Source organism: Leuresthes tenuis, unplaced genomic scaffold (assembly GCF_036924035.1).
Source record: "Leuresthes tenuis unplaced genomic scaffold, fLeuTen1.0.hap1 SCAF_13, whole genome shotgun sequence".
NCBI lineage: Eukaryota > Metazoa > Chordata > Actinopteri > Atheriniformes > Atherinopsidae > Leuresthes > Leuresthes tenuis.
The window spans coordinates 17,687,246-17,759,334 of record NW_027325367.1 but is presented as its reverse complement, the minus strand read 5'-3'; the positions used below and the strand labels follow the sequence as shown (position 1 = coordinate 17,759,334).

General features: G+C 42.8%; 2 protein-coding genes across 6 annotated transcripts in view; one reads left to right on the top strand and one right to left on the bottom strand.

Moving 5' to 3' along the window:
- clic5b (chloride intracellular channel 5b) overlaps window positions 1–11,570 on the top strand; it is a 12,223-nt gene extending 653 nt beyond the window's left edge. The window contains exons 2-7 of the mRNA XM_072362374.1: window positions 6,772–6,881; window positions 6,980–7,105; window positions 7,718–7,824; window positions 8,075–8,256; window positions 9,962–10,122; window positions 10,277–11,570. Coding sequence (XP_072218475.1) covers window positions 6,772–6,881; window positions 6,980–7,105; window positions 7,718–7,824; window positions 8,075–8,256; window positions 9,962–10,122; window positions 10,277–10,310 — 720 coding nt within the window. The 3' untranslated portion in view covers window positions 10,311–11,570. The remainder of the gene's footprint in view (window positions 1–6,771; window positions 6,882–6,979; window positions 7,106–7,717; window positions 7,825–8,074; window positions 8,257–9,961; window positions 10,123–10,276) is intronic.
- A 9,296-nt stretch (window positions 11,571–20,866) lies between these two features.
- Window positions 20,867–65,065, bottom strand: runx2b (RUNX family transcription factor 2b). 5 transcript variants are annotated; one of them, XM_072362368.1, is made up of 8 exons: window positions 64,442–65,065; window positions 64,109–64,232; window positions 46,036–46,298; window positions 44,638–44,794; window positions 42,631–42,735; window positions 30,337–30,504; window positions 27,634–27,795; window positions 20,867–24,125 (listed from the first exon to the last, which is right to left on the bottom strand). In XM_072362368.1, exons 2-8 carry the CDS (start codon window positions 64,164–64,166, stop codon window positions 23,647–23,649), a joined length of 1,392 nt encoding a protein of 463 aa, XP_072218469.1. In that variant the 5' UTR covers window positions 64,167–64,232; window positions 64,442–65,065; the 3' UTR covers window positions 20,867–23,646. The 5 variants fall into 5 exon arrangements, with proteins under 5 accessions (XP_072218469.1, XP_072218468.1, XP_072218471.1 ...); XM_072362367.1 differs by having other exon boundaries at window positions 64,446–65,065; XM_072362370.1 differs by lacking the exon at window positions 27,634–27,795 and having other exon boundaries at window positions 64,446–65,065.
- Between the last annotated feature and the right edge of the window lie 7,024 nt (window positions 65,066–72,089).

Here is a 72,089-nt window from a genome sequence, read left to right as displayed (position 1 = left end):
TCAGCAGGGAAGTCTCATGACCCAGAGCAAAAGTCAGTTTGCCCCATTAACCAGCAGTGAAGTTGGTTTTTCTATAAGTTCTTTAACTTTAATGTTGTCTATTTGAGGTTGATACTTACTCAAGGTTAAAAAAAAACACCAACCTAAATCCCTCTAAATACAAGAGATAGCTGGCATGATCTTCAGCCATATCTTATTCTAATGAGAAGCTAATTGTTCTTTTTTTATCAATTTACTGCTGATATAAGCTATAAATGCCTTAAACTGGGCCCAAGTTCATCAGTTAACCAGCAGTGTGATTAAGAACATGACTTATCTAATCATTAGTGTCATGGTATGGCATTGTCTATGCTGGTAATTGGAGAAAATATTACAAGGCAGCATTTAATGGCTAGAATAATAAATCTCATCTTCATAGCAACATTATATGCGAAGTTAACCTTTGAAGCCTGATTAATTGAAGTCGTATCAAGCAGTAATGTTAGTGAGATGTATCTCCATAGATTATTATGGATCTGAAGTCATTCAAAAATGTCACATAAGCAGGGATTTCTGTTTGGCAGGCACTTTAATCTGGTGGCAGTCTAATCTAAGATCTAATAATTAACCCATGTCCTGTGAGGCCATAGTAACCAGAGGTGATCTGGGCAAAATCCTCCTGTGTGTTTTGCTCTTTTGTGTGATAGCTGCTCTGTGGCGTGCGCTATAAGCTTCACACAGGGTCACTTCGCTGATTGGGCTGCTGAGGTTGAGGCAGTAAGCTGGAATCAGGAAGCTCTCTACCAGCCCATCAAAGGCCCAGGCTTTTTTAGTAAAAGATAATGAAGACGTGGAGATTTGTAGTTTTCTCTTTATATTGGACAACGCACTGGCACGCAAAAAAAGAACAAGTGTCGGCTACTACCTGACTTAGATGAGAAGCTGATCAGAATGATCAGAAACCTGCTAAACTGAGTATATTATTCTGTTCACACACACACACACCTTCCAACCTTGAAATTGGTGGACAACCGTAACACCTCGGTCACCCCACTTGACTGCATTGTCCATGATTTTATTTATAATCTGAATTTTGGTAATGATCTGAGGAGGCACGTAGCAGAGCTTAACTCTACTATCACAGAGGTCAGACAAAAACATTTGCACAGCACGAATGGCTCAAAGCACACACTTGGAACATATGGATATGCTATCTTGGTGTTGTTACACAGTTACGATAAACACGGTTCGTACTTCACCATGGAAATGACAGCATCCTTGGCCCATTCGCCATGTATCACCCCACCCATTCTACTCTATCTGGCCCTCCTATCTGAGTGAATCTAAGGTGTGGGCACATTTTCCAACGGCTTAATCTTCAACGACAGCCATAAAATGAACCGAGCTCGGCTATAAAAGTGGAGAGGAGAGTTAGGACATCATCTGTTTCAGCTATCGCTGCTATCAGTTAGAGGTATTTTCATAGGAGACGGTGTTCTATTTCTAATGCTATAAGTTAACACTAATTGCACAAGATTTGCTGGCCTGACATCCACATTCATGATGTCCACATTCACAGATAGTTCATGGCACAACATAAACGAAAAGACAATGCTTGCCAAGTGTTTGATTAACACGTAAGGTGAGTGCGTGTCAACACGAGAAGAGAACTCGAACATTCCCCCTTCCCCTTGGCTCCGGAAAGATACAAATGTCTGTTACTGTTTGATGCTCGTAGTAAATGATTAGCCCAAGAAGTCAGTGATCTGAGCTTCGATTTGTGTCAAAACAGACACAAAGACCAAGGCTGTTCCTGAGAAATGCTCGACGGATTTATTAATATCACACGTTTAGAGAATCCTCGGAGGAAAACAAACATTTTGGAGGAAAAAAAACATAGCTTTTTGTGTGAAAAGAAAAAAAAGGGGGAACTTGGGAAAAAATTAAGCTGTTTTTGTGCATGTGTGGTAAATCTAAGGCGTTAGCCCGCAATCTGATTGTAAAATGCATCTGCTAGCACATCTGAACCTTATCAATGAGAAAAACTTATCGGTTTACACCATTCTTAATTTCAAAGCTTCTAAAGCTGCAGGTGGATAAGAGTGTGCCGGAAGAAACACACGTTAATAGATGTAAATAATTAAACTAAGGGCATCTGTTTGATAGGACAGAGCTAGAATAGATTATTCCAATCTTTACAAGCATTATGTAAGCTACTCAGTTTTGTTTCAGTCTTCTTGTGTACAGTCAGTGAAGAAGAAACTACACCCTCTTCCTATTCTAAGGCTTTCTGCATCAGGACATCATTAAAAAAAATCATCAGATCTTTATCAGATCCTGAAATAAAATAAATACAACACACAACAGTTCACACCCTGTGATTATTTGACACAAACTAAGAAGAAATGTGGAGGCAGTGTGTGACAAAATAAGCACACATTTGTTACTTTCATGGGAAATAAGAGGGTAAGGAGCAGCTAGGTGCTGCTAATCAAATACTTTTGATTTATTTGATCATCAGCAAGCGTGAGCCCCTCTTTAAAAGCAGAGCTTTGCTGGTCTGGAGCATTCAGGTGTGTGTTAACACAATGTCAAGGAGGAAATACATCAACAATGATCTTAGAGAGCCAGTTGTTGATGCCCATCAATCTGGGGAGTGTTGTAAGGCCATTTCCAAAGAATTCAAAGTCCATCACTCCACAGTGAGAACTTTCAGGCTGTCGGTCTGTCCGGCGAGTTCACCCCCAAGTGAGAATGCTCAAAGAAACTACAAAAAAACAACAACCAAAAGCTACATCTCAGACTCCACAGGCCTCAGTTAGCATGTTAAATGTTAAAGTTTGTGACAGTACTATTAGAAAAAGACTGAAAAAGTATGACTTGTGTGGAAGAGTCATAAGGAGAAAGATTTTTTTCTCTCTAAAAAAAAAAGAAAGAGAGAGAAGAACTTGATTAAATTAGCAAAGTTGCATCTGAATAAACTGTTCAGACTTCTGTCACAATGTTCTATGGACAGTCAAGACTGAAATAAAGATGTTTGGTCATAATGCACAGCGCAACGCTAAGGGAAAACTAAACACACCATATCAGAATAAAGACCTCAGACCAGCTGTCAGATATTGCCCGCATTTGGTCGCTGAAAAGTAAGACTCAGCTCATTGTCTTGCATCGTATCGGCCGATTCTGTGAAAAAAGAGACTCGTCGACATTCTTCCTCACTGATAATAAACACCTTCGTCCTCCACAGGGCCCAGTGATTGGTTTGTGCTGTATCTTAGTGCGTCAGCCAGAAGAGGGAGCTGCTCTATAAATATTGAGGGTCGGGGGGGGGGGGGGGGGGGGGGGGGGGAAGATCTATCCCATCTGTTTCTCCTTTTCTGTTTTCATCTCACTTTCAGGTGATAAGACATTTTTTCTATCTTTCAAAGCCAGGTCTGCTGCTGGCGATTAGATATAAGACACACGTGAGCATGAAATAGATATGGATGCTGCTGTTCTGGTAGTCAGAAAAACCAATGAAGTGACAGTCACGGAGGCTCAAAGTGAGACTGATATCATCCTATTTTTGGCAGTGTTATGGGTAAGGGGAAAATAGTGAAATGAAAACTGTGAGGTTTGGAGAAAGCAGTTCAAAGAGTAAGTGCTTGCGGTGATGCGTTTGGTTGCAGTGGTGGGAAGAGAGAGATGGGGCCCCACCCCCTGGTATAGCCTGACACCTGTTTTCCTCTTAGTGTCAGTGAGATCTCGCTCTGCTCTCCATCTGGGTCGAAATCAGAGCACGAGGCTTTAACTAACACCTCGAACTGACCCTCAGTGTCACCTGGAAGACACAATTAAGAGAGAAAGCTGCTTTTGTAGGACCAAAGTGGGGTGATTATCTCTCTGGAATCAGGAGGACGGAAGGCAACATTATTTTGCCTATTTCATGGACGATGTAGACCTCCAAGGATAAGAGAAGTTTAAAAGAAAATAAAAACAAGGCTCGAATTTACAGCCAGAACCAGGCACCATGTCCACTAACTGTCAAGACAGAGACCCTGATATTGAACTTTTTGTAAAGGTAAGACAGAACAGTAATAATAGTGTTTAGTTATGCTTGTTTATTTTTATTTTCATGAAGGTAGAAACAGTACAAGAGCAACATTTTTAGATGGGTGCCGTTGTGTGATATAGACAGCTCATGTAATCTGATAGTAGAGGTAGAGTTACAGCAGCACTGCTCTCAGCGTTGCCCCAGGATTGCTGTGACAGTGATACTGAAGCTGCTCGCTGATGATGGGAAGCTCAAGACAGCCACTGCATGGGCTGCATTATGCAAGTGGATTCAGTGCAATAGACTGAAGTCCAGCACTGCATGTAGGGATCATCATCTTGGAAATAATTCACCTGATTAAGTCAACCCAGGGTTAAGATGTTTAAAAGCAACCACTATGGAAACGCCTCATTGAACACAGAAAGCAGCAGTGTTTCGTTCTCAGACAAAGTTCACTTCCGGTCTCCTGAGAACTGTTAGAAGCAGATGATTAAAAGCTGAGGCAGGTGAAGTGAGAGTAGATGGCAAAGCTGGTATGTGGGAAACCACTTTTCCTGGTTTTCCTAGGAAACCAGACAACCAGGTAACTGTGAGTTCACTAACACAGACAACAAGATAATGACTCTTGGGTGTTGCCTTAACTAATGTTTTTTTTTAACCTTACATTTGATTTGAGATTCTAAGCTGTCATTCTTTTAATAAAAGTTTACTTTTATCTCATTCGTTTTTTTATGTTTGAGATCTGATGCACAAGCCTATATATAGTAAATAGAGAGAGAGTAGTTTCCAGAGCAACTGCAATCCTAATATTAGGCCTTTCCTCTTGCTGCTGTCTGAGATGTGACCCAGATGGACAGAGATCTGTCCTGTGATGATAGACAGCAGCTGCTGAATTAGGCTTTGATGTCCTAAGTGCGAAAATTTGGAATTGCTGAAGAATTCGGTGGACTAGATAGCAGAATGTTAATAAATAACATAGTGAGAATGCAGGCATTAGCATGGTCGTAGCTTATAACCAGTTATAACTCCTTCCACTTGAGTAAAAAGTTTTTATATGGTGTAGTGATCAAAGGGTCATGGCACAGATTTTAAAGGTCAGTATCGGGTGAGGAAGTCCACAAGAAAGTTGTAGAAACGTTGGGTCTGGAGTTTGATATGTTTGGGTGTTCACCAAGCAGTGGGAAGCAGTGTGGCAGCACTGTAAAGAGAGAAAAAAATAATAAAGGAATTGTTTTGTTTGCTTCACTTTGTCGTATTTTTTCCCACTAAATCTTAAAAAACAGGCACCAGAACACATTCACAGTCTTTATATAGAGTTTATGAGGGATCCCATGAAGAAGCTTTGTCTCCAGGACACCCCCCCCCCCCCCCCCCCCCCCCCTCAACAGCAGATCGCTCAGTGGCCTCGTACCCTCATGTTCCCTGTTCCTGCAGGTCTAGTTGTGCGCAGCAGCTTTTGTCCTCCATGTTCTAGATGCTGTTTGGCCATTATCTGCAGGTTGTGCATTGTGTTACTTCCATGCAAGTGAGCGCAGCCATAACAATGCACGGACAGAAGCGTCACATTAACGCATGCAGCACTGAGAGCATCAATGGCTGGCTCACATACAGTTGGCTCAGCTACTTTCAGACTGACAGATCATTTTTCTGGTCTTTGCTCAGAGCTGTGTATGGTCATGTGTAGTGAACTGCAAAGTGCCCTCCATGTCTGTAATGACCCCTCCTGTGAAGTAATAGCTGTGCTGCATCCAAGTAAAACAAGGTTCAAAAGAGTTTAATTACTATGTCATTCATTTGATGAAGCAGACAGACTCCAGATGCTAACCGTGAGGTCAGTGCACCTATTCTGCTGCGTGTTGTGGGCCTCTGTGTGGCTGCGGGTCATCAGGTCAGATGCTGCTCCCTGTGCTCCAGTGGCCAGTGAACTAGATGATGGAATCAATATGTATAATTCAGCTGAACCGGGGGGTCAGGTGTCACTGTTGGTGCTCTACATACCGACACACGATATCACTGCATGTGTACAAGTGTAGGATGACGAGGAAGTGATTCTATGTATTCCGCTTTCAGATAGAAGACATACGCAGCACTTTGTCTAGCTGACAGCTAAACCGTGCTGTCTGATTAGTTGTGTTTTCGCGGCTCTATTTGTTTGCATTTAAAAGATATGAAGAAGAAAAAGCTTGAGAAGGCTTTTGCCCGGTTGGGAGAATACTTGATGCACATAATGGGGAAATGGAAACAACTGTGTGACTCATGTCTGACCTGGCAAAGGTTAAAATGATTCGAGTCACCAGCTATATTTTAGGTTAAGACTATTACGTCTACGGCTGAATTATGACCACCCTTTGGTGACACCAAACAGCCTAGTTTATCTGCTTTAAACCGGTCAATTGTTTAGCTGTTTTCCAAAAGATCGCCTTAGATTTGCTTTGCTGGTGATTGGAAACCTGGTTTCTGAAGTTCATATTTCTGTCCGGATGTTGAATGTTGAAATTTGATTGAACTCTTTTCATTCAATTATCATTTTTTTGTATTAGAATTTCTGCTGCTGTCACTGTGTTCCTCTTATTTCATTCATCCGCTGCAGGGAGGGAGTGTCTCCGCTCCCCTTCCTGCCACTGAAACCATGAAATGGAGTGAACAGTTAGGAGAATGAATAAGGGGATAGTTGGACTGTATGCTCGTTCTTACAGGCTATATATTCACAGAGTGTCTTAAATCTGACTGGCTTTGCGTCATCTTGTGTTTGTGTGTAGGCAGGCAATGATGGAGAAAGCATTGGCAACTGTCCCTTCTCCCAGCGTCTCTTCATGATCCTTTGGCTCAAAGGAGTGGTGTTCAACGTCACGACTGTTGACCTCAGGAGGTGAGCGTGCAAGAGATGCAAGCTTGAGAGCACAAAATCGCACCTCGTGCAATTCCGTTGTTCCTTACGATATCTGCTTTCTCTTGTTTCCTGGGTAGAAAACCAGCAGATCTTCACAACCTGGCCCCGGGGACGCACCCTCCATTCATTACCTTTAACGGAGAGGTCAAGACAGATGTCAACAAGATTGAGGAGTTTCTTGAGGCAATGCTCTCCCCTCCAAAGTAATTCACCTGGAAGGTTTTACAACACAGTGCTGCTGTATCATACTCCTAACATCCTGCTTTTGGTTGGATTTATTTCTTTTCAGCCACATTGCTGAAGGAAAAGGAAACTCTTTAGTCAAGTGAAAGAGTGATATATTTGATTAAGATATAGAAACTAATACCAGTATTTATTGTTTATTGTTGATGTAAATCTTACACGAACTGGTGCTTGTGTGTCTCAGGCACCTTAAATTCTGAGAGAAAAAATGAGAAAATATCTTTGTTGAAAGCTTCACTTCCAACAGCCTCAGCCTTTAAAATAATTTTAACAAAGTTAAGTCGAGTTTCATGTTTTTTTTGTTATTGTCTGTTAAAAAAAAAGCCTCAGATCCAGTGTGTGAGCACTTACAGAGAAAAATGTCAGCTTAACTAAATCTTTCTTTTATTGCCTGTAAAGTTTTTTACATTATAAATGGACCTTAGTGTGAGAGAGCTAAGGGGGCGGACGGCCAACTTAGTGTGAGTGTGTAACATGTTTTAGCTTTGAGTTGAGCTCCAGTCCAGGTGTTAATGCCATCCAGATGGTTTGGTCTGACTGCATCTCCTGCCTCTGTCCCCGTGTCCGCTCAGGTATCCCAGACTCGCTGCCAGACAGAGAGAGTCCAATATAGCTGGAAATGACATCTTTGCCAAGTTCTCAGCCTTCATCAAGAACAACAAACCTGAGGCCAACGACGGTGGGCCGCTCATTTTGTACCATTTCAACTCACATTTACAACAGAACAAGTTGGGAAAATTGCATGACAGACATTATTATGTTTCTCCACTAGGTAGTAGCAGAGTCCATTGTTTAAGGGGCTTGACTCATGAGCTATATTTTGATGTGCTGCCACCTAGTGAGATTATTGCCATTAATGTCATATCACTCTAACTTTTTAACAGTGTTGTATCAGCCTGTGTATTTGTTTCTTTTACTTGTGTATTTAGGTCTCAAGACAGGTTTAACCAAGGCCCTGAAGAAGCTTGATGACTATCTTAACAGCCCCTTGCCAGATGAGATTGACGCTAACAGTAGGGAGGAGGAGAAGGGCTCCACCCGAAGCTTCCTGGATGGTAACAAGCTCTCTCTAGCTGACTGCAACCTGCTGCCCAAACTGCACATAGTCAAGGTAAGGAAAGAGGGGAAAAGTGCTTAATTTCGTTCGACCAGCACTGTGAAATGTTTATTTCCTAATTAACTGTAATTGAATGCGATATTGGAAACAATTACCTTACCACACCAAGGAAGAATTACCATAAAACCAACAGTTTTTAGTACAATTTAAAATTAAAAAAATTTTCCCATCATGCCAAAGCACACAATTTTTTCTACTTTTTTTTTTGCTCATGTTGCATATAAAGTGTGATGTTATACAGACATGGGAATGCTACAGCAATATATTTGACAGAGTAGCTATAGAACCTTGTATAAACCCATACACATATATTTAACTGTTAATGTTAGAGGAGTAAAACAGCAGCTGAAGAGTTAACTGCACAAACAGCACATCATTTACACGGCAACTCGTAATTCAACAAGATAAACAGAGACACAACAATAATGGGTCAAGGAAACAAATCCTGGATCCTGGAATCCTGAAGAAGGTCTTCGTCCAAAAAATGGCACAGCTTCCTCCTTGTTGAAGGCAGAGATGAGACAAATAAAGAAAAGAAAATATTGTCTGTCAATATTAGTCAACTCTGACGGTCATCTATCTAACTTTATGAAATAAAATATATAAATCAAGCATATTTTTTTGAGTTACAGATGCTAATTTTAATCAGTTTCCATCTTGCTAATAATTGGACAGCTAAGCTAACGTTAGCTGGCTATGTTAGTTTGACATTAGCTGTGGCTCTTTTATCATTACAGGACACTGAAGTCACAATGAGTTGCTCTAAACTAACATCATTCCTGTACTGATACAGTTTTAGTTGGCACGAAAATATTACAATACAGTACACATCAGATATTTATGATGATAACGGAGATTTAGATGCTGTGAGATAAAGCTGAAGCATTTTTGTTTTGCTTGGTTCATCATTTTTCTTTTTCAAAAGCAGAACGAATGTAGTTAGATTTAAAGTATTGTACTCATAAAGTATAGAGATTACAGTGGCAGAGGGGAGAACGTCTACTCAGATCTTCAGCTCCGTATCAGTAAAAATACTCAAAGTAAAAACCAGAAATGAACATTTCTTAGCAAATTACAGTGAGTACTTTAGTCCTGTAACCACTGGTGAATAATGTGTTGTATTATAAAACCTTGTCATATCTTTTTGTATAAATTCTTTGTTTTAACATGAACAAATAACTGAAAGTATAGAATAAATGTAATGGAATAGAAAGTAAACTGTTTGCCTCTAACACACGGTGGAAGGGCGGCAAGTGCCTCAAAATTGTACAAATCCACTGTATATGAATATATTTACCTATTTACTTTCCACTATGGAAAACACTGGGTCACTTAAGGAAACTGGTGTATTGATTTTAACTATGGCTAAATTAATATTAATGATAATTCATTATCAGTTATGTTTTGGATCAGTCCCTCAGAATTAAAAAGAAAAAGCTTTTTCTGCCATTCACTGAAATTTGATGAATAGCCAAAAGCACATGCAGTGGTTGTGTCTTTCTTTTCTTCTTTATTAAGCACAAAACTTCTTATCTTGATTAGTCATTTTGCCTTCAATTAATAAGCTTAAAAAGCAATAAAAAAGCAAAGGGACAAAAACAATATACTGGATGCCGCTGAACCTCACAATAAACTTTGACTCTTCCTTGGGGAGCGTGGTTTTTTGTTCTCACGGTTACTACTTTGCCATCTCTCCTAGATTGTCGCTAAGAAGTACCGCAACTATGACATCCCATCAGACATGACAGGGGTGTGGCGGTATCTGAACAATGCCTACGCGTGTGATGAGTTCACCAACACCTGTGCTGCTGATGAAGAGATTGAGATTGCCTACAAAGACGTGGCGAGGAGACTGGCCAAGTAACTCGCTAATTGAGCTGTGCTCCCACAAAATAAACTAGCAAAAAAAAAAAGAGCATCATCCCTGAAAATACGGTATATGTGACTGTCCTTTTAACTTATCTTCAGTAGCAGTATCACAAATCTAAGATTTTATGTCTGTCATAGCAAACAGGTCAGATGTCTCTTTCCAGCTCCAGATGTGTTGAATTGCAGTACTTCGGTGATCGCTGTATATGGTAGTTCAATCACATGCGCAGACATGGCAAAACAGAAGTGAAGCAGAAGATAAATCAAATTCATTTAACTTCATTCAAAAGCAGCTTCAAACATTGCTGCTGTGAAACTTTTGACATAACTCTTTTCATTCAAACATGATTGTGTCTGTCTGTATTTATTTCTCATAACACAAAGCTCTCTTTCATACATACTTCACCACACGGCCAAACGTTTTACTAGCTGCTGATGTCAAGGTCGTTCTCTTTATTTATTCCCAAGCCCACAAAAGTCTAGTCTGCCTCCAGTGTTTATTATCAAGCTCTGGCTCCTGGGGAGACACCTTGTTTCATCTGTGATTGATGATTAATGCTAAATGTTTGCCGAACTCCGCCATTCCAATCTGCTGTTTCATTCCGATTGTCATTCATTAAAGTAGGTGTTGTAGTTTTTTGGGCTTTTTTTGTTTCCTCTTGCTTATGTTCGTCTTGAGATTCACTCCTACTTAAGATGCGTTTGAATTTTCTTTTTGAGTGAATAAGTGTAAACACTAATTTAAAAGAACAAATCCTGGCCAATGAGGGCTTTAAGAAATTTGAACAAAGTTTGTGTCGGCACTGCTTGCATGCATTTCTTTTGCATTTTTGTAAAACCTGATGTAGAAATGTTAGAATATCAAAACTCCTCAGCTATGTGCCTTTATATGGAAGAATCGGAAATCCATGCCAATGTCATTGATGGACTCATTCTGACAAATGTATTACAGCCAGAGCTAAGACATTTCTTTTGCCTCTAGCTATTAGTGTTCAGTCTGGGTATTGATTTTGTCTTAAGTTACCACATGATATTATAAATGGACAGACTATTTATTTAGCAGTCCCAATCAGGCCTGATTAGGCAGAGCCATTAGTGCTGCGATGAAAAGCGTCTTCCAGGCCAGGTCCACAATGGTCAGGAGCCCTGCCCTCCAGCCCTTTAACAGAAAGATATTTCCTCCGCTCTGATGAGTCTATCACCATCTGCAGCCTAAAAGTTAAAGTTCAAAAGTATCAGTGTCCACGCAGAGGAGAGTGGAAACTTGTCTCGGGGCTTATCGTCTTTGGCTTGATGTCAGGCTGCGACTATAGCAAGACTTCCTTGAAGAGCCATAAGGCTCTTGTGTGGTTTGGACAAACATATGATATGAAATTGGAGCATGATGACTGAGAGGCTTGCTCATTGCAAAGGTCTACAAATAAAATAATATTTTCACAGATCTGCCTCTGCCTTTTCTTTTCTTTTCTTTCCCAGCGAGATGATCAGTCAACACTGATGCTTTTGCAGGTTGTCAAGAAGGTGGGGGTTTAGAGGTCTCTCTCTGTGACAGCTAAGGTGCTGCAGGAACCTGGTCCTCAAAAGGGTTAAGTGTGTCTGACTGAGCTGATCAAATCCAGTGGTGCAGGTTTGTTTTTCCATCCATAACACAGAGAGAGTGATGACCGCTGACAGGCTTAAATAGAGGCTTCCATGCCAAGGATCAAACGCCATCCCTCTTCTCCACTCTCTCATTAAGACGGAAAACCCGAGCGCCGCCATCCGATCTGTCTCCATTTTTCCTCAAAGGAGTCTAACTTGAAAGATCTGCGCCTGTCGGATTTACAATGGTGGGCGAGTGGTGTTTACTGAGACGCGGACTTGCCAGAAACAACAGTCAAAGAAAATAAATGGAGCCTGCCTAGTGTTTCCACAGGAGTAAGGAAATATGGAGCGAGACTTGTGCCTTGCTGTTTGGTAATTAGTACCTAAACATCCCTGTCCTTGGATCCCATCGCTCACATCCAACATTTCTGCAAGCTGGATAATATACAGTGGAGCATTAACGTCAAACACGTCTGGTCATGGGGCCTGGCACGCCACATTAATCTGTTATTACACTCCCAGTGGATCTACCAGTCGCTGGCCTTGGCTTGGCCACCATATAGGCTGACAGGGACTCACACACAGCGCACTTTTATGGCCAGGTTTAGTAAACCTTTTCAGCTCAGGCATAAATTGTATAAATTGGGTCTTGCTTTGAGACCTGGGCTGATTAAAACAAACTGGTGCGTTTGACGTTTGAGGACCCACCAGAAACAACCCTGTGATCCAATTAAGGCCCAGACCCATAGTTTAAGAAATGCTGCCATATAGCCCTCAGTGCCTGTGCAACAGCAAGTCAAATTCTGCTTACCATAGATATTTTGTACCTGGGAGAGTAATGCTGCATATGTTTCAGCCTGAGGAGAAATTTAGTTTTCCTCCCTGTCCTTTTAATGAAAAAAAGCATTATTGAAACCTTGTGGATAGATAAAATGTTCCGAAAACTGTATGACAAATTAAAAAACAAATAACATATCAATGTATAAATGATGTATCAATTTAACCAAACAGCACAGGTGAGAAGAACTTCTTTTGTGTAATTTCTTGCAAGTGGATTACAATCTGCATTTAGCTTTTAATGCACAAATACAGAGGCACTTGAATGTTTTTGAACCCTTTAGAGTTTTCTATATTTCTGAATAAATTTAACTTTAGACATCGATTTTACACCTTTTAAAAGCAAATAAGGTCATTATTAGCCAAATGAGATGAAAAGACTATACTTGGTCATTGGTCAAAAATACAAAATTACACATCTGCGAGTGGAAAAAGTGTCAAAAAGTTTTTGTGATGACAATCGTGAAATTGGCAACCTGTTTTTTTTCTAAAAAAAGAGATTTCTGAATATCTAAAAAAAAGGAGGTTGTTGATGCTCGACAGGCTGTGCTCGAGAGCAATCGGACATGTGAAGTGACTACAAACTTAAAAAAAACATTTAAAAAAACACAACTTTGGCATTTTGTTTGGGGCCTCAAAGGCTTTAATATATGTCATTCAGTGAGCAGTCCAGATTAGCAGGGGATCTCTATGACAGAGGTTCAGCTTCAGAGTAAAATTTTTCTTTATCTTCACTCAACTTCAGCTTCACATCATGCTGCATCTTTTGCTCTCATTTATTTATTTATTTTTTTCAGCAGCAAATTCTCATTAGCAGGATCCCTCGTGCAGAAGTGTTCTGCCATTAGAAAAATAAACATTGTTTAAGCATAGCCTATATAAGCAACAGTCCCTGATATTAGTTTTTTTAAAACACACACACAGGAATGGATCAACTATGAAGCCTGGGGTTTATTTGTCCTGTATTTGAAAGAAGAATTACGACTCTCTGATCCGCCTTCTGGCCGTTGTGTTACTCCAGCGTTGCAACATCCTGTGCATGTTTTTGGTCTTCGTGACAGATGCCACTTGACGTGCGATATTTGTCAGCAGCAAGAGGAAAAAAGACAAAAAAAGGGAACAAGAAAAAAAGAAACAAGGCTGCCCAAAGTATGCTATATCTGCACCCTCTGTTTATTTAATTAAATTACTGGCAGTAGAGCAGAAGAATTTCAAGCGTTTCTATCTGGTGTATTTTTCCAACCTGGACCAGTTCAATGCATGACTTGGAATGAGACTGTGCCTAAAAGACGAATCAATGCCTGCTCTTTTTGGCCTAATGGCAGACGAGGGAAATGTAAATATTTCAGAATAAATTTGGTAGTCTGAGCTCAGTTTTCTGTGTGTGATAGTGTGAGCTCTGCTATGAAAAGATGGATAACTCCGTTATATGGATCTCGAGGAATCTAAATATCTTCCAAAGGACGCTGACATTCACCAAACTGCTCTCGGTGAGAAGATGAATGTATTTTATGCCAGAAATAAGGTTTAGGTTTAAAAATACCAGAGTTCCCCTTTAAAATAGCCTTTACCTCTTTGTCCTCCATGAGCTCCAGGGGCTAGCCCTGCCTTCCTATCAAGCTAGCTGCTTCTGCAGCTAGCCCAGATTAGTCTGATTCCTTTCCTATCTAGACTCTATGTAACCCGGCACTTCGAAGCTAGTGCCTTCTGTAGTTAGCTCCTCGCTCCCAGGAACCCTCTTCCCTCCAACAACTCTTCACTCAGGTTTGATTCTTCTGTGTTCTCCACCTAGACTCTACTAACTTCTCTTGAGCTTGCTAGCCTTTCATTTAATCTATTCCTTGCAGCGCAAGCAAATTATCTGTTGGCTAATTTCTCACCACACAAGTAGTCAAAGTCGGTTTGTGATGGTTCCTTCAAATAGTCTTCAAACATCCAAGCTGTCTGACCTTACTTTTCTGAGACTTTTCAGTGGTTTCCATCTTGAAACACCAGTGGTTCTCTGATTTTGCTCATGATACGAAAGCATCTTATGAACATATTTAAAGGTAAAAACTAAACAAACCTGATTTTTAGTGGATGGTGACTTACCACATAAACAAAGAAGACTGTTGAAAATAAAAAAAATTGGTGGGTGGATGAGAGAAAAAGGAAATCACTGCATCCTAGGATAAGAACCTTTTTTGATCTGTGAAACATGGTTGTGGCAGTATCATGACCTGGGATTATATGCCTGCATCTGGGTGAGGACAGTTTGCCTTTGGTGAGACTACAACCCCAAACAGAGAAGAATGAAGTTAATATGAAAGAAGAAGTAAAGTTAATGTATTATAGTCAAAATGCAGAACCTTTGTCCAATAAATAATTGTTCAGAAGGACCCGAAGCTAACAGTTGATGTGAAGAAACCCATCAACACCCAAGAGAGACAAAGTCAACATAATTTATTTCAGTTTTGTTAATACAGCACCAATTCCCAACAAAAAGTCAGTTCGGGCCACTTTATATTGTAAAATCCAATAATTTTCTTGGAGCAAGTGCTTGATTATGACGGGGAGGGACAAACCTGCATTTGATCTTATGCGTTTTCAAATAGTGACATGTATCCATCCGGATATGTTAGAGAATGACGATGGCACAAGACAGACACCACCTACACAAAAAACACACTTTACATAATATAGCAGTAAAGATTCAAACCTTTTTTCAACTAAAATACTGATTCCATTCGCTGTCTCGTGTGATTCTTCTTGTTTGTTAATCACTGACATTTGATGTTCAAAACTACCCCTTTAGAGGGAAAGATCTGAGCTGTCTGAAGTGTCTAACCAGAGCACAGGAACTAAACTGTAACCGGAGACTGTGTTTAAAAGAGAGACAGGGCTGCTGAAGACGAGTCCTCATCTTTTCCTCTCTGAGACAGAGAGCATCTAAGAGAATATCAGGTTCTTAGTTGGTCCCCCAACCCTCCTATGCTCGCTTGTCCTCAGAGGTTTGAGTGGCTTGTGGTAAAGCTTGATGGGGATTATTGATCTGCCTGGCGCGCGCCTGCGGTTTTGGCAAAAGACTGACGACCTCACCAGAGAGAATTCTTGGCACACACCGGCCTCAGTTAGATCAGTTGCATAGAGGCTGGGATTGGCCTGTTGTGGCCCAAAGAGTGGACTGTTTGAGTTTGGATTCATTTGATTGAGATATTTTTATGTGTATTAAGATATCCGGTCAAAATTAGGCAGAAGATAACAATAAACATATCTGATTGTGTTTTTTGGCGAAGAGTCGCTCAAGTGAGTAACCATGTCTGCAGACAGCAGAGCCCAGAGGTACTTTTGCTTTTGGTTGGATTTACTAGTTGAGGCTTGAGTTCCAGTTGTGAACCACATGAAATAATCCTTGGTCGCTGGAGAAGGATGTGGACACTGTGCTAATTATGTGAGATGATGATGTCAGGTATTAATACCTACCAGTGAGCCAGAAGTTTTCTCTCTGTGCTGCGTTCCAGTGTATATAACCGCACTGAGGTGACCACACTCACTTTACAACTACACTCGCATCCACATGTCGGACATGTCTGGATCCTCGGCAGCCCTCACACACCAGCACTGTGAAGCGGGCGCTCACTTTATCATTCATAGTTGTAAATCATCGCCTCGCCTGCAGGAAACACGCTGCATTTTATTTTCCAGTCATAAACCATAAAACCTGCCTCCAACACGAGTTATGATCCTTGGAGACAGAGAGGATGAATGTTTAAAGCAGAACCAGACACAATGGCGGGCATCCTTCATCCCTCTTTTTGCCTGGCATTCCCATATAGCCATGGTTATATGGTGGATTTTCCATAAAGCCCTAACCTGATCTCTGGATTCACTCTGAATTGCTAGTATATGAAAATAATAACAACGGATTAAACTTCATCGGATTAGAACAAATTAGACTGAACTGGACTATAAATGCATTAGACTGAATTGGATTGCAATGAATCAGTCTGAACATGCTTACAATGAGGTTGATTGAATTGCATTAGAGTAACAGGATTTAATTGGACTGTATCAAAGTGGTGCAGTGCAGGGTTTACATGGGTACAGCCAATTGATTATTTCTCATTATAAATTTACCCACTTCTAAATCCTCTCTGGTGTGCAATAAATTCAGCAATATGCTTCAAATGAATTTATTTTCATCGGTTTTGATGGCCAGGTCAATGCATGAGGTTCAGAGCTTTGATTAAAAACCGAAACTTGCCCCGATGTCAAGCAGTAAATGATAAGTGAAAATGTGGAAATCCTACTTGGCCATTTTTGGATCAGCAAATATGGTAAAGTGCTTTTAGATGTTATTGTTTGTAACAGAGGGAGCTTTGCCGGACAAGCTGCTTGGAAAAACAAACAAACAAATCAAACGTACACGCACAAAGAAAATAAAATGGCAGAAATGATCAATACGCCTTCTTTTCCAAGCACCACTACACCACTGCTCATTTTGAACTTGTTTATTTTCTCTTTTCTTTTTGTGAATTGGCACAATATGAATAAACTGAGTTGAACGGTGTCATTTAATGATTACCGATCTGAATCACCAGCCCACCGATTCTTCAATTGACACATGCCTGATAAAGTTTTAACAGCCCTTCATCTGACAGCAGGAACATATAGCGCTCCTTCATGCTTCCCTTCAGGAGAAGATGGGCCCCCTGCCCAAATTTTTGAAATTTTATTGCCTGGCCGAAACCTATGGAAAAGGCCTGTTTTGCATGAATATTTGGCACAGACCTGCAGTTTATCCTGTCTTATGCTCTATACACTCACTAGTGCTGCAACAGATTTGCAATTTTTTGACAGCTGAGATGGTGTATAATTTGCAACACTGACATGAAGCGAAGGCTTCGGACAAAGACTCCTTTTGTTTGTGTGTTTGGTCGCTGTCCATGGTCCTGACGCACACATTTTCAGAGTAATTCCTCCTGTTTTTTTTCAGGCCGTGTGGCCAGTATCACATTTCACAATCTGAACTGGCAGAACTCAATAAATGTAGGCATTTTAGGTTTCATAACTGCACTTTCTTCGAGCTGCATTTCACTTAGTAGCAAATGGCTTCATGGAATCAAATGTTTCCAAAGACGGCTAAAGACACAGGCAGGCTTTAATCGAGTGATGAATGGATTCTGGTGGAGGCTGCCTTACAACCTACCGTGTCTTTGAGGTTCTGGGCTGCTGCCTGGATGCAGATCGTTTGCCAGTCGATCATTTCTTTTATTACAGGTCAAAAGACAAGTTGCCTTTTACACCCCCCCCACCCTGTGAGGGCGAACAGCTTTTCATATCTGTCATTCATCTGTGAAGGAACAGCTCTTGCGCAGGCTCTAGTCGAGAGAGGCAAAATGGGGGGTGTTGCAACAGCCCTGCTAATATAATAAGTGCTATCTTGGCCACATCAAGTTTGCCTTTGGCTGTGCTGAAAACCTTATAGGTGGGCCCTAAGAAGATCCCTATGGCCAAAGAGAAAAACCACTAGAGTGCGCCAAAGTACACAGTTATTGTTGTCACGGTTTGAAAATCTCAAGGGTGGGACGTTGACCAAATTAAAATCACTTTCAAGTTTTGCTTTGTTTTTTTCGTCGTGGACATAAACTGAGCTCAAAGGTAGTCTTCCTTTGAGACATTAAGGTGGCCCGCAGCCAATTGTGAAGCACAGATGTCATCAAGGTTCAGGGAGGTCGATGCTGATTCAACAGTTGAGGCCCACACTGGAGTTTATCCTGGGACTAAATGAGAAATCAAGATGCACGGATTCCTGTTTAAAGGCAGAAATCACTCACTCACACACACACACAGACAGCCTTGTTAGTGGAGACGGAAACATAGGAAGAGATATACAGCTCTCTGAGTGGTATGAGGCCCTTGAGGATCACTTCCCGCCTGAGCTGCTCCTCTGAAACATTTGTAGAGGTCAAGTAAACAGTTTGTATTGGGCTGTCAGCTGTCTACATGTGTGTTTGTGTATGTGTGTGCACAATCTTTTGAATTAATTGCTGTTGTTTCCTTCAAAACTCTTGTTTGTATACCCTCCGCTGATTGCATAACATACGGAAGAAAGAGCAGTCTACTTTGCTGCTGCAAAACTACTTACAACCTGGAATAAAAATCAAGTGTACATCATCGCTGGCATCATGTTCAACCATCAAATTTAACTGGGACATAAACTCTGTACCGGCCCCTCTTAAATGAGCCTGCCTCTGTGCTGATGTCTCTCCCGTGCATGCAGGACATTATGCTAATTTCCCTGGGTGTCTGGGTCCCGCTGCTCCTCCGGAGTTCATTATTATAATTGCTAGACATGGCTGAGAACGCTGAGAATGCAAACCTGAAACCAGCAGGAGCTTTTTCCACGCAATCCATATTCAGGGAAATCCCGAGAATGTTCCCAATCTGAGCCTTAACAAAACATATGGAGATGGTGTAGATCTCCCTTTCAGCATGTGTACACACACTTGGATTGGCTCTATTATGTCTTGGAATAATGCAAAACAGCTTCCCCAACTCTCCCCGTTTCTGCTCCTGTCTCCATCTCTTTGGTTTCACAGTGTACCTTTGAAACACAGCCACGGCGGTGGCAGTGGCAGTAGTAGTCTGGCTCAGCGTACAGGGGGCCCCAGGCTGCCTCACTCCACCATCCAAAGACAATGTTGGTGCAGACGGAACGGCACACCAGAGATGACACCACTAAATGTGCCTCCTGCGTGCAACAAACTCTGAGATCTGCTTGGAAACTGTTTCACAGGAGATCGAAGGAGTGATAAGTGTGCTTGAAGAATAGAGTCAGCTCAGTGGTGGATTGAAATGGGAATCAATTCATCGGACAAGGAAATCTAAACGTTTTTTTTTTAGTAAATATGGTCAATAAACGAGCACATCTGCCTGACTACATTCTCATTCATCTAACACATTTTTACTTTCGCAGTTTCAAGTTTCCCCTTGTGATGTCACGCACTTACTGTATGCTTGCTGACACAAAAATTTTCCCTGTCCGAGCCTTTCTGGGGTGTGATATCTATGCCCAGTCATGTTACTGAGCTGTTCCAATTTCCCCTAATAAGATCTGACGTGTTTCAGCAGGTGCTTATTTTAGCTTTTTCTGCCCTCCGCACAACATTTTTTTTTTTCAGAAGGCGTTTGTCTCGGTCAACTATTCTATGAACATATATCGTTTCAAAGAAAAAGAAAAAAGAATTATCGTGTTTTTTTTACTTTGAACTATTTGAAATATTTGTAAATCATTGCATAATATTAACATTAACTCAGCATTCCAACTACTTTGGAAACAGAGTGGTAGTTGAATGTTAAAAAGGTTGAGGTATAGTACTGTCTTTAATCAAGAACGTATTTCTTTCATTTTAAGAACAGGCTTCCTGCTTTTTGACCCTTAGAAACCTTTTCTTCTTTAAAACTCTGCTCTCACATCCAAAAAGTCTCTGCTTGTGCAAAGATTCTCTGCTTTACCTAAAAGCTGCGTTTCTGCTTTCAGATTCCTTGCTGCTTCTACAAATATCCTGCTCCCCAGTTTGAGCCTACCTCTGTCCGCTCGGGCTTCGTCTGTGCAGCTTGTGACACGTGATTTAAAAAGACATTCAAATGAGTTCAGTTCTGTTCATGTGGCACCAATGATTTAAATGGGGTTTGTTCAGTGTGGAGCAAGCATACAGCCTCATGTAATTTGGGATTTAAGACCTTCAAGTTGACCTCACCCCATTTTTTTCTCAGATGAAATTACATTTTGAAACAAGATAGTAACTGACATTCAATTTCCCTTAATCATGCAGAATAATGCAGAATCTGTTTAAACCCATTTTTGAAGCGATTACTAAGAAAATGTAGCCATCAGCTGACACTGAGCTAAACACCAGACTCCCTACCATATAGGGCCATTTTGATATATGTTTCCTGTTTAAAGTGATTCATATTCGCAAGAGGTCCGCTGAAGTCAATTCCCCAGAAATTGTTTGGAGGGAATGCTCTCAAGCAAAGTGAGCGTCCTAATGTGCCCGTAAGGATGCTGTGATGTCACCATCATCATATCAAGAGCAGGAGCTGTTCAGTATCTGAGTGGGAAAACATGGGAGGCTGCTATCAAAGAAAAAATTACCATCTTAATTAAAGAAAAAAGTCCTTCTGTTGTCGACCTTTGCACATACTCAATTCATAAAGGAACAGTAGGCAAAAATTGTTAATTGGAGGGGAGCTTTAAATAGACAGGGGGAAATCTTCTGAGGTAAAGAAAAACTGAATAATGTGGAGAGATGAGCTGAAGAGGAAAAAATAAGTTACAAAATACCTATTTTATTCTTAAAATAAACAGAATGTACAATCACAATGCCAATTTCACTCACTGTTGTCAGGTCTGTTTGTTCTTTTGAAAAAGAAAGAAAGAAAAAAAAAACAACAAAAACAAAACTCGTGGTCTTTATGAAACGTACCAGCAAAATCTAACAGAGTCTCTGTTTGATTCAGTTTCCTGACAAGTGTTCATGAGAAGAAGCATAGCAATAGAAACAACAAGTAAACTTTACATAAGAGCAGGGTAAAGTACAATTCCTGGATATCATACATGTTGATCATTAAATAATACAAGGTTTTGCAATGACAGTTTGTACCCAACGTTTAAAAAAAAGAAAAAGAAATAGAGGAACCTCTGTTTTTTTTTGTTGTTGTTTTTTTCCGAGGTGGTGAAAATAAAACACAACACAAACAAAAGCAGATGAGGACAGAGTGGGATGTCAGTGCCGCGCTGATGTGTAAACAGTTTCTAAAGGATCGTTTCCTGTTCAGTTTGTGAGCAGGAAGTGCAAAGCTCCCGAGGAGATACTGGATATAAACATAAACGACAGATTGCTGTAAAATCACTGTCATGGAAAAGCATTTTGATTAGATTTTTCATCGTACACTGGAAGAGCTGAGCTGCTTCTTTCCTGGGCTGAAGCAGATGGTGAAATGTGGTGTGAAGTGTTCAATTCCATCAACTGAGCTCAGAACGTCCTCTGTAGAGAGACTGTGTGCAAACCTTTAATAACAAGCTGGACAAGTCTGAACCCTGGACAGGCCCGTGTTTTTTTCAAATTCTATTCCCCAAAATGCACTGAACATCATATTGTACCAAAGCAAGAAAATAAAATAAAAATAAATATGTGTGAAATCAGATTTAACTCCAATGTAAATGGCTTGTTTGGCCAAGTGTTATCCATTCTCTGTGTGTGTGACTCCAGTGGCGATATAGCTGCTTTGAGGTCCAAAACCACGAGTCCTGCTGGCAGCCAGCCGCAATTGCTGCTAGAAATAAAACAAGAACTAAGTGCTTTATGAAACAAACATACACAAGTCTCCCATATTTTTTGGTTACCAGTTTGCTGCCAGCAGCTGAATCCAATCACCTCGGTTTTTGCACTTCTTTTCCTTGAACTCCAGCACTTTTTTTTTTTTTTTAGAAATCTCACATAGTCATGTCAAATGCAGATCTTCTACCCCATACTGGGGCAGCAGATTAATTCCAGGATGTGACATTAGCAGGGAGAAGGGTACAGGTCTGCTAAAGCATGCCATTAAAAGCAAAAGCTGGAGATAAATAAATGTCTGAAGGAATGCCTTAGTCTCGTCTCTCTTTCACTGTGAGATCTCCTTTTCGGTCTCAAAGACTGAAAAATACAAACCTGTGTGTGTGTGTGTTGTGTGTGTGTGTGGCACACACTAAGGCAAACTTTTTCAAAGCTATCTTTTGCGCATGATATGAAAGCTATAATAGACTTGGCATGTTTAGGCTATAATCTTGACAGAGCTTTCAGCCAGGCTGGATATGAAAAAAAAAAACAGAAGCAGAAATGCAGAAATAGCAAATCCGTGGGATCATCCAAGGATTATTCCAGTCCTGAGGAGTTCACGTATCGCATAGTAACCGAATCTTAAAGTCTGACCCGCAACGCCGTAATCGTCTTTGGACTCAATGCATGTTTGCGTGTCCCTTTTCTTAAATTTGACAAGAGAATACACAAATATGTGCGCGCATGTCAGACTAAACAAATAGAGAAATTAAGCAGAGTTTGGATATGAAATGGATAATTATTTTTCCCCCACTGAATCTGGCTTTCGTGGTATGTTGCCAAGAGGCACAATGCGAGTTATTGCTCAATAAATGCCAAAGGTTTAATTCTAAGCCAAATGTGTGTCAACGCCTAGCGAGGATGTTGGCCTCTTAATGTGTCGAGCAGTTAAACTGAGAGTTACACCAGAAGAAACATGTTGCAATACTCTTTGGAAATTACATTTCATATTCCAAGCGATTTAAATCTTTGGGTGCTACAATTAAAGAAAAAAAAAAAAAAAAAAGTTTTTAAATTACCTATCAAAAAAGGAAAAAAAAAATCAAAAAAACTTTTTAACTTAGTTATATAGATGCATCAAAAATATTCAGATTACACTTCTTTGACTCAAGTTTCAAATACAATACATAATTTATGGCTTTATAAGTTAAAACTAAGAAAATGCTTCAATCTACATCAATGTCTCACCCACAATATACAAGTTAAATTAATTGGTTTAAAGCAAATTTACTGTCCACACCACTTTAAGGTAACATATGTGTTACTCTTATCACTTGCTACTCAGTGCTTAACTTGCATTTTGATATTGTTGTAGTACAAAAACATGCTCTGCAAAAAGCCTTAATGAAATACAAACACTATACAAAAGAGGCAGTCTTTTACATATATTGTTGAAGCATCCCTTAACTTGTGGACTATGATAAAACTGAAATAATGTCTCATCCACATGGGCCTAGTAAACCAAAAAATGTTTTTCTCATTATTGCTGTTAGAATCTCTCCCTTTGTAGTGCCTTGGTCAAAACACATTCCAGAAAGACACGTTCGTGCAGGTCTGTGTTGTTCTTTTTCTTTCTTTTTTTTTTATCTCTACTTTAATTTCCGAGCAAAAGGTAGAGATAGCTGACGAGAGCCCAAAAATCCCCTTTTCATTATATAAAAAAAAAAGATTTTGTGCTTTCAAACCATGACACCAGTTGACTTCTTATCTCTCAGGCCCCTGGTGGTCTTTAATATGGCCTCCAGACTGCTTCATCCATGCGGCCTCCAGGGTTGAGAACAGTAGGGGAATTACTGTGGCTCCCGTCGCCATCCACCCCTCCCTCTGTCTGGCTGGGTAGGTTAGGGTTCACCAGGGAGGTGCCCGTGGAGGCGCTAGTGCAAGGTGGGATCATCCGGGACGGTGAGCGGTCCCCACCAGGAACCATGGAGAACTGGTAGGAGTTGGAGGAAGCGCCGTAGTAGAGATAGGGCGTGCTGCTGGTCTGGAAGGGTCCGCTCTGGCTCTGGGTGGAGCCCGGGTAAGGAGGGGGAAGGTAGGTGTGGTAGTGAGCGCTGCCCAGCGACATGGCTGAGGTGACAGGCGGGGTGTAGGTGAAGGTGGCCGGGTAGTGCATGCGAGGGCTGGAGAAGCGGCTCTCTGTCAGGGAGGAGAGGCTCGAGAACTGGCGCTCGAACTGACCAGGGAATGGGCTCAGATCAGAGGAGCCTGGAACACACAAACACATTCATTTTTTTTTGGATGTCCTTTGATCAAATTGATGGATAGTATCTAAGAGACTAAATCCCCCCTAAAAAAATTATGTTTACTGTCTTTACTGATCAACGTCATTGTATTTCGACACAAATATCAAATTTGTCCACAGCAACAGACTCAAAAAGACCCAACAAGGCCACAGAAAGACTTTCTATAAAGACAGTTGACAGAATATACAAGCAACGGCGGCCCGAAAGAGTATATAATCTGCAGATGAACTGGTGACAGGTAAGGGTGCCAGGATTGGGTATAAAAGTAGCATCCACCAAAGGCCGAGTCTCTTGCACCACTACGTGCAAAATTTGGTCAAAAACAATCAGCAGCAAGTTCAAAAAAGTAATTTTCAAATGAAGATTGCGAGGGACTTTGGTTTTTCAACAGTGCATAATGTTTTGAAAAGGCTCAGGGAGTCTCGGAAAATCTCTGTATGCAAAGGCCGAAGGCGAAAACCACTGTTGGATGGTTGTGATGTTTGAGTCCTCAGGCGGCACTAATGAGAAACATTCTCACAACCGTGATCCATATAGCTCCACACGGGCTCAGGAATACTTCTTAAAACCATTTTCACCCGACCCGATCTGCCGCTGCATCCAGAAACGTAACCTGAAACTGCATTAAGGAGAAAGCCCCTGTGTGCGCACGGAATCGCAGCCGAGTTTTCTGGACACAAGCTCATCTCAGATGGATATAAAGACAGCGGACACGTGTTCTGTGGTCAGATTAGTCCACGTTTCAGCTGCTTTTAGGAAAAAAAAACTGATGTCTGGTTCTATGTGCCAAAGATTCGATTTTATTTTAGTGTGCTGCTGCCATCAAATTTGAAATGTATTTTTATTTTCTGCATGCAATGACGTTGGTCAGTGAAAACACTGAAAATTGCTTCCATGGACTTGCATCTGTTAAATAAAAGCTTAAAAGAATCAACACCTCACAGCTTTAGGTTTTCGTCGGATTTTAGAGAATTGCCCAACTTTTCTGGGTTCGTATTAAGTAATCCTCACATCCTCTGACAAGCGTGTCAGTTTTAATCAGGACTGTGGCTTGAACTCTTGCAGAGTTACTGAATTTAAGAAATAAATCCCCTGAGAAATAAAACTGTTGTAAAATAAATAGTCATTCCGAGCCAGATATTTGTATCAACCAATTTAGAAAAGCCAATTAACTTTCTGGGCACAGTTTTTTTCCTCCAAATATTGTTGTAATCGTAAGCGTCGGTGGTGTTTTTCACTTCAATTTCTAAGTTTTGATAAACCCAACAAGCACATTAGCCAAGTCCCACACATGCATCAGCTTTAATACATCTACACTCGTGCATATTTATGCTTTTCTGTGTGTGTTGGTGCATGTTTATGTGTATCTGTAGAATTGTTTATGCATGCAAATGTGTGAGCAAATAGTATGCGTGTGTATGTGTGGGTTTGGGGGGGGGGATTGTGTGTGAATACTGTATGCACATAAAAAAAAGCAGTTGGGATGAATCAGGAGCTGCACATGTGGAAACACTTTGAGCAGAAACAGTTTCCATGAGATCCATAATGAGGCAGGGCTGAGCTCTGATGTGGCTCCTCTCCTCGCCTCCCATCGGCTCCAGCATGCGCACGCGCGCACGTGTGTGTGTGTGTGGGAGCACGCGTGTGCGAGAGAGAGCTGAGAAGGAGCTGCTCCATCTCACCCTTCGTTCCTCTTTTCGCTTCATCCCTTAAAAAATACCCAAAAACCACTAACTGGCTGCGGCGAGCTGTGTGCTGGGCGAAGAGTTGAAGGAGAATAGGAGGTTCTCCTCCTCCTCCTCCTCTCTCTCGGCTCCCCCACCTCCACCCGTCTCCTCTCAGTGGTTTAGTCCAGCCATGGCGCTCTTATCATAAATCACCAGGCGTCTTCCGTGTCACCATGTCTGCTGCGAGAGGACAGGGGGTGGTGGGGGGGAGGAGGAGTGCAGTGTTTATGTGCAGGGAGGGATTGTGAAGCCGGGTTTGTCGCTAGCGTCAGATAGCATATGCTGCCAATTAGGGCCTTTAAACTTCCTCTTTCCACCAGATTTGTTTGATTCGAGTAGAAATAGTAGGTGATTGTCTCTGTTGCGGAGAAGCAGTGTGATCTCAGACATGGCCGGCGCTTGTTAATAAACTCCCGTCTCTTGTTTCCAACTTTTGGACTGGCTTTCGTGCTCAAAGTGGCCTTGTGATGATGAGCCAGATCAAACTTTATTAGCTCAAAGGAAACCAGAGTGTAACATTGTCTAAATGTTTGGAGGGATCTTACAAACACTGAGGCATCCCTTCCGAATCAGGCGCTACGACTTGACTTGATGAACTTCTGCAACCGCTTCTCAGTAAATGAAACATTTCAACACATGGGCTGGACTGTTTGAAGGTGGATGGAGCGGATGGTGCGGAGCGTGCACTAGTAGAGCATCCATATGAGCTTCTGCTTGTACTTCGGTATGTTCTGTAGCCAGATACTGTTACAGAGCAGCCTGGCGAGGTGTCAACATGATCTCCGGAGATCTGAGAGCCTTAGGCGTATCACTTAGGGAGGCATTAAGCGCGCGAGGTGTGCAAGTGGGCGAATGCGTTTGCGTTTTCTGCGTGCGTGCGTGCTCTTACATGCACATGTGTCACTTTGAGAACAAAGCCTGACGCTCATGAGATGAAAGCTGAAGGGAAAGACCAAACTAATCAGAGCTGACAGGGCAGCTGGCTGGATTTTAAACCCCTTCTAATGCAGAGTCACACGGCTGCATCGACTAATCACTCAGCCTTGCTTGGGGCACACCCCCCCACACACACATACACACACACACACACACACACACACAGAGCATTGTATAGAGAGTTAGCATGAGGAAACAGACAGAAAAAAAGCAGAGCAGAAAAAAACCCTCATATGGCAGTGAGTCAAACAGGTGTACGGGGGAGAAACTTGTCTGGCAGCATGTAGGGATTTTAAAGGAGCTTTCACATTGGGGGGGAAACAGAGACAAATTGGAACACAGATGCTGCCGTTACTGCAAACAGATTGGCTAATGCAACTACCCAGAATGCCTTGAGAGAGTGGCGTATCGCTGTAAAGACACTTTATTTGTCTATCACGAGCCTGTTATTATCCCCAGGCCTGTTATTACCCATACTCCTCTGGGATCAAAGGCTTAGAGTTAGGAAAAAAGGAAACAATTGTTTTTTTTCCTCCTCTGCTGCTTGAAAAATGCCATCACAACTCCTCTCTGGAGAGACAGTCAGACTCTAGCAGACTAACAGCAGCTTGCTGGTAAATAGTAGCTCAATCCTTTTTTTCTTGTTGTTCATGTTCCTGCTTTTGTTTGAGTGGGATTGTGTGCATGTCTGTCTATTTGTCTTTCCCTCGCAATTCAAAGCCGATGAATCATTTGTAGCTGATTTGATGGCCCTGATGGGGCGAGCAGACCGAGCGGCTTTAAGAGGTGGCAGAGTAGTGGTTCTACCTGGCAATCGTCGAGGCACGTCACTGATGGCAGGCAGGCCCGTGCCTCGGCTGGAGGAGAGGGGGGTGGTGGAGTGGACTGAGGGGGACGCCATGGGACTCAGGTAGGACGGATACGTCTGTTCGTATGACCAGGGAGGAGAGGACTGGGACTGACGAGGGTCTGATGGGGAGAAATGGAACGAGTGAAGGAAGGAAGCAAGGAAAAAAGGACAGGGAAAGAAAAGAGAGAATAATTACCACTGGGCTTCTTCAAATATTCTTAATTATTTGTGCTAAAATGTAACAATAACATTGAGAACCGTAGACATTATTAGTGTCTCTAATCCTCTCCGTGTGCATACGGGCAGGTTCCAGTTGAGCGTGTTATGCAACATCCTCCATAATGACACATCTTATGTTTACCTTTGAAGAGGAGATCTTCCTGTTTGCCTTATTAAACATTGTGCTTGCAGCTGAGACACAGAGAGCCTTGCTGGCACTCACCCAGGGTGTAAACACACCAGCAAACTACCACACTGCATTGCTCTTTATGACTGTAAGTATGAGGCAACACAAGAACAGAGCTTGGACGTGGACTGAGACAGGATTACATATAGATATATAGACATATATATAAACTGGGAGTGCTTTTTAAGTATCCAGAAATAGCCTAAAATCACTGTAGATTTGCTCAACCAAATTATTTGGAAATTAATGTCATTTGGGACATTAATTTGGGCTGGGATTGGGAGGGACTGAAAACATCTTAACAAGCAAGCAGAGAGATCTAATAGCGAGCTACAATACAAGACAAAAAGGGGGAAACAAGCAGCGGAAAATAATAACTCTAATACTTTGCAAAGTAATCCAAAATAGTGGCTAATAAACGGCAGGACTAGAAAGCAACTAGGTATACAACAAAAAAAAGTGATGAACTGAAGGGTGAACTGTAATCAAACTGTGCTTGTGACAAAACATGAATGAATACCCACTTTTGACGTATCGATATACTAAAATCAATCCATCCCACACACACAACCAGAAAAATACTCGCCACCATGCTGCGACGCTGTTCAACCATGCCTCAAACGATCCCCTTAGTAGCACTACAAAGCCCTGCCACGGAATAACTAACAGCTAAATGGCCGCGTGTGACGGGCTTCCCGGTTTGTGAGCGATCGGGTGGCAGCCGCGTCGAGCTGTGAGAGATGGAGTTACCCTCTGAGATGGAGATTGATTGAGTGATGGAGTAGAAAGAGACAGGCGGTCTCAAAGGCAATGTAACACGCTGCACAACTGCTCATGTGCTCATGCACAAGGGTCCAACTAGGGGGTGTTGATATTTTACAGTCTGCGACTTGGCGATGAGCTTAGGGACATTTCTCGGGAAACAGCCGATCCTCGGAAAAACTGCTAGATAATTCTCGAATGCCGTATTTTTGTTGCAGTTTGGGTGTCAAATACAAAGTGAAAGAGATGAATAAAATGCTCACTAACAAAATTTTAAACATTCATTAATGTAGATATGAAATGCAAGGCTGGGTCTATCATATTGATGAATATTGATGTATTATCAATAAAACATGCACAGCTAATAATAGCCTATTCATAAAAGAAATTCAATATTCAAAGCATTATAGTGTGTGCCACTGCTTTGCTGTGCTCATATAAAGTCCTGATATTAATCCAAAATTGCGATCACTAGTTTTCATTCTTTTTTTTTTTTTAAATGCTCAATTTAGAGAGTTACCTTTTAACCATTTAATTTTGTGAGATGACGAGGTTGTGTGATAACATCCTATAACCAATCGCAAACGACACGCTAACACACGTAACAAGAGACACAACAACCTAACAGGTGAAGCCGGAAAGTACAGTATTTTCCTCCAATAAAAAAGGAAAAAAGGTTTCGTTATTGCACTGAATATTTAAGTAAAACGCTATGAAAAACGCAAAAAAAAATGAAACATGCTTTGAAATTCGGGTGTCACGATATACAAGTGCTGATGATTGTGACTTTATTGTAATAGAACATCAATGTTGTTTTGATAATAGATGATATGTATGATAGCATTGTGATTTGATCTCAGCTAACACAGTTTAGCTTTCTGACAGTATCTTTATTCTGAATGCTTTTAGCAATGACCATTGATGCACTAATTCGGTAGCAGAACATTCCATAGTTTGGTGAAGACACTCATATACTGTATATAAAAGATGGACATAGACAGCAATGTCGCCTGCAGTTTTTTCCACTGCCGCATTGCTCCTTTGAAACCAGATGTTACAAGCAAGCAGTAGACATGATGGAGAACAGTCAAAACTATACGGCACTTACAGGGCAGCGGATTGACAATCACAAGGCAGCCCTGCCCTACAGCATACCCTGCTTTAATGTTTAGTCTGATTATAACTGAGGCCATAATTTGCAAAATGAACACCGTGCTTATTAGATAGGATGTGAAACTAGCAACTGAGACCGTGAACTCATGAGGAAAACCTTTACAGAGGTCACAGAAAAAAGTAAGAAGAGGAGTTCTCATAGATTTCTATTATAACTGGCCTATTTTTGCACAGAAAGGATTCGCCCCCTGCTGGCTACTAGGTAGAATACAGATTAAAGGCATTGGCTTCATTTCTCAAACCTAAAGGCTGCATCCATCTTTAATATGCAGTCTATGCTGTCATTCCTCCTGCGTATAAGCTGACTTTGGGAGCTCACCTGGTATCTGTGTCTGACCCTGTGGGTTGAAAGAGTTGGCCGCTGTGTTGAGAGTTGGCCGGGGGCCTTGAGTGGGAACTGTGACCCTCACCCTCATCCTCTCGAGCTCACTAAGGCGATCTGAGAACAGGCCTGTTTTGGGCGGGTCCTCGAGCTTTTGACGATGCCCTGCACAGAAACAGAAAAAGACAGAGTTTTACCTCCATTTTTACACAGGCAGGGTTCAACAAGGCCAAAGTGCAGGTCAATTTTGGGGCGAATTGGGTCACTTATTTATGCTCTCCAGGGGAGATCAAACTAAAAAATAAGAAAATGATTAATTTTTTCTTATTTAATTTAGGGGATTCTAAATGAAAAATGGTATACTAACATCTGGAGGGAATTACTTTAAGTCAAATAATGCATTACGTAATCTTATTTTTTTTTTAAAACAATTAAGCATACTATTAGCATTCGGCTCTGCGGTTGTTTGCTCTTAACTTCGTATACAGCTAGTCAAATGTCCTGTTCAATGTGAAGATAATGAATCAGCTGTTCTGTGTATGGCTCGGTAAACAGTCTGTGATCCTAAACAAGGAGGGACTACACAGCCTTTAGGAAATGGGATGCTGCAGCCTCTTATTTACTTAGGCAAATATCTCGTATCACCCTGCATGACAGGAAAATAGAAGAAAGGGAGAGATGTGCCGAGACTAAGAAGCCGCATATGCATTCAGTTTTAACTTGAAGAAGATGCTTCAACTAAACACAAGCTCTCACGCCATTTCCTCATTATCCCCACAGGAGTCATAACCAGTGCCAAATATATATTATGCCGCTAAACCTACTGCATTCCATTGCCGATCATTTTACACCCTTTATATACCTGATTCTATTCTCATCACTATTTCGAGGCTGGTAACGCTACACTTCCCCGATATACAAACACACTAAATGCTTTTTGATAGGAAATAGCCAGCAGGTCATCCACACAAACATCAGACAATGTGTCACTCTCTCTATCTGAGCCCAACCCTGTCCCAGTGCACAGGCCATGTAGTGGGAACCAAATCAAAACCTTCCCATTTCCCCAGGTGTGTACTATAGTTTAGCAAAGGTGGGGTAGAAACGAGAGGCCTGTGCACACAGTTCTTTTAAACACTGACACAGAACTGTGTCAGTGCGTCTGTCTGGTCTTGCACTAGTTCCTTGTAAAGGCGGTAAAGTAAATATCAAACAGAGGAGAGTAGAAACTCCTGCTGTGCTTGGCAGAGCTCCAGCTGGCACAGGCAGAAACAGCGAGCTACTTCAGAATCCTGCCCAACCTGCCTGCAGCCTGGGCTGGGAACAAAGGCCTGGTGCTACACCTACAACACAGGGTGGGTGGTGTGGAGCGCAGCGCAGAAAGTAAACAAAGAATCTTACAAAAGGAGTCATCATTTGTGCTGTTGAAGCTTCACTACAAAGATCGAAAAACCACAAAAACAACGGCTTTACAACATGCATTAACGTTGTTCCCGTCTGATGAGCTACGTTACATCTCATATTCGGCTTGCTATCTTTCTGCAGACTTTTTCAGTCATCTGTAATGGTCAAACAAATGTAAAATGACAAAGGCGGAATTCTTTCAAAACCGCCCATGACAGCCTGGCGCTTTTCCACTTCTTCAACAACACATTATTTCAGCCTCGGATATGCTATTAAAGACCATCTGACTCTTCACAACAAATTAATTTAATCTGGAGCAACATTTTGGAGCTTAAATGCCAAATTCTGCTGCAATGAAATGAGATTTGAGAATGGCGGCAGTGAAAAGTCAAGTTAGTGACAGTCAGACGGGCCATGATTTTTATTACAATGACGTCTCTGGACTGGCATCGCCAAGCTCAAAATAAATAGGCAATCTCATCATCGCCTTCTTTTAGCTGCTCCGGTGCAGAGAATATAATCGGCTGCTTTAGGACTATATAACATAATTCATGTCCATATTTCATTAATAATATTTCCCCATCGTTCCTGCGGATAATTTGTGCCTCTCTTTGGCATTCTTCACCGCTCTGTGCAAGCTGTGCCCAGTCAATCATAGCGTTTCCATTTTCAACAGACTGGATTTCTATTCTAAAAAAGCCTCAGGACACAGTACAGGCTTTGTGCACAGCCTGTCTCCTAGTGATGGGAATAAATAGCAATGAGAGTCCAAGGGAGATGAGGGGAGACAGAAGGGGGTGGACACAAGTGGGGAGGAGACACACGGAGAGGAAGAGACCCCGATGACCAGTAAATTAAGAGCTGTGTGTGCATCTGAAGCAGTCAGGCGACACAGGCTCAGCGCAGAGTGCTGAGTGCAACAAATGGTGAATCAGTTAAAGATGGTTTAGGATTTCAACATCTTTCAGGAGGATCCCAAAATACACACAAAGACTTAGATAGGACAATGATGTGCAAATGTTTGGGCATCCCAGTTCAAGCTTACTGTTACTGCAGTAAATATTGAATTTGCTTTAAATTCAAAGCTTTGCAAAAGCTCTGGCTCCTCAAATACTCTCCCAAAAATCAGCAGCCATCAGCTCCTCTAAGCTGCTGCCTAGTACATGAAAAAAAAACAAAAAAATCAATTGAAAGTGTTTCAGTGAAAACTGCCCATATGACCAACAGAACGTCAAAACCCCTGTTTGACAGCGAAAAGACCTTCAGGAAGATATAGCAGACTCTGGAGGGGAGGTACACTGTTCTACTGTACAGCTGCACCTGTACAAATAAAACCTTCATGAATGAGTAATCAGAAAGAAAAAAAACTTTCCTGCATCTGCACCACAAAATGCCAAATCTGAATACTGCAAATGGCCTGATTCATTTTGGAAATTTAAATAGGACTTTTGGTTGCAATGTGCAAACCTACGCTTGGAGGAGAAAGGGGGAAAGTTTCTGCAATGAGACCTTCCTCCAGTCTTTAAGCACAGGGGTGGTTGGATCATGCTTTGGGCTTGAGCAGCCTGCAGCAGGGGGAACATTTAACAGTTAGTAGGCAGAATGGATTCAAGAAAAATATCAATAAATTCTGGAAGCAAACATCACAGTGTTATAAAAGCTGACAGTAAAAAGAGGACACAACAGAATAATGATCCTAAACGCACATAAAAATCCACAATGGACTATGTCAAGTGGTGCGAGCTAAAATTTTAGTATTTGAAGTCCCTCAATCTAAAGTTAATGGGAAATCTGTGGATAGACTTCAAAGAGAAGTTCATGCAAGACAGACCAAGAATCTCACAGAAGTAGAAACTTTTTGAAGGAAGAATGAGAAAAAATCCCCCAGAAGATCTTAAGAACTCTGATGGCTACAAAAATAGTTGTGATGTGTAACAAAAGTACTGAATACACTGGGTGGCCAAACATTTGATTTGCCCCCCCCCCCCCCCCCCCCCCCCCCCCCCTTATTTTTGTTATTTAAAAAAAGGGAAACAAAACAACAATTCTGACGTGCATGACAAAAAGATCTGTCACTGGCAGCTGAAAGTCAGTGTGATCATTTCAGGAACTCTCCTTTGTGAAACACCACACTGTCAAGTTATGTATGGATGTATACAAGCCAGTTTAATGCAAACCTATGTATCATTTTACTCCTGTAGGAATGCAGCACGTCAACCACCCCATTAAGGTCCAATTTACACTCCAAACAGCCAGACCTCAAGTCCATTAGTTTACCAGGTCTGACAGTAAATACAGTTTTTCATGAGTTAATTACACATTTTAGAGGACAACAGTTGCCAAACACAAGACGTCTCAGCTGTTTTATCGGAACCCTAGCAGGGTGGAGGAATGAGCCGGGGGTATTTAAAGGAGCGGGAAAGGCGGATGATTTCACTGCCGTAGGGAAAGTCCCTGAGATTCCCATCATCCCTGTGAAAACAGCGGAGATTTTCGATAGCGCCTGCCACTTCCCTGCCCAGCCAGCGGCCGGAAACATGGACAGATTCATACCAGATGTGAGCAACTTGAACACACACAGAAACACACTTAGAAACACACTCTTGCAGAAAAAGATATGGAAACGTCTGCACACAAGAGCATCACACACGCGTGCACATACGCTGCAAGCTTATATACACACATTAAGAAAAGAATTAATAATGAGTAGAACACCTCTATAAGATAGTATCTCAAATCCCACAGATCTGAGAAAATGATTGTTTTAGCCGTCCTAGAAACATGCGTCTGGATTCAACTCACCCCTGCTGATCTGATAGCAGTTAGTAAAAAGCAAGTACTTGCTACAAAATATAAGTCCAAAGTGATTAATGGTAGGATCAGATTGAATCTGAGCCTGAGCACAGACATCTTTGACAAATGGTTAGCTTTCCCCCCATACAGTATGCTCTTGCCGAATATATCCTTCAAACACCCGATAGTTTATTTAGCTTGCTTACGGTTTGCTTTGAGATTTCTTTTGACAAGGATATCTATGTGCTTTTTAAAATCCAGGGGTTACAAAGTTATGAATCATGGATGGTTATTGTTAAACATGCTTATTCATTTTCTCTCCCAGAGTAAGTCTAGAACAGAGCAGAACAGAAATTTGCAAAAACATAAAGCATTAGCCAGCAGTGGGCTAGCAAAGCTTAGCAAAGACATGAAAGGGGATGAATTAATAATTTGCGAAGATTAAACTGAGAGGAAATTAGCTGCCAATTTAGTCCAGAATTAAGACATACATGTGGGTTTTTGAACGCAGTTAAACTCAGAAAAAAAAGGAAAAAAAGAAAAAGCAATGATAACAATATAACCACACAGTGAAAAGAGGCCTGGAGGCCAGTTTCGATCTTTTACTTCACTCATGCTCTTTAAATTTTGTGGAAATTCCTGACCAAGGCTAGTCGTTATTGCTACTAGCAATGTACCAAAAAAAACTGAAAAAAGTGCTTATCCAGAGTGGACCCAACTTTAGTGAGCTTAAGGTGTGTTAGTAGACGGGGTTTTGCTTCTGGTAGTCGTTCCCCGTGTCTCTGGTCCTAATGCTAAACTAAGCTGATGTCTCAATTGTCAGCCCAGAAGAAAGCAAATGTGAGCATATTTCCAGAACCCTCCCCCCCTTTTGTCGAACTATCACCACGTACACATCAACAGGAAATTCTCCTGTCTGTTGCCTGACTCAGTAACATGTGAGGACATTGCAGCGCGCCAGAAAATCTAGAATAAAAGGGATAATTTATAAATTTAGGTTCACGTCATGGCCTCGTCTGAGCCTTCAGCCTGGTTTATGATCACTGGGTGAGCTTGGACAAATGTATCATTGGGGCTGATTCACACTCCACCCCCACCTTCATGTTCATGGAGCCTGGGTTGAATCAGCTCGTCTGTCTTTGCGTGTGTATGTACGTGTGTGTCAGTCATCCCACGGTGGAACAGTAAAGTCGATGAATGAATACACTGGGTCCATATTTCACTTTTTTATTTGGAGCTCTCACAGTGACCATGTTGTTTTTGTGAGCGCTCAGAAACAATGAATTATTTCAGGTGGCAATCTGAAACTGGCAGAGCGTGGCTCGAGCAGTGAAACGGTGAGTGGGTGACAGCCAAGCCCCTGTCTACCATGGGGGTCTGGTGTGAGGAAAGAGAGGGGAGGGAGAAGAGACACAGAGGAGGGAAGAGAATAAAAACAAAATTGCGGGGGAAAAAAAGGAGAGAAAAGAGGAAGGAGTGTAAAAAGAGAGAGGAGAGAGGAGGTGTGGGAGACGAGGCAGCAAACGAAAAGAGAGAAGTAGAGAGAAAGAGGGAGCCAGGCTGTCGTGGAGCTCTGCCAGCCGTCTGTGTGGTCCATGCGTTCCAGCCTGGAGGAAGCTAGCCAGGCAAGGGAAGGGCACACACACACACACTCACACTCACACACACTTACATAGACACCCAGATATACACAACTATTCCCAAAGGGAATACATTTATTGAACGCAAACACACTCTATACACATTTGTACAATACTGTACAAAGTTTAAAGACACACACACAGCTTGGCTTGTGTGTGGTTTTCAGAAAGGCTCCCTCTCCACCTCTCCATCCGCATTAAACTGTTTTGATTCAGGACCGGGGAGAACAAATCTGGGAGATGTTTTTTTGTTGCAGCTAAGGGCAAACCAAACCCAGGCTTTGTCTTTTTATCATTATCTCCTTTTATGATTCACTTTCTGCCTCTTTATTCATCTGTATTCCTCTTAGTCTCGCCCTCCCTGTGAATAACTCTGTGTATTGTGTTGTAGAGACATTGGCCCATCTTCAAGGAACTTCATAAGACGTTCAAGTGACTGGCTGCCTTGGGAAAAGCCTGAAGTATTTTCCTCTCTTTTTTCTTCTCCTCCTCCCTCCATCCTTCTTTTGATTTCTTTTCCTCCTGATGTTTGGGCGACTTTTATTTGTCCGGCTCTCATTATTGAATGATGCTTCGAGAGAGGCCGCAGCACATATATAATTCTTCTGGTACTTTCTATAATAATCTAGATGCTGAATAAACATTTGTTCTATTTTTGGACAGGCTGCTCAAAGCAGCTTTTGACAGGGCACAATCATGCAGACACATAAAGGACCTCATTCCAATACATAATTCACTGAAATCAAACTTGTGAGATCATCTGAATATGGATTAGATAACTAACATGTACTGGCAAGTGTGAGGGTATGTGTGATGACATTGTTTGGGTGCCTTTTTTTTTGTCATTTTAAGCTATGCAAGGAATATCTTGCACAATGTTTCCAGCAACCACTATAGACAGGCTGTTTATGAGGCTGGGATTCAGTGCCATAATTTGACTGAAAACAAATTCTTGATTTACATGAACTATTGACTCAGTAAAAAACAATGATGGGCACAATGTTTTGGCTTCTCCTCCCCTTTTACAGTTTGCCAAACAACCGACCAGCTGCATTTTTCCTGTCAAAGTCATCAAGGAAATTTGGTAGCTTTGATAAATGTGTTTCTATTGCCTGGGATACAGTCAAAATGATATCTTATAGTGTTTTCCTAAGCACTTTTTACTGGCCTTACTAGAAAATGTCATGAGGTAAAGGAAAGAAAGTAGGGGAAATTTGTAAGGACTTGGGAAAAGGCACGGCAATGAGAATCTGACCACTCTTACATTAAACTGGGACTTAGGTTTGCAGTAGTGAAACTGTAGCTATTAAAACAATATTCCCCAAAAAGCCCTCTACATACGCTGAATAAAGTCTTCTTATCATCTTGTTTCACGGAGGATACATGACTCATTGGATATTCAAAAATGTGAAGAAATAGCCATAAAGTTATTTTTTTTCTTTTCTTTTTTCAAAGGCTGCTCACACTCACCTTTCTCCTGTCCACCATTTATTCAAGTGCAACCTGGTTAGTAAAACTAAATAAGAACGTAAATAAATGCATGAATTAAAGAAAGTCAAGCATTGCTTTGAAAGTTTCTGCCATGTGTTAACAGGGGATGGAAGCAAGCATCCCATTTCCTTTCACAAGGAAAAGTGCTACTTATGCTAAAGGAAACAGCGAAAGGAAGCACCGAAACTCCTTTCTTTAAAATTCGGAGAATTCAATCAGGTTGTTATCCTGGTTGCCACTTTGATACTTCCTGTTCATTTCACTCAGCTGGGGGGGTACAATGCACTTTTGTGTGATGACAGACTGAGACCGACATATGATAACTGTTCTTTTTTTTCCCTTTCATTTCTGCGTTTCGTTCACGTAACGACACAGCAACACTTTACTAAAACACTTTGCTACTTCCTGGTTGGATTTAGTTAATTACTTGGATAGATCACAAAATGATCACGGTCAGGACTAAAATACATTCTTTTTACAATGTGACTTTCACCCTTGTGCCAGTTTTACATTTCACATGCAGGTCCTCTCATGACCACAATAGCCTTGTATATTCGTTTATATATTATTATTATTTTATTTATATTATGTAAAGCATAATCTGCCTGCGTGAACATTGGGTGTTTAGGGAAGGATTATTGTTTCCAATCTGCCATTCAGAGCTATTGATCTCATATGAGCAGATTCAATAAGATAAGACGAAAAGACGAGCATTCTTGAAGCATGTTGATCAAATGCCACGCTATGTGTTTTGTTGCTCACATTGCGTCCATATGTATTTTGATCTGGATCAGTTGAAACACATATTAAGAGTCAGAGTTAACATTTTATTGTATTTTCACCTTTTGTCTAAATGGTAGCACGTTTAAGTTTTATTACACTCAGACATACACCTAAATTTTTTCTGTTAATTTCTGTTAATTTGGGCCACGTAAATAAAGCTCCTCCAATGCTGAATTAACAGGGAAGCTTGGCTGCATATGTAAGGACTGTGTGTGTATGCCAATGTGTGCTGCGAGAGTTTGGCTTGGCAGACAGGTCTCCTGAACCACTAATATTGTCTGCAGGCTTGTAAGTAACCAGGGGCCTCTTCACCAGACTTGTTAACACCCCGACCAAAACCGAACCAAAACACGACCCCGTCCCCAAGCCCAGAACCCCCAAGACCCCATGGCTTTGCATGCCAGACAGCAGAGACGGATCTGACCGCTAACCTCCACCACTGATGCACAACACACACACTCCACACAGAGTAACCACAGGAATATACCAAAGCAATAGACAGTGTGTGTGTGAGTGACACCACAATGGTTTTTGTCACCTTCCCTGTTTGTCTGTCATCAATTAAGTCTAATGGGAACAGTGGGTTTGGACAGAAAGCCTTGTATATTGCGTTATTACGGCTAGGCTATAATCACTCAGGAAGTTTGTCTCAGCTGGCCACAGCCACCGTCAGGAGCAGCTGAAAGGAGACAGAACCACCTATAAAAGCATATTGGTTTAAACAACCACTCCCTGTCTATTAGCTCAAAATGACATTTAATGAGGCCTATTAGCTCTGTTCCAAATCAGCACTGTGGCCGCACTAGACTAATGACACCAATAACACACTCTGTCTCTACAAAATATGTCACACAGGGTGCACACATACAGGACCAGGGAGCTCCAACACACACATTCACAGATTATATCTACACAGGCAAAGGAATCCGCAAATGCCTGCATGCATGAACATATGTATGAACACACACACAGGCGCGCACACACGCTGAATGCTGGTGCAGTGGCAAACCACAGGGTAACCAAGAGCTGTCAAGCGATTAAGTACAATGCAAGCCGCAGAAACCAAGTTAGCCTCCCGCTAATAGCACAGTGGCCAGAGGGACCTGACTAACCGTTAACCATACCCGCACACACACGCTCTAAACCTCACACCGCAGATCTTTAAACTAGGCCTCACTAATATTCGTCACTCCGACCATGCAATTAATTAACGCCTGTATAGCTCAGAGATACAAGCCTGACTCATTTTACGGGTGGTCCTGCTTTATTCCTCTTCAGATATTAGATGAGGGATCATGGGGGGGAAATCACATCCGTCAGGAAGACTCATATGGCAACCATAAGGCTCATGAAACACACTGTGACACAAAATGTCCTTCCTGAAAGAGGCACTCACAACCAGGCGAAATATTAACACAGAGAAGTGTTAACATATAGCCAAGAAAGGGACTACGCTTTATTTTCACCAGTCCAGTCACTGTTTCCATGTCGAAACCAAGAGTTATTGTCAACTTTTTTTCCAGAAACAACACAGCGTTTTACAGAGGAGTGCCACATAGTGTATGTCAACTTTGAGACAGCCGAACATGGCCTATCTGGTGCATGCCGCAGGCCTCCTAATTATGCACCCGTTTAACCCAATATAAGAGCTGTAATGGTCGACAAAGTCCCCACATGTCTCAGCGAAGCGTTCACAGATAGAATCACAGTTCTAGAGACAGCCGGTGCTCTCAGCTCTCGGGGTCTGTGCTAAAAAGTTGGGAGGAAGGGGCGGGGGGGCCCAAATGGAGAGGGCACATGTGTGTTTTGCCACCCTTCGACCTCGGCTTAATGACCCCTGAGAGGGAGACGTGTTCTGGCTGTGGTTCCTCAGTAAATTATACCACCACTGTAATTCTGACCACTTAGCAGCAAAGGAAAGAAGTTCAGGGGTTATGTATGATGACATAGTCGTTATTGCTTAAATAACTGTCCTGAGACTGAGGTTAGAACGTGCTGACTTTTACTTTCAAGCTTTTCCCACAACCACAAATTGTGCAAATAGAAGGAATAACAACGAACAGTCACTCCTGTGCCAGAATCCCTTCACCTGATATAAGGTAGAAACTCATTTCTCCACTTCAGTGACTCACTTCTCTCTGAGCTGAAACTTTGTTGAGACCAAACTGAGCTTTTCCAAACAAATTCAGTTCCGGCTCCCATCTGCTCGCCACCAAATAACAAAACTTGTTTGAAAGTCATCTGACGGGGGACAGCAGATGCACAGGAAATGCTTTTGATCAAACAAGATGGCTGGAGAGTGAGAGCGGGTGGTAGGGAAAAGTGGGCGTGATTGTGAGTACATGTGCGCTTGAGGACAAGCATATGCCTTTGTTTCGGGGCGCATGTCTGTGAGTGCTGAGTGTCGAGTGTGTGAGGCGTTTCTTGGCACCAAAGGCAGGTTTCCTACAACCCAGAGTGATGGTGGTAGTAATCCTACTGTCTCCCGGCTCCTCTGTGTCTCTGTGTGTCCTGGTGCCATATGTGACTGGGCAGGCGGGTGGGTGGATTGTTTGTGATGTGATATTGTTCATTGAGACGCCTTGAGATGAGAATATGTTTTTTTATGAATAGGGAGGAGGATTGTGGAAACAGCTGCATGCCAGACCAGTTGGCACTGACAGCTATAGTAAAGTTTTTTTTCTTCCCTCAGTTGTTTTTATATGGCCCATTAAAAGAAGCTGATGCTAGCACTCTGCTACCCAGTGTACCCTCTCAAAAATACTTTGCCTCACATTTATTTCTCCTCTTTCTCCTGCATTGCCCTCAAAACTTTGTTTATTTCCTTGTTTTTTGCAGCCTTTCGTCATTTTGGCTGAGCGGTTGCTGCCATTGGCTGGCTCAACAATAAGCCACACCCACAGCTTAGTTAAAGGGTCAGTCCACTGATTTTGCACGTCAACAACTCTGAACAGCATTGGGGGAATGCGCGTGATGTCATCAGACATGTGAGTGTGCTGGAGTTCCACCCACCGAGTGGCAAAAAGAAAGCTGGCTCAATGACTGGGGTCTACGTGACTGGCTCGAAAGCACAAAAAGCATGTAAGACAGGGCGAAGAGCTGTTGTGCGACTGACTGTCCCATCACATCCCACGAGAAGAGTCTTTTTTACACACTTCTTAAAGGTAAAGAGATAACAGCCAAAGGGATTGCTGCAATTCATAAAGTCAACTGGAATCCAGGCTTGGAAACATGGATTCTTAGTGAACAATTTGTGTCGGGCATGTTAGACTGTTGAGGAAAAATCCTCACTGTGCAATTTTTTTGACAAACCCCGACAGGCTATTCAGCGTTTTTAGCTTGTGTAACTGCAATGCTCTTTTTGGTCTGCAATGTGGATGAGCGCAAGCCACTAGCTTGTAATGACAACCAATCAGTACCATTAATGGATGCAATCTGAAATACATACGGAAACTGACTTAAGGCTTAAAGTCGACTCCTGATATGTTCAAATTAGATTTATTATTGACATGTGATGGATGACTGACATATTTAACTATTAGCACAAACCTATCCGTGTCAATTGTCAATTGTCCCCTACATTTCGCTGACAAATCCCACTCTGAAGTACGACCAGACATCCAGACAGTAATATGCCTTAAGGCTTTGTTTTGTGACTTTTTCCTTCCTTGAAATGACATGCATGTAAATATCAGGAGACGTCATAATCTAGCCATTTGTTGCTGTCCGTGGTCCACAGATACTTCAGTCGGTTACAACGCCCCCCCGTCGAGACCATCAGCCTTCGATTTGTCAGATATTCTCTTGATTTTCTCCCAATCCCACCTCGAGCAGTGAACAGTGATGTGGGCGCATACCCTCCATCTTCAATAGTTTGAGCAACTAAAGCTGATCCTGCACGAGATTATTCTATTGAGCAGCATTATGGGAAATGCAGTATTCAGAGTTTTTGGAGCTTTACGCCACTTAAGGCCTAAAAGGTGGAATATTTTTGCCTCCGCTGCTTATATCCAAACATCTTTCCATTTTTTCTCCATCCTCGCTCTTGTGACACCCCCCACATTTTGTAAGTGCAATATTAAATTGCTGGCATGCCCCTTTTAGGCAGAGTTAAAGCAAAAAACTGCTGTTTGGTGTGTGTGTGTGTATACGTAAGCAAACTGCATGCATTGGTACTCACTCCTGGGCTCACGCGGTCCGTCCACGGTGACCTTTATAGCTCGGTGGTAAGTGGCCACTTGTGGTGGGTTGGTGAATACTGTGATTGTCAGCGTGAAGCTCTTGCCTGTGGTGACATCAAACAACATCAAATGACATGCCATCTGTGGAGACAATGAGCAGTATTCATCTCTGAACCATCCCCAAGTCACAAGTGTGGCTGTGATCGTATATCAGCCAATAAAAACTAGGAAAATTCAACTTAAAGAGGATTAACAACAAACATTGGATGTTTTGAGAGGATCTCCTTAGTTGCTTTGGCAGAGTCTAAATGGAAGACTGACTGCAGGAGCCAGTATCTCATTATCCAGAATTTCTAATGCTGTGTGAGTGGGCGAGAGGCATTTTAATAGTCACTTCCTTTCTCGATAATCCCCAGCAGTTGCTGCCTCGGGGTTGAGTGCTTGTCTGTGCAAGCGCGTATATTCCTATGTGCATGCACGAGGAATGCTGTGAATCAGATTGCAACAGCCAAGTCAGCAGCTACACTAACGTCTGAGGTATGTAGACGCATCACGCAACCATGGCTACCACGCGGGAAACGGGAAAAGGAGGGTGGGGGCGGCTGCAGCGACTCATTTGAGCAGCTGTCCATATCCTCTCAGCCATCCTCCCCTCTTCCTCTGTACAATGAAACGTACTATAAACATGCTTTTCAGGGAAGTTGATAAGATGAGTCAGGGAGATAGCTGCAACAGGTGTCCCACATACCTGGATTTAGGTGCATGAGGGTGGAGCAGAGCTGGTGATCTGTGATAAAGTAGGACACTGTGTGCGTCACAATCTTGTTTCCCTGCCATCATCTATTCCCTTGGATCTAATTTGTGTTTATTGTAAAGATAAGCCCGTACCTACCTGTGGAATCTAAGGATTTGTGTCTGATTCCTGTCTAAATAACCTATAACTAGTGCATCCTCGCTATCGCCGTAGAGTAGCACCCTTTCCATCCCATAACTACCACACCCCCTTCCATCTCCGTTGGCTCTCTCCTCCTTTCTGTGCATTACTTTTAGCTATCTGACATGCTATCAGTTCGCTTGGCTTGTACTTATCTGTCACTGCAGAGTATTCATTTCAGACACCTCGTAGTCTGATCTACCCTGGCTCCTGTGTCACTTCCTGTTACTAGATTCGGTGTCACAGCAAAAGGGACGCACACAGGGTTTCTATGGCAACAGGTCCAGCCACTATACCCCCCCCCCCTCTCTATATTTCCTCACCCATCATCCTGCGCAACATCCTCTGTTTCCTCATTATTTGACAGATGCAGCAGGGAAGGAAACTAAGAAGAAAAGTCACTAGTGGAGCTGCTGACAGCAGATTACTATAAGTGACCACTTTTTGTGAGACTTGTACGAAATCAAAGTCTTTAATAAAATAGCTGTAAAGTAAATTTAAATGTAAATAAGAAGATTTAGAAGCAACCGCTGAGAGAATGAGCGAAACAAAGTGTCGCTTGGTGATGCCAAACATTCAAGGAATGCCATTTGACTGCACGGAGGTTTGTCTCATCCTGACAGCCTGATGATATGAGCAGAGAGCGATCCGCCGCGGGGCTGCAGCACCCGCCCAAAATGTTTGTGAGCCTGAACTGTGCTGGGTCACGTCAGGTGAAAACAAGTTTGGGAAAATTAGGTCTATTTCTTTTTGGTCTCCAACGCTTTGTTTCTTACACTTAAACGGCAACGCAAGCAGGAAAAAGTAGGAATAAGAAATCTTTTTTTTTTCCCCCTCATTTGGATTAAAGAAAAAAAAACAAACGAGGAGGGAGCCGTATTTTAAGGCCAAGAGAAGGGAAGCAACATGATTCGCCTTTCAGACTTGAGGAGATGGGTGGTGGGATTTAGCCCTGGAGTTAGAGAGATCATTATGTGGTTGCCACTTTGGGAATGTGGCCACTAATCCACACCACTGAACCTAATCGCTCCTCCGGAGTTGCAGGCGGTGAATGGAGAGCTTAAGGCCTCACCTCTGCCACTGCGCCCCACAAAGCGGAGATCATTGAAACGTGCCACTTGATTCTTCATCACGCCCGAGGCGTTGCGCAGCTCGGCGGAGTAGTTCTCGTCGTTGCCCGCCATCACGGTGACAACCGTCCCATCAGGTATGTCCCCCAGGGCAACCACCTGTCAGGGAAACAAAGCGCAGATGTTCAAAGCTGGATGCACTTTTGAGGGCAAATGCTGTCTTTGTCATCCTGTTGCTGAAAAGAAGATAATTATCATCTTTTATCAACAATCTTCCTCTGTGCTTGTAAAAAGAAAAGCAGGAAATCAACCCTTCAAAAGCCAAAAGCTGCATGACGATTTTTCATCCACACTCATCGTTTACATCACGCCTCCTCTTTCTAATTATGTTGATAAATGGATCTAATTTTTACTCTCCTTAACCAGTTTAACATCAGGATAAATGTCATGATGTGAACCATCTCGAGTTCGGTCTTTCAAAGACAAGCACACAGGCCTTGTGTTATCATTTAGACTTTTGGATGCAGATGAAAGAGGATGAGTGGGCCTGCGGAGCTGCAATAATTACAGGGCCGAAGCAATGAGAGCGCTTAAATAACACTTATATTTTAGAAAGTGTCACTGTTGATTCGAAGCCAGAGCTACGGCTTCAAATCTCAACTCTGGAGCGTCTTTGAAGTCCTTTAAATAATATCTGTCAAGTAATTAATGGGACCTTTCCTGTGAGATGTCATGGGAGCAAAGAAGGCTTCAAAAGCACCAACGCAGGCCCCAAAAAACAAAAAAGCATAAATATCATCAGGTGCATTTAAAAGTTGATTTTTCAGAGCATTTTCAGCTCATCAGCACCTCAGTGAAGCTGAATGTTGTAAAGCATAATCATTACAGGGATTATTAAAATATCTAAGAGACTGTTACAATTAAACATTTTTTTCTGTTTATTTTTAAAAGACCAAACCATCAGTTTGGTCACTATATTTAATGATGATTGGGATTAAATAAAACATTGTATTTGTCAAGAGAAAGCAGAAAGAGTATGATATGTAAATCCTTCCCTTCTTTTACATTTTCTCCCTTTTTAAATATGGTTATAAATCATGTGAACAAGTTCTTCTGATCCATTTTCTTCGGATTATCACTTTTTTTCTACGTGAAATTATTTTTAACATCTGCATTATGCAAGTGGATATCAATTTGGGAAATTCGTAGCAACATTCTAGAGCCTTTAAAGTCCAAGTGGCACAAGAAAAGAAAGAAAGAAAGAGGGAAAGAGGAGTCACTGTCAAAAAAACATTTGTTTGGCTTAATTAAGTTGCAGCTTTTCTAAAAGTAAACATCATTACTGCCCTGTTGCTTCTCCTCGCTGTAAATTAGCGTCACATCACTCGGTTTGGACTCACCTTAAAGGCGACAGGCAGCGTCTTGTTGCACCGCCAATGGGAAGGCAGGACCGAGCACAGAAAGTTGGGGCTGTCGGTCCGGACTAGCTCGGCTGGGTGGTCGGCGATGATCTCGGCCATGCTTCGGTTCTCGTGGGGGCGCAATCTTGGCACCGCTGCAGCTGCGTCCGGCTGTCCGGTTGGAGAGCTCACATCGTTCATTTTCCCTGGGACCGGCTGGAGGCTGCTGGACGGCGGACTGAACCTCCGGCTGGCGCTTGGATCTACGGGAATTCGCATCACAACACCGTGGATTATCAGAAAAAGAAAGGCAGCAAAGGCTCTCCAGGTCCTCTGTTTTCTGTCTGTTTTTGTCTTTCTTTCCTCTCACACACACGGTCGCGGAGAAACTCGGAGCGCGCGCCGCCGCTCGCTGCACCTCAGCGCGCCTGCCAGCGGAAAATGGGACTCGGCGAGCGCACACCGCGTTTCGAAACCGTCTTCGCTCCAAACTTTACTGGGCGCCGTCAAAAAACGACACAAAACACGCTTCTGCGGCAAGAAAAACAACCCCTCGAAAACTCGATGATGTTTTAAATGACAAGCTCTTTTTTCAAACCCGTCGGGGGGAAGAGTCCATGTGCCATAACGCAGGCGTACTCGCTCATGTGTGGATATAAATAACATCAAATAAATGTCCAACCTCGTAATAGGCTATACAATTACAAAAAAAGAAAAAAGGCAGGTCTTAAAAAGAACGGTCGACCCAGATGGTCGAAAAAGTTTTTGTCTGTCTTCCTTTAGTGAAAAGTCAAAGCGCAGCTCCAGGTGCGTCATTGAAGTCTTTGTGCCATACTGAAAGGCACTCTGAAAACCCGCAGGCTATGTACACACACACACACACACACGGACGTACACTCGCACACAGACGCACACACACAAAAAAAGTTTTCAAAGTCAAAGGATTAATCTTTGACAATGCTTAACAGGGCTATTTATAATCCCGCGACGCCTGCAAATTCTACATATCTCTCTGTAAATCTTCCGGCCGAGCCGCAGGTTTTTGTGTAGGCTACAGGGTTAGAAAAGCTTGATGGAGTGAGGAAGGACAAAAAAAAGAAAAGAAAGAAAGAAAGAAAAAACCATCGCCGGTGAGATGAAGGAGGCGGAAAAACGGATCCCGTTTTGTAGCCGTAAATGTGGTTAGTGTTTGGAGGCCGGGGTTTCCCGTGCTCAGGCTTTTTGTGGTTTATATAGCGCGAGCGCCGGGCAATTATTGCGCTGATGCGACTCCAACACGTGGTGTCTGGAGTCAGATCCATTCCTTCCGCCATAATCTATCACGCCTATATAGACTGTCCGGACAGCTCTCATTGTAAACTCTATATATTAATAAAAAATAAATAAATAAAACACCGAGCTCCTGGTTCGGTATCGCGCCTTTTCAAGGAGTTTACTCTCAGCCTGCCGTGAGCTACGTACCGACATGTCACCGCTTCCCAGAGGCGTCCGAGCGCTCCTAACTCCGGTCGCGGTCATTTCCAGTCAGCGACTCGACTCGGTCCATCTGACCGCGTTGTGCCACCGCTCCGTCCTGACAAAAGTGCGGCTCGCGCAGGAGAGAAGGAAGCCCGGCGAGTGAGTCACCGGAGAGACGTGAGTCAGGTTGCCCGAGAGGCGCAGGAATAGAGTTTCACTCGGTCGCAGGGGAGAGCTGTTGCGCAGGTGTACAGGTATTCCGCTGTGCTCACCCACCCGTGCGGCCCCCAAAGTCGGTGATGTTCAACCAAACTTCACCGGGTCTTTACGCCTCGTGCGATTTCAGAAATTCGCTCTAGGAAAAATTAAACTAGAAGCGCACAAGCACTGGGGGAAAAAAAACTAGGGCCCGACAGAGTTCTGCAACATGTAAATTACGCACAAACGACTCGCTTGTGTGCATTTTCCTAATCATCACATTGTCTTCATACGGAAACAGACTGCATCTAACACCTGGATTTATTTTGGTTTCTGTAGCTGCACATATATATATAACACGATTGTTACAAAATATAATGAATTCTTGTGAATTATTCAACACAAAATGTATTTAAAAAAATAGTTCAAACTGATCTTATCTGATGTTAAATCTCTAATAATAACAATCCATTATCAGGGCCATTTTCATGCTGTAAAGGTGCTTTTACTTCTGATATTTTCAGATAATTTTGTTGTTTCTAATGATGTCCTACGAATTCTTCATTTTCACAACTGCTGTTTACACTGTTGTTTTTCCTTTCTTTCTTTTTCACTGTAAAATTAGAACTACAAGAATATCCTCAACTTTTTTTGTACTTTTTTTTGTAAGCATGGCCTTAAAAGACACAAACAAACATTTTTCATCAAAAACACTAATTGTTGTCTAATTAGAAAATAAAAGAAGCTCAAATGATGTCTGTGCACTCGTTTCCATCATGCTATAAGGGCAAAAAGAAAAAAAACAACAACAAATGAGCAAAAAAAAGAACATTCTGTGTGGATGCCTCCACTTCTCCTGCCCCTCTTGCATCTACTGTAGAGGGCATCATCCACCCTCCGTGAGGCTCCACATCTCTGCCAGCTCTCATCACCCACCCCACCCTCAGCCCTGATTACCCATCAGTCTCCAAATGAGACTTTTTTGGAGTGCCACATCACATGTGTTCCCTTTTTCCGCTGCTCCCAAACCGGCTTTTATTGCACCGACTCTTTAAGACAAAGAGCTTTGATAGTCCAGGCCTGAACTACTGGGAGGCACAGCTGCCAGGTTATTAGGATCCTGTCGGGGCTTTTGTAGCTTGTTTTTATGCTACAATGACAAAAAAGATTTCTGTTTTTGAGACAAAAAAAATAAAAATAAATAAAGAGGTTTACCGCAGTACTACAGCCTGAGCGCTTGAAATAACTTCTTGTGTTTCACAAATGTGAGCGTTTGCGTGTGTGCACACACATCCGCATCTGTTACCATGTGTGTAAGTGTAGGATATAGGAGGGATATATATATATATATATATATATATATATATATATATATATATATAAATTTAAAGTCTGAGAGCACTGACACGCATCTGGCACCTCGTCATGTGGATGGGGTGGAGGGAATAAAAAAGAGTGATTGAGTTACACTTCCCCTCCGTGTGCCCCAAACACCAGAAATATGGTTCAGATTGTCCAACATTCTCGAAGATCAACTAACAATTCATGGATGGATAAATGTGAATAGTAGTAATTAAATCTGTAATAGCGATAAACATGGCCTTGCAGGAACCGTGGAGGCGGTTATTCCAACAGAGTAAAGTTTCAGCTCGGGTGACACCCTCAAATGCACGTGGAGCGATGTGGAAAACATCCCAAATTTAGTAGTGGAATTTAATTTAGGGAAACGTTCGGGATGAATTAACAGCAACCATTCAGTCAATTTTATGTTCTCAGCTCAATCAGCTTTATTACTTTCTTTTTTTTTTTTAATTTTGACTCAGATTTGAGCTGGAATCTAATTGTGGAACTGTTTATTTGTGTGGTTTATGAGTAAAAGACCTGTCAATGAGTAGGTTAAATAGATTCCCCAGCTTTTTAGGGCAAACTAATCAGCCTTAGATTTACATTTGCTGCAGCCTTTTACAGTCCCATCAGAGGCTGCATATTTTCCCAGTCCAACCACGGGCCCCAAACAACCCCCCCCCCCAACCGAACCTAGTCGTGACTTAAACCCTGACAACCTCCGCTCATCAAAGAGTGTTTGTCCCATCTGACTCCGCTTTGCTTCTCCGCTGCACATCCAGCAGCATCTGTCTTCCAGCTCCCTATTGTACAGGATACGCAGCGAGGCCTCGCTGTCTGGCTCTCTGTCATTCAGAGGTACTGGGCCGAACCCTGTTCAAGTTCAAAATCCAACGTTTGATGTCCCGGAGATGTGAGGGAGACAGCGGCGAGGTCGTTCATGTGCCAGAACACGCCGCTTAATCGAAAATACGGCTCCTCTGCTGCGCTGTGGCAGATTTATCCCGACTAAAAATTAACTTCTGATTAAATGTGAGTGCTGGAACGTTGGGCTGTTGGGATTTTTGACTGATCCTGCTCAGTATTAACAGATCTAATATGCTGTAGTAATGAATCTAGCTCAAAGCTGTGCAGCTATGCAGTGGGTCTGCAGCTCGCCTGCAGCACAGCTGGATCGTCTCTCTCAGCTCTGGTATTATTCATCTACTGTGTTACACTGGCTTGGAGTCACTGCACAGTAGGAACAGCGAAGAACCGCACTGTACCACATTGAGCAGGATGTGCGTTCTGTGATTTATGGTAATATTGTATTTCTGCTTCTCACTTTCAGTTATTTGCTTAAAATAAAAAAGTCAAACTCAGCTGACACTTTATGACTAGTCTTCCTGTCGAGATACCAAGCGACTAATAAAAGCTTCTGTTCTCTTTCCCACTTGGAATGACAAAGACAGTGTGAACGGCTAATATGTGCTCACACCCGCCGTTCGTAATGTTGATAGCAAACGAACAACGCAACAGCGAAACACCTCGTGAGGACAGATAACCTTGCACACACACATTGAGCAAAGGAGGAAACCCACACACTCATTTTAATCTTTGCAGCACTGATAATCTTAAGTACTGTGCAAAAGTGTTCAGCCATCCTTCATTCTTTAAACATCCTGGAACCTAAATGGAAACAGTATATAGAGAAAAACTGAGTTTGGACGATTCTAACGAGCTTTGAAAGTCAGTATTTGGTTTGAGGATCTTTATTCTTCAACCTAGTCTGAATCTGCTCAGACAAGCTTTCAAGTCATTTTCTTTAAGTGGTCTTCAGGAATAGTTATCCAGGCTTCCTGAAGGACATCTCAAAGCTCTTCTCTGGGTGTTGGCTGCATTTTGCTCTGTTCTCTGTCAAGATGATCCCACACTGCTTCGATAATGTTGAGGTCCGGGCTCTGGGGAGGATTCATCCTTCCATAAGACCTGTTGCCACTGATTTTCAGTCCAGTTCTTGTGTCATTTCTCAGCCTTTTCTCCCTTTAGGAACCAGTTGTGCGTCTTTGCTTGAAACAAAGTTTAAATGGGCTCTTTGATAAGTTGATTGTTATATGTAAACCCAGCACCCACTCATCCCTTGAGTTAGGGGCCTTTTTTTACGCTTCAGTGATTTGAATAGGCCAGTTTTAGGTGGCTTAACAAACAAAAACTCATTCCTCTGAAAATGGTCAGGTACAAGGACTGGACTGAAAATGAGTGAAAAAAGCAGCCAGTGGCCATAAAGAGAAAAACTTTGAAAGACTTTCATAAAACCTGGAGAACATTTGCTCATGACTGCTTTAAAGGTTACAAGAAAGTCTGGCTGCTTGGAAGGAAAATATAAAGAAATGAGGGGTGGCTCAAGACTTTTGCACTACACTACGTTGCTGTCTCTTAGCACCACCCATCCTTGCTCCTTCTCCTTTACATCAGCATATACTGCAGGAAAAGTATCCTCATGTAAGACTCAGGATTAGGGCTCCATTTCACAGTTGTGCATTTTTCAAGACACTTAATTATAGCTTCCTAGAGGAGCCTGGTGACAAGGCCCATGCGTTTGCAGCTCTAACGGGATGTTTCCATGTTTGGCAGACCACCAGCCAAACGGCCTGCCAGCAAACCAATCAGGGAGCCCACCGGGGTCGGCAGCAAACCAGCCAAAGAACCAGTCCACCGGCGAATCAACCAGGAGAACAAACACGAGGCCGCAAAACGAGCTCGCCGATTAGTGAACCAACCGGAGGATGATGACGGGTAGAAACTTTACTCCTCATGACCTCATCGAACACAACGACTCATATCTACGCACTGATCCCAGATCACAGCTAAGCCCTTAATGACTGTTTGTGACCGAGCCCGTGACATCACCTTGAACCGTTGGGATGAGGACGGCACGTTCTGCGGTGTGTGTTTCTTTGTTCACAGAGCTGCATTAGACTTTGAGATGGTTGCAGTGGCTGTGCCCTTTGGGCTTTTAGCGTATGTGTCTTTCAGCAAGAGATGCGGAAAGAGTCTGCCTGATATTTCACTCTGTTTTAGAAGAAGGAGAGAGCAGCATGGAAAGAGATGGAGACATGGAGGGGGCGGCTGCTCGCTGCTTGTGGCAGGAGGGTGGAGAGGGAGGACGGGAGGAGGGGTATAAAGACAATTTCCTCTCTGCTCTTATTGCTCTGACTGTCTGCCGCCTACTGCCTTCACGGAGGTCCCTAATTGAGATCACTTGTACTTAAAAATAGGAACAAAAAAGGAACTTCTGCGGCCTGGAAGATGGAGAGGAGAAAATAAAGCAGTAATATGTGATGAAGGCTGCCATTAAAAAGTCCCAATGATAGATCTGAGCAACTGAGCTGAGAACTCTCCCTGCGTCTGCCAGTGAACCTTCAGATGTTGACGTGTCACACACCACCTGCTGTCACTGTGCATGTGGAAGTGTGTTTATGTGGGTTTTCTTTGCGTGTGCGTGTGTGCGCGAGGCTCTTTCAAGGGGTAGGGTGACAGTGCCTGGGGTTGTGGCCAGAAACACGCCAAAGAGGAGGGAGTTCAGTTTTTCCACTTTTGCATGCACTTGTATGTATTTTGCAGTTTGTGTTTACATAGCTGTAACCGAGCATTTGGCCACCCGTCTCTATGCAGCTTTTGCATCATTAGCCTTTCTCTTATTAGTCCTTCACTTCAATTCAACCGTTCCACCAATCAAAACCTCCCCTGCTGCACCCTTTCCTTGACTCAATCCCAGAGTGTCCTTAAAGCTGTGCTGGTTTCCCCTTAAAAACATCTGTCACTCAATCACATCTGATCGTGCCATTAATCAAACTACGAGCACCACTCCTCGGAGACCAGTTTGAAGGACTGGCTAGAAGGAAACGCAGCATATCCAGCAGTGGTACCGGACCACGGCTGGGAACAGGAACCCTGTAAAGAGCGTTTTTCTTGGACTGAGACCCTCTGTAGGTGCTAAAGACAATACAGACACTAGGGCTAGGCCAACATTCCACTTTACACTTTCCCCTTCCTCTGTGTATTTCACTGGTCTACTTCCTCTCTGCAAACTAGCCGGCTAGTATCAAAATATTTATAGTACATCTGCAAGACATGCGGTTCTCATGTATCCAAGACCGTTTAGGCCCGTGTTCATTATGCGAGGTAAAACCAATACCAGATTCACAGAGGAGTATTCCTTTCTGTTGTCCCTGTCCGTGTAGTATGACTGAGGATGATTTATGTGAGGTAAGGACGCACAGGAGAGACTGATAGAGGCAGACAAGCAGTAGCCCAGACGAGCATTCGCAGGGGGGCTATCAGCTGTCACTTGGTCATTTCCAACACTGCAGTTTGGAGACTGGATGGAAGGGCAGTGGCTGGAACGAAAGAGGCGGAAAAGGAAGGAGACAGGCAGAAAGGATGTGTATGTATGTGTGTATATGCATGGAGCTAAGGTGGAGGAATGCATAAGTGCATTGAGTCCAAATTAATGTACGAAGGTGGAAAAAAGGGTCTGATGGGAAGGGGAGGTAAAGAGTCTGTCATGGATGCTCAATTGCACACAGACATAAACGTTTAACCGTAGAAGGAGTGAACCGACGTCTGGAAATGCCCCATATACATTTTTAGCTTGGAGCGTTTAAAATTTGTATTAAATTTACCATCTGTTTTGTTTGGCTAACATCACAGCTTGGGTATCATGAATGGCCCATGCAGAAAAGTCTAAAAAAACAAATAAAAAGAAGCCCTGGTGCTGCTTTTCTGCTTCATTTCTGGGGGGTAATCAACATCAAAACTGTCATCAAGTCAAGTGAATATGTCCAGTATTGTGACAGCAGCCAATCAGATAAACAGAAAAAGTGAACAAGCAGCCACCGTACTGGGCGTGCGACGAGCACCAGCACTCAACTTCTGAGTATTTGCTCTCCTTCTCTTTTTCCCAATCTCTTCCTGAACACAGTCCAGCTCGGAGCAAATCCAAAACACTGAGGCTGAACTCTGCAACCTGGAGCCGTACATACTAGTTTGAATTCCAAACCATTCACATGGCAGAGTGGCCCCAGGGAGACTTGGCTTGTGACCATTTTGAAAGGTCTTGGATGTTGCATCTGACCCTCACTGAGCTGAATGAGTTAAGTTGAGAGTGTCAGTCCTGACGCAGCTCTCTCCCAGATTGGCATTTGCCTCAAACTGTAGCCTGTAATTACACTGAGCCCATTAGGCCACTGGTCAAAAATGAGTCACAACAAAGTCGGGGTGTGGAGAGAAAAGACGAGCGGATGGAGCTCACTTTCACTGCCTGCAGCCTGAGATGTCTTAAGATAAAATCAAATGCAGTAATCTTTGGAAAAATATGGGTTGAACAAGGAAAAACCACCTTCAAAGTCGAGAGAAATTTCCCATATTTTCCCAAATTTCTCCACATTCAGCATACATATAGAGGGTTTCATGTGTGCTCTGTCTCCAGTTGAGACCCGGATGACGCCAGCTTTACGGTGCCAAATTCTAGTCCCGAACAGAGACTCATCGACTGCTGGGTCCCACGAGGAACATCAATTACATTGTGAAACGCTGTCCCTCAAACACAATCTATTCTGCGGTGTTGCGTTATGGCGAAGCTGAGAATTTGAACGTCACACAACGAAAAAATATCCCTCCCTGGCAACGGCCTTGTTGGGATGTGGTCTCAAGCTGACAATTAAATTGTCCTCTCGGAATACACTCTGGAAGCACAAGATTTATGGCGAATAATTTAGCGAGAGCTGATCATCTTAAATATTTTAACTGGATTTTATGGCATCATAGATCACTCTGATATGTTCGTGCATCCTCAAGAGACTAAAAACTGTCCCCAGTAGTTGCAGAACTCATTTACAGACAATTAAAGAAGCCCTAAACAACCCAACCTCTTCTCACTGAATGATACATTATTCTGGCAAAACAGGCAAGCATCTGAAATTTCTCCAACCACAAAACCTTATCATATAGCTCCCTGAACCATCACTTCAGGTCACAACTAGATGGAACTACTGACTTTTGCCAGTAAAGAAAATCTTAGAACAATAAAACAGATACACGGTAAAAAGCTGTAAACATTAAACCGGTGTTTACATTGCAAGGGATTCTTTTTCATCAGTAATAGTCTCACACTGTGAGCCTGATGATTGGGTAATATTTATTATGGGCCCTTGGGGTGTGCTTCCCTCCCAGTCTCTCTCATGTCTATAAAACCTTCTCCCTTCAGCCCAACTGCAGCGCAGACAAGCTCCCAGAGCCTGATTGCATATGTGCTTTTAATGTGTGCTTCTATAGCGCCTTTAATGTGCATAGGTCATGTGTGCATATGCGCGTGGGTGTGTATACGTACAGTATGTGTGTGTTAGCAGTAAAAGGGCTGGCTCTGAGACTTTGGTTAACCAGACTATAATTTGGAGGCCCGGTGAAGACTCCCAGCAGCCTCTCACTGTTTGTTTACCAGAGAGACCAACTCTACTGTTTCTGCTGCATCTGCAGGGTCCAGCAGGAAAAGGGCGTGCGTATCTGTCAAGCTGTGTGTGCATGAACACCGCGCAGGTGTGTGAAATTCATGTGAAAGTGACGGCCGAATAGGTAAAGATAAATGAGTCTGTGCGCTTATAAAGACCATTTGTACAACATGTCTTAAACGAACATAGTTTCTATGTTTTTACAGAACCCGTCATTCCAACTAAAGGGCTCAGACATCCCTAATTGCCCTGTTTTTCTCAGATATCTTAAAGCTACAGTGAATCAAGGTTAATATACATAAGCTGCTCTTTCTATCCTGGTAGACAGTCATGAATAAGAAAACAAAAAAGATCCCAACTTCACACAAAAAAAACACCCTTGCACTAGAAAGTGATTGTCAGCAAAAAAAAAAGAATGCTTATTTTTGTTTCTGCTGAAACTAATCCTCCTGAGACCAAACAGCTCGCTCTCTGTCCTTTTTTTTTTTTCTTCTCACCAATCCTCCTCCCAAGCAGGAATAAGAAGAAAAACAATGCAATTCAAAAGAGCGCAGCTCCTAGCCTGTCATTTAGCTGTAACTTTGAATCATCTTTGCTCTGTGTGAGCTGTTTTTCTTCACAGACACACACACAGAATTGTTGCAGCATCCTAAAATTCCATCACGAGAGAGGAAGAAAGACAGGAGGAGGAGAGGAGCTTTCAAAAATATCACTATAATAAAATATTCCCGCTCCCATGGGTTTCCTCCTTTGCTCATTCAGCATCAGGAGAAGTGAAGTGGAAAAAGCCCTGTGATTGGCCTCCGTCCATAAGGGAGAAAGGGAGAAAAAAGCGAGAAAGACCTATTTCTTTTGGGGAAAGACGCAGAATAGAAGGAACAGAGCAACAGTTGAAGGAAAACTTTTAACAGCAACAACAAAAGCGACTACAGACGACTGTAAGAGAGCAGCTGTCTGGGTGAGTGACAGGATTCAACTCCAGACTGGAAGCCTGCGCCAGCTAAGATCAAGCGGCACGTACGTATATTGACTTTGATCAGCGGGGAGCTGCTCGTCGAAGCAGTGTGATTGGATTGAATGTGTGTAAACTGGAACAGCTCAGGGATCAACAAAAAAACAACAGCTTAGTTCTCAAAAGACATCAGGCCCAGTCAGGAAAGTGCTTTCAAACAACCTGAAATCTAACATAGGGGATTTTGCAGTTTTGTAACATTGCTGTTCCAGCAGAAATGGTTCGAAAATTCTTTTTTCTCCCCCCACAAGCAAGAGTTGTACAGACTCCAGCAAAGTTGTAAGACAGAAAGTGCCACCGCTTTACATCAACTTCCAATTTAGCATGTATAAGAAGCAGATTAACATCACTATATTTCCTCTGGTGAAGTCTAGTACTAATAATATTCATTAAGTATTCATTTACAAGTAAGTCTCTTCAACTCACCCATCTGCTGAAGGCCATGAGGTGCAACAGAGACACAGAAATCTAAATCTAAATGTGGGTACTTTTAGTTTCACGGTGGAGTTGAAAAGGTTTAGACGCTTTAATAAAAATAAAGACGTTATTGTACTCATTCTGTACGTTGTCGAGACTTTCTTCCTTCCAAAAAAACGACCCCACGGGTCGATTGCTAAAGACGGAAATAACGACTGATAATGACAAATATGTGACCTCTAGTGGCTGCGAAAAGCAACTGCATGTGAATCGTCAAAATGGTGTCCATTAACGTGTCGGTGGCGCACTAGAAAAAAATGTATTTAGGTCCTTTACTTAATGTTTATATAACCCCAACCAAGTACTTTTGATTTCTTATCCTAAGCAAGTGATGTTTTAGCCTAAACCCAATCAAGAAGAGACAAAGTGTCGGCACAACATGTTGGGTTGACGTATTTCTACTGCAACTAGCGAAATAGTGTCTATAAAGGTAACAGAGGCAAAGTAAAAAGAATGTATTTTAGCCACAGCCATACTAATCAAGTAATGCTACTGCCTAAACCCCACCAGGAAGTGATAAAAGTCATGTTCTGTGATGTTATTGACTGAAATAAAGAAAAAGAAGTTGTTATATTTGGATTTAAAACTCACTTGCCATTGTTGAAAAGACTGCAGATCATCTGGAAGCTTGTTATTCATATGTAACAAGCCAAAAGGCTGAAGGGCTTTGCATTAAATCAAAAGGAGTTGTTTTGATTTGAGCTATTTGGTCGTTTTGATTGGAGTACTTGGTGGTGGCGTTACATCGGAGTGTAGATAAGTAACAGAAGAAAAACCTGTTCTAAAAATGAGGCACTTCATGTAACTCAGGAGCCGTTTCTTCTGTCAGAGAGAGTAACTTCTGCTGGTGTGGACTCTAGCTTTTATAACTTTGCAGACCTTTTACATGCAGAAAAAGTAACACACAGGAGAACCAAAAAAGTGCAACATGTAGTTTTGAATTTATATTGTCAAGAATGAACCTTTAACAAGTCTTTATTTAGGCTATAATTACAGCTTTCAAATACCTTTTAGTCATACAATGTTGGCAAAAGAATTAACAAAAATTAAAATTTCTCTCTTTTTCTTTTTTCCTTTTTGTCCTTTCTTTCTTTCCCCTTCCCCCTCCCTCTCTTGAGGCCACTTTACAAATGAGAGCAACCATTTTCTAGCTTCCCTTCTCTCCCCAGAGACTTGTCAATATCAGCTACACACACCATTCAAAGTTCAAAGACTAGCATCCCACTAAACACACCTACACACACTCTCCTGGCCCCCCTTGTGTCCCTGGGGCATATTTCATTTCGGTGTCTCTGAACACATTTGAATAAGCCTCCATGCTCGCGTGTGTGTGCGCCACAGGTGGTACAGCGCTGGTGCCTCTGATTATTGTGGTGACCAAAGCATCGCTGCCCCATCACATTTGTCATCACCTCTTTCCTGAAAGCGTGGGTGGGAGGGGAAGGATGAAGATGGGGAGTTTAAAGGGAAGGCAAGGAAAGGGAAGAAGGGAGGCAAGGGGGGAAAATGACGGTAAATGGCCACCCCCACAGTGCCATATGGGAGGTGGTTTGAAAGAGTCAGTTCTATGCTGTGCCTACTGGACGCATCATAAGTCCAAATAAATCCTCTTCTTTGTACCTCTATCTTTTTTCCTCTGTTTTAATGCATCTTTCACAAATTTTTTTGCATTCAAATTTCTGCCTTAAAATGAAACAACAAACGTGCAGCCTCCTGACGCCACACACACACACACACACACCTTCAGAGTTGTCCGGCCACCATAAAAGGCTTGTGTGGGCGTTGCTGAATGGGTGGGCTCTCTGATTTTCAGGTGTATTTGATCTGTTGTGTTCACACCTCAACGCTGGCAGGAGGCCCCACTGCGTGGGCAGGTAATTTGAGCAAATTAGGAGATGGGGCCTGTGTGCTATTAATGACACCCCACACCCTCTACTGCATGTCCAGCTATTGTTCTCTCACTTGCACACACCTTTCTTCTCTTCCGCCCCCGGTCCCATCTGCGCCTCCTGCTCAACACCCACCCTTGGTCCTTCCGAAGGCATAGTGTATGGAATGCACACATATAAACATATAGTGCACATGGGGGCGGCAGGAAGGGGGGGGGGGATTGGTTCCAGGTGCCAGTTTGAGTGAGAGCATTAATCAAACGGATAGATCTTGCTGTCTACACACCTTTAACGCATACACACTCAGTATAGTACGCATATACAGTCTTAACTGTGCTATTCTTGCACAGTTTACTAGAAACTTTACTGAATGCCACATACCCAAACCACCTTTAAAAATACCGAATTTCCCCACAAGAGTTTTTTTCAGTTTGCTGAGTGACAAATTTTTTGTACGAAGAAAGTTAGCATCAACACCCCTGTAGACATGTTGCAGCAAAGGTTTACTTCTCCCCCCTGATCGCTCCACTGATGTGTTGCCAAGCTATTGATCACAGGCAGCTCGGTCTAACTCATCTTGCTTCACCTTCTCCTCAAAAACAGAGCAAAAATCTCACGACTCTGTGTTTACGCTCAAGCCGATTTGTGTTACATCCTGTAGGTAATCAGATTTTGCTTAAAAAATAACTTCAACCAGCTCTGCTCTTGTCACGATTCGCTGGAGAGTTGGTTTATATTTTTGGGAGTCTTCATGGCCGGAGTCAGAGGGGACACCGCATTCCTTTCAGATTAAACTAACAAGGCGCAAAAACTCGCCCTTTTCTCTGGTGTGGGGAAGAACAGGTAAGGCCTTGTGTAGGTGCTGTGGCCGCGCTCTCACTAACGTCGTTGCAAGCTGAACCCAAACACTCCATATTTCCTCAAGGTCGAAGCAGGGGAGCATGGAAGCCGTTTTGAAGGAAGGCGAAGGGAAACAATGATGTTCAGCTCTCCTGTGGTTTGAGATTTCTGTATCAGCTCTGCTTTAAACCATCTTCTGAGTAAAATAAATCAAATAAAGCAAGAATAAACAGAGAAGGAGGGACACCACACAGAAAGAGCAGCATGATTTAGGTCATAACACTGGTGTTTTGTTTCATAAGGATGAACTAGTTCCAAGATAGACCCATTTTTAAAGTGTTAGGTAGTTACTTCCTCTCTGAGGGCTTATATCGGATAGGAGTAATTCGCCCAGCATGATGCCATTGGAATGGATGAGGGGCTGCAGGATCTTGTTAAGTGTGAAAATAGCAAAGCGCCGCATTAAAAGCTTCTCTGGTTCACACGATAGCATTAACCAACCCGGTAATTATGGTGCATTCAAAAATTATAGTTACGCATGGCATGCGTTAGAAAAGCTTCCCAAAAACATACAACAATTTGGCTTTTATACTGAGTAAAAATGGCAAAGATCTTAAACGTTTGCGCTGATTTATGAGAAAACTGAATCCGACACGAAAAGGAAAGATGTAAGCACTCAGACTGTTTAACAAACAGGATTTTTTTGTCTTTTATCAATACTTCAAAAAGGCAGAACTGAACTGAAAGAACAGTAAACTGGCAGGTCAGCCTATGATAATATTGTAATTAGTCTCACAGCTACTGGATATGGGGATAAAACGAGGGGCTAGCACACACTTCCTCATGAGTATTTGCACTAAATCCTCCATTTGTTGTTGCAGTCTCCACATTACAGGGATTAGTGTAATCTTGCTTGTTTCAACAACTTTTCACTGCTTTACTTCGACAGATGAGAGGCATATATTGCACATCAAGCACTAGTTTAGAGCTGGATGGGACAGCAAAGTGCCGGAGCTTACTTTAAATTAGTCGTGGGAGCAGTTTTCTCAAGTATAACACATAACAGAAATGATTTATATTCAACAGGTACTTCATTCGCAGACTCAAATAAAGCTGTTAGTGTTCGTTGTCCTGAGCAACATTCATTACCCTTTAGAAATGTTGGAAATGGCATAAAAGCTCTCCAAAAAAAAGTGGAAACGGTAAAAATCACAGCTTATAGTGTTCCAGTGACACTCTCTTTCAGAGCTTAATAAGAGCTTGCAGTCTATTTTTAGCCACAACCTGCCCACCATTCACTGCACGCGCGTTTTGGTGAAATTACAGACCAATTAATCTATCTTTGATTAAAAGCGCTCTGCACCTCTCTGATTGCTCTCAGGAATCATGAAGACTAATGCGAGCCACCGGCACTAATAACTACTAATAGCTGGCACAGCTCGCAAACACAAACAGCACAATTTTACTCCGTCAGTGTGACCCTGCTGGGGATTAAATAACATGTTTGCCTCTGAGGTACAATTAAGCCGTGCTAAATGGAGCTGCTTTGAGCCTGGAGTCGAGGGAAGAGTCGTCGCTGCACAGTAGCAGCCAGTGAAGCGCTCTGACTTTCGTGCCCCACACCCCAACCCCTCCTGGCATTTTCAAATTACCTATTGATGAGTGGGCTTCACGTCTCTCCCTGGCCGGAGGGAGGGAGAGGAGGGAGGATGTCTGGTTCACTTTTAAGATGTCTCCAAGAAGCAGGCCTGTGGTTAGATCTAAGGCAACACTTATGCAACAGAAGCTGCCTTTCTCAGATGCATATACGGTTTCCCTGCAAATTATCTGAGATTTTCTTTGGGGAAAGTTTTCCGCCTGGAGTCTTCGGATATTTACCCACGTCGTCCCGCTTCGCGTTTCACCGCGCTGATTTGGGGCCTGTCTGTACGAGCACTTTTTCTTTTCTCCACTGCGAGCGCGCCACTTTACTGAACAATAATTGCTCCCATGACTTAATTGTCTACATGTAATTAAGTTTGTAATAGAGAAAATAGGCACTTAAATGTTCCCCAGAGAGGCATGGTGGTTGAGTGGGTGCCACACATGGTGGAGATTACTCTGCCCTCTCCATCTGATCCGCCAGCATGAGCAGTTATAAAAAAGAAAGAAGAAAAAAAAAAAGATGGATTGAAAGCAATTTAATGAAAATTGCCTGATGTAAATGCCAAGATATATTTTAATGAGCCCCCTTTTTCTCAATTTGGAATATTTGCCCGCTCCCTCAAGTCAGCTCAATTTATTGCTGGGACTGTTTGCTCAGTCCTAAATTAAAAATGTCCTTAATAAACACAGATATACAGAGCCAATGGAGCAATGAGGCGAGCACTAAACAGGCTGATGTCAGACAAAGGAAATCAGAAAAAGCATGGCAGCAGAAGAATAGGGAGAATATATGTAAGAGTATTAAAAAAAAGGTCAAACTTGCGCTCAGTTTTATCAGGTTTGTGCACAAAAACCGATTCAGTTCATTCTTGAACTTTACGCTCAGTGTCGACAGAAACACATTTATCTATGATGTTTAATGAACTCGAAGCTTTCTGTCTGACCAAAAATATTCAAGATGCCAATTCGAATTTTTGCCAGTCCTGACACAGCACAGCGCACTACTGTACATTTATTTATTCAGATTTATAAATACAGCAGAAAGAGCCGGTGGTCTTGAAAAATCACACTGCTCCGTCAAGGGGACTTTTTGTGGTTGCACTGACAGATTTACAGCCCAGATGTTCATAAACAGGGGCAATGTCAATGAGGCGCAGCACAGTATCAATCAGCAACACGGCGAGAGGACTGATCAGTGATTATCTCCCCTTGGAGTATCTCTACCTGAACATCTGCACTCGTCTTCTCCTCTGCCTCTCTGCCTGTATGCTTTCAATTTCCTGCTGTTCTGCTCCTCTCCTCTCGACCCCCCCCTTCAACCCCAAACCCTTGAGACACACTGAAAGGTCGAGGGGTTAAAGCGGTAATAAGTGGCAGTGACTGTTAAGAGGACGCTCGCTCCGTCCCGGCTCTCAGAGCGCATTAGGAGCCACCCTTGCTTCTGTGCGGAGCAGCTGCGGCTGTCCACGGAGCCACTTCTCAAAAAAAACATCTTCTGAGCGTTTGATTTGGACAGGAGGAGCGGAGCAGGAGGCAGAGGGGAGGTGGTGGTGGTGGAAGCATGCAGGATTTGATCAAACTGAGCCCGTCTGCGTCTCGTGTCGCATGGGGATGAAATGTTTGAGTTTGCAAATCCACCCGACAGAGCTAAAGCGTCACTTATTTTGCAGCTTGGATCAGATGTGCATAGGGGCTGTCACAGTAGGATGCAGCAAACCCAAAAAGCAGAGGCCGCAAACATGAGCACGCAAGCTGGCCTTCACAGGTAGATGAAAATCACTGCTACTGTCCACACCTCTTAGATTTATTTTGGTCCTATTGAGTACAGAACAAAGCTCCTGGTTATAGAACTGGGAAGAAAAAAAACGATTAAATATGGGGAACAAAAGTTTTTTAAGTACAGAAAGTGCAACTCTTGTTTTTGATTATTTTAATTATTTGTGCAGAGCCAATAAATCAGAATAAAGTTCATTCAAATCATCGATCACACACTTCAGCCATGAATTCACTGACTGACAGCCGACATGGATCAACTTCTTACTCAATCTGGATTTGTGTCAGTGGATTAAATGCTCCCTGGCGGCTGCGGGATTCGACACTGATTAATTAACGACAGCAGTGCGACCGAACAATTTCAGGAAGCGGTTACAGATCTCACTTGGCAAACTAATCAATACTTCTTCTCTCTCGCACAGAGACACCAAAAGCACATACAGCCCAGCAACCCCCCACATCTTGTTTCAATGCCCGACTGTAAACTCTCTTGTGCAGCGTCTGTTTACGTCTGTCAAAAATATTGCCCCCGCTTTTGTTTTTGGTTCCGCAATGGCATCGCTTTGTAAATCTAAGCGCATGTTGCACAAACATGTCATCTCCTTCTCGCAGAAATATTTATAAACATCACATACTGGAATCTCTGAGTGCAGTTTTTCTTTTCTCTTTTTGTTTTTTTTTGTTTTGTTTTTGTATTTGCACACCATAAAAAGCCTTGATGATAGTTGGGTCTCTCTTCCACCACAAATGCTTGGATCTTGATAGCAGTGTCCTCAACAACCTCAGATGATCCTCTCCTCTCATCTGGACCCAAATCCCTCCATCAGATCCAAGATCTCTCCATTCTTTACACAAACTATCCAAACCTCAGCACTTGACCACCCCGAGTCCTCCCCGTGACCCCGCACCCGACTCCAGACCCCATCATGGACCAGCAAAGCGGTACTCACCCCAGAAGAAGTTTTGCTGACATGGTGTCACTGTGCTGAAAAGGCTGTTAGATGCCATAGCTGCCTCTGGTTCCAGCAAGCCCCACTTTTGTTCCACTGTGGTTTCCGTGACCCCTGACACGTCCTAAACCAAGAGCATGCAGCGTGTCATGAAGGGAAAAAATGGAAAGCCATCCACAAGACATGCTTTTACGTATCAACTATTCGGACGACCACAAGTAACAACCAGGTTTGGTTTTATAGAAAAAAAAAATTGCAGAGGCAAATATCGCCTTTGCGGATAGATCAGATGGTGTCGGACTTGCTTGCTTGGCGAGTGTGGTTGGAACGTACTTACTCGCTTAGCGCCGTCCTTGTGACTGGTGCTGGCCCGCGACGATTAACCATTTACACTCCAGGTCACCCTCAAACACCAACCCCGAGCCGCACGTCTGTGGTTCTGTGGTTGTTTGGGAGGCAAGCAGAGCCCTCACACAACCAAAAAGGCACCAGCTTTAAAACTCGTCTCTTTCCTGCCCTCCATGTGCCGTCACTGGAGACCCTGGGTCACATGCCCTCTCACGTCATCACAGCACAGCAGCTGAGTGGGACAGCCTACCGTTGTGGCTTTCTTCCCTCTCCTCTGAGTTTTTTTTCTCTCTCTCCTCTCTGGCTCCCCTCCTTCTCTCCCTGCGCGTGGTTCAGCAGCGTTTCCAGGCTCTCTGGGGATCGGGAGTCTGATGCTCCCATGAGTCAGGAGGCTTCAGTAGGGGCAGCTTGTTCAACCGCCCATGCCCCCCTCAGCATATGGGGAACAGCGCTCTCTCTGCCTTGCTCTCCCTTCACTCTTTCATCCCCCTCCCTCCTCTCTGTGTATGTCTCTCTGACTCCGCTGCTCCTTCCCTCAACTCCTTTAACAGGCTGCCGAGCTGCTCCTGTCTGCCTTTGAGCGGGGAGAGCTGAGTTTGGTAAGATTTGAGGGTGTGAGTGAGGAGCGAATGGCTGGCTGGCGGTGTGAGACTGGGTGTGTGCGTCTGAGTGTGTGTGTGTGTTTGTCTGTGTAAGCATGTGCAGCAGAAAGAATGGGGAAAGAGAGAAAACTGAATGTGTGTGAGGGGAAAGCGAAGGTGGTGTGACACCGCTTATTTACAGAGGAGTGTGTTTGAAGAGTCGCCTGCATTTATCCTCTTTTTCCCGTCTCGCACGTTGCCGTGTCACAGACAGTAGTTATGTTATTGTGTCATGCTCTAATAGCTGTGTTTGTGCATGTGCATATCCAAGCCTGCAGTGCCAGCTTTTATTGGCTCTCATGGCAGCGAGAGACGGAGCCGATTCCTGTAAGAGGCCATAGATCACGGCCACCTGTCTCCCCTGCTGAAGAGATGCCTTCGCACACAGTCTCGTAAACACTCCAAAACACACCCACAAACACAGACACCCCGCAAAAATAGAAGGCCCGCCAACACGTAGAGCAGAGCAGGCAGGTCGTGACAATCAGCAATGAATCACACACGCTGATTCCCACACACCCTCACGCATCCCAGCAGAGTTGGTGTTTGATCAGCGATCGCAGGGCTTTGTTACAACAGATCAAAAAACGCAGACAAGGTGTTCGTTCAGAAGCAGAGGAACGCGTGGAATGAAGCCGGGAGCTCCGTCAGATCTGAAAGTGTTAAAAGTGTCTCATCTTGTCACCAGTCTGTAGGCATGTGAGTGACTAAGCAGTAAAGAGTAGAAACCCCCCTCAGGCTTCTTTCTTTGGATTGTCTTCTTGCTATGTGAAACTCTCTACCTTCTAATCAGTCATTACCATCAATCAATCAATGCTTTTGATTTATAGGCTGTGATTTAAATGGTTTGAAACAAGTTTTCTCATCATATTCAGCCAACCATCAGAGATGATGAAGATTTGGTAGCCGGTGGTTTCCCTAAAACTTTGTTCTAAATTGCTCTTTTGTTATCTTTAAAAGCTTGTTAAAATCATGAATAATTTCTGCTCATCGATGACAGAAACACACTCATCATTATCAGCGGTTTTGTCTGGGTGATTTGATTGTTTGTTCATCCAAGTGCCCACAATCGAGGTTAAATAAAGCTTGGATTTCAATACAGCTTTGAATCAGCTTCCAATTATGTCAAACATTCACAACAAATTGGAGTTTTTCTAGTTGCAACGTCCTGATGGCTCAAAAAGCCCTCTGATGGCACATTTCACAGGAGCCGTTTCTTCGTGTAAATTATCGAAAGTGGAACCAGAGAGAACTTTTCACACTGTGTGCTGTGGCTTATTCAAACTGTTTCCGAATCTTCTAAATGTGAATTTGGAGCACCTTGTTGCAGACTTACAGACATGTCTTAAAACCAAACCATATTAGGAGGCAAGATTCGAATAACCACGAATTTATGACCTTGTCTTTTCACATTTTGTTTTCAGTGATCCTTTCGCTTTACAATGTTATGAAATGAAGATGCCTAACTCAAAAGGATGAACATTTGCACAACACTATAAAAAGATAATGTTAGTGAGATGAAAACCCATACTGAACTCATACGAAAGGGAAGCTCTCAAATTCACCCAGATAATGCTGTGAGGGGTCGAGTTACTCCGCCATGTAGACGCTCAATTAGACTCCAACTGGCTGAGGTGCTCTGGGCATGCGCCTCACTTCCTGTTCCAGGAAATAACAGAGGAGAATCGGTACACGGAAGAAAAAATTGGTAACAACAAAGAATAACCATACAGCATAACAAGCAGTACAGCGTACGGCACTTAAAAAATGTATTGAACTGTAAAGCTGTCCAATTTAGGACAAACATTTTTTTGTCACTAGCTATGGTGCAACAGGTCTACCCGAAGAATTCCGTTACTAACAAGTTGAAGAGGAGGGATATTTCCAGCAAGCAATGTGGTGTCGAACATACTTCAGTACACTGCAGCGGTCCAATTAAACAGCCAGGCTTAACTCTAACCGTAACTGAACTTGGCTGGGCGTGTAACAACTTAGTTGAGTTGAATATTGAGTCTTTCATGCATAAAAAAGGCATCTCCTTCAAGGTATGAACCAGTGTTGTGTCTACACATAACAGTCAACTTTGTCAATGTGTCGAAAACGTAGCAGTGTAACAACAAAGGTGCAGAGACTGTAAATCCTTTTACTTTGCTTGTTGTTTTGCCCGCTGCAGCTTTCATGTGATGCGATGCCAAGTGATGGCCAACCATGTGCATGTAGGGTTAGCAAGCTTGTTTTTTCTACATCTAACCAACCAAGACTAGCAGAGGATGTTCAAAGTGAAAAGTTTTTAGGCCATTTTGGGTTGGAATGGAGCTCAAAAGTCGGTTTTGTAGCACGACCGATAAATTCCACCCTACATGTTGCGCAATATCAGATTTATGACAGTCCAATGAAAATCAAAACGTAGGCCTGCAGTGATTTTTCTGACCCCAGGAAGTGTAGTAACTTTACAACATTTGAGCTTTTATTGTAAAAATGCTACATTTTCATATCCTGGAGTGAGCGTGGGTTGATGTGAAATCTTTGAGAAATGACATCATATCAGTGATGCAACATTAAATAAAAGTGGAGTCAAACTAATTCAAACCTGTATTTTTAAACTCAGGCGATGAGAAGATATTAGTAAGAAAAAAAAGAAATGCAATCTCATTACACCAACAGAGTCTGAACCCTTATTTGTACTGCGACTAACCTTATTATAGGTTTAGAAAAAAACGGATGAAATTCTACAGCACAACAGCATTTCCACAAGTCTTTACCGCCTTCCTTATTTTTGTGCTGTGAAACATTTTCCTTGGCTCACTGCTTTGTAAATATTTGCTGTCTAAAACAAGAACAAGCCTCTTGAGCAGCAGTGCTACAGAATCCTTTGGGAAGGGCTATTCAGACCCTGCAAACACACCGAATATCGCTTAACACACACGGTACCTGTTTCCATTTAGAGTTTTAATCGATCATGTCAGCCGTGCCGTTCACCTTCAGTCTAAATATAAAAACTCCCCAAACTATTTTCACAGGGTCAGTGATAAACTGTTCGACTTCTTGGAGTCTGACTATATCAGAGGTGGGTTTTTTAGGGTTAAGTTTTGTACTTGATATTGAAGTTTTTCAAGAATAATATTTAAGGTCACGTCTAAACATTTTTAAGGTTACTGCAAACGGATGCTTTTCTGTCAGAGGCATTCAACTCCAGGACAAAGTCCAGCCCTGCTGCGAGTTCCGCTGAGCCACAATAAATTACACGCACTTTGATGGGGATGTAATTTGCACATCATGATTGAGTTTAAAACATAGAATGAAAATTAAGCAGAAATGTCAACCCTCTCCCCCCTCACATGGCAGGAAACTTAGCTTCTTGGGTGGCATGGCATGTGATAAACAACCTTGATGGTTAAAATCTGAACTGTGATGATGTTGTATAGTCTCAGATATCACTGCATGAATTCTTTAGGAGCTCCGAAGAGCTGTTCCCCCTCTGTGATACAGTAACAAAGTTTAGATAAAGCCCTCCAAATGTTGTTTTATCTTGCACAACTGTCGGTCAGGTCAGTGGTTCAGCTACCTTAAGAAAACCACAGCAGACTTTATCCGGTCTCGAAACCATGACTCAAATTGCTTCTCTTGTCCGCAAGCAAGTATGTAAGATTCAATTCGACTGCTTCCACGAGTTATCAAATCTGGAAAATAGCGAAAAAAGGTTCGGATTTGGCTTTTTCTAAAGAGTCAGGCTTTTGCGACAATCAACAGGCCAAACATGTTCACTTGAAACAGAATGCTGACGATGGAAAACACAGTTGATGGTTTGAACATGTCCAATCATAAGGCCCACGTACATAAGCAGATGAAGGATTATTTTACAGCCTCTCATGAGGAAGAAAAAATAAAAAACCTGCCACTGGTTTGAAGGCTTCATTTTGCTGTAGAGACAAATTTGTTATATATGTACTTCTTGCTGTAAAAGAAGAAAAAAATACGTTTTTATGTGAGTGGTAATAATGTTGAGAGCTGAAATATGATGTGGAATATAATAATGCATTCATTACTGGTTCTCCACTGGTGGCCGCATACTTACACTTGCTGTAGCTGAAGAGCCTGGCCGTACTCTGAGCTCTGGCCAAGGTCTGCCCTGAGGACTGTGGTTGATGGCCCACCCTGCCAGACACTTTCTCTCTCCTACCACCCAGGACCACACGCACACACCTTGAAATGGACTCGCGTTGTTATCACAAGCTCTCACAGAAACATAATAGAGGTATCATGTGCTGGGACGTGCGTAAAATCGAATGTGCGCGATGGAGAGCAGCTCCTTTCCTCGCTTTGTCACAGTAGATGCCCTTTGCAGACGGCTGTTTTCACAGAAAATTATTTCTCACAGCCGAGTATTTCTGGAAAAATATTAGAGGATAATGATACCTAAGATGAGTTAAAATTAAACCCAGTCTGAGGCCGCGGAGCTGTCTGCATTCGTCTCCCCGTGAAGGCTAAAAATGACGTGACATAATTAGCCCCGAGCAGACATTACACACGTGGAGGTTTTGGAGTATTAGAAAAGGAAAGAGCTTATTAATAGACCCTTTTTTTGGACTGTGTTGTGTACTCTCTTTGGCGGGGGCATCAGAAGGGGCCCGGGTCGGGCAAACAGGCAGGTACAGTGATTCACTTCAACAGGCGACATCTGTAAAACGCCAAGGTAGTTTACACTGCGGCCGAGCCCGAATTAACGTGCTTTCATTGGAAACAAACACCACTTTGCAATCAGCTTCTGTTGGCCGCTCTGCCCCTGCTGTGAACGTAAATGTCTCCTTAGGGCGGCCTCTGGGGCGCAGGGATGAAGCATGGAGAAGTTCACTGCAACATGGTCCAAAACCCCACGGAGGAGCCGAAACTCAATCCACTCAATCCACGACGCCGTGTCGCCAGGAGGATGTTGATGTTCTGTGTGAATTGTTTGGTGAGGTACGGTATGGTATAACCTTAATGAAAAGTAGATATTTTCCTTCAGGAGTCCAGCAGTGGTATCTAAATCTTCCAGTGACTTCGAGCCCTTTCTTGTGGTGTCTGGACAGCTGTTTTTGGAGTCACAGCTTTGAGGGAAAATAAAGTAATAAGGGGAAATGTTTAATATCGAATGGCGCGCGCACAACCCAAACACACATTAAAAATAGCTCTCGGAGTTGTGATTACATAAAAAAAGGAGGGGAGTCAGATCATCGGTGGAGGCAGCGATGAGAAAGCTGTGGCTTTACCACCGGCAGACTGTGCCATTTCTCCTTCTTTTTTTTTTTTTTTTTTAAATTTTCCCCCTTTCCATTCCTCATTTTAATCAAGGGTCCGGTCCAGGATAAACAGTGCCTACCTACGCTGCAGTTCAAACAGCGAGGCCCGCAGAGACGCGAGCAAAGATTTCTCAACGTTCACTGACAACTTGGTTTAATCTATGCGCTAAGTGGATGGAGTCGGACCTGCATATATCTCCTGTGATTTGGCACACCAGTCGGCCGCTGGTCCTGCTGTCTGGCTTTCAGACGCCATGCTTGCCTTAAAGGTGAGGACAGGTTCAGCTCGGCTACGTTGCTCCTCCATCTCTGCTCGGGCGCAGTGGGGCTGGTACAGAGTGTTTCTGCGGCCGCTGGGAACCCTGTCATTGTGTGGTCAGTTGTCAACAGCTGAGAGATTTTTACAATATAATAATAAATGTCAGGCCGGGGTCAACAGGGTTCAAGCTGCTGAATTGCTAAGTCAGCACTGTAATGACACAGAACAGGCCATACAACTCCAATACAAGGCCCGAGAGTCACATGACTCCCCCGGTGACTCGATGCCGTCACTCCAGTCAAAATGTCAATAACAGAAATGACTGTGTGTCATAGGCGACCAGTAATAAACGAACGCTGCACTGCGCCATGACTCAAATCCAAGGGGTCACGACAGCCAATCACAACCTGAATGAGCTTACAGATGAGCTGCCCCATTACGCGTCTCAGACACCCAGTTTTACACGCCGTGGAGAACAAAGTATGCTTGATGAAGGCTGACAGCTCACTGCAGAAACAAGCCATTATACGAGGAGGAGTTCGACACTGTGTCACTGACAATGCGGCAAACAAAAGGCTCTGTTGTCTTCTTTCAGTCGGTGGGTTATTTATTTTATTTTTTTCTTCCCTTTCTTCTGTGGGGCTTTTGTGATGGATAATTGCCCTCCTCTCATGATTTCATAATGCTCTGACTGGTCTTTCAGTCCCTGTGTAACACAATAACAAGATATAAAAAAAAAAAAAGAAAAAAGGAGGGAGTCTAAATCTGAATTTCTGATGTTGTTTAGAAGTGTCGGGTTTTTTTTCTCTTTTTTTTCTCTTCATTGTGGTGTATAATTTTAGAAAGATGTATGAGATCGAACCAGTCATAATAATACAGCCTGGAGCACAGGCCTGCTCCCAGAGTTCACTGCCTGCATTGTCTTACTATAATCACTTTTAAAAAGAGCACACATACACACAAGTGTCCCATGGTTTATGTCTTTATATTTTATACCTAACCCTAACCCATTGCTTGAGTATCAAATTCATATCAGATGGGAGCCTCTCAATTCAACCTTGGTTTATACTGAATCCAAAGTTCAATCGACAGTGTTTAGGCTTGTGAATGTAGCGTCATTGTTTTATAACCATTAAAACTGTTGAGCAGTAAAGTTGTTTCATGTTCCTGAGTTGATATTTATCACCTGCACCCCCCCCCCCCCCCCCCCCCCCCCCTTTGCTGACAGCAGTAAAGTCTGCAGAAAACACAGTACAAATGAGCGTCCGGGCTCGACTGTAAACATTGTTCTCCGCACAGAGACGACCGTATGTGCACAGAGAGGTAACCCCGGGGCGTTGTGTATTAGATGCTTGGCAGGTATGCAGTCTTTACTCTGAGTCAGCAGAGATCAATCCAGGACAAGCCAGCTGAGGAATGTACCCACTTCACATGAACAAAAAAAACACACCCTC

What these genes read in the sequence shown, in the direction of transcription:
- runx2b (XM_072362368.1), bottom strand. Translation starts at nt 64,166, where the DNA reads ATGGCATCTAACAGCCTTTTCAGCACAGTGACACCATGTCAGCAAAAC. An exon ending in GGGTCAGACACAGATACCAG is followed by an intron (nt 27,796 to 30,336) that starts GTGAGCTCCCAA and finishes TCTCCCCATCAG; the next exon opens with ACCCTCGTCAGTCCCAGTCC. An exon ending in CGTGCCTCGACGATTGCCAG is followed by an intron (nt 24,126 to 27,633) that starts GTAGAACCACTA and finishes TGTGTGTTCCAG; the next exon opens with GCTCCTCTGATCTGAGCCCA.